The sequence below is a fragment of the Mesocricetus auratus genome, unplaced genomic scaffold (assembly GCF_017639785.1).
Source record: "Mesocricetus auratus isolate SY011 unplaced genomic scaffold, BCM_Maur_2.0 Super-Scaffold_100026, whole genome shotgun sequence".
In the NCBI taxonomy this organism is placed as follows: Eukaryota; Metazoa; Chordata; class Mammalia; order Rodentia; family Cricetidae; genus Mesocricetus; species Mesocricetus auratus.
Window position 1 is genome coordinate 10,679,894 of NW_024429207.1, and position 72,089 is coordinate 10,751,982.

Sequence of the window (72,089 nt, forward strand, 5' to 3'; positions counted from 1 at the left end):
GGACTAGACAGCTGAGTGAGGCAAATTTTCGTTGCAATACTACGAACACAATGTAATGTAGGAAATGGGTTCTGCCAATCACAGCCCATAGTCAGTTGGCTCCATTGCTTTGAGAAAGAGAAAAGATCACTCAGATGGGAGTGTGGAATACAAGAAGCAGCTCACCATCGAAAAGCAGGGAATATGGGTTATGTTACTATATATACCTTCCAGAGAATTCCACTAGTGATCCACTACTTCCCCTTAAGTCCTACCTCCTTAGCTATTATTTTGTTTTATGTGTATGACAGTCTACTTGTCTGCACATGCACGACATGTGTGTCTTATGTCCACAGACATCAGAAGAAGGCATTAGATCTCCTAGAGCTGGAGTAACAGATGGTTGTGGATGCTGGGAACTGAGCCTAGGTCCTCGGCAGGAACAGGAAGTGCTGTTGACTACTGGAGCCATCTCTGTAGCCTGAAGTCCAGTCTCTTAAAAGTCCATTCAGCTAGGAAGCAGCAGTGGAATTCATGGGTGACGTTAGCAATCTTATGATTCAATTTCCTCTTACCAGCACCCACCAGGTCTTAATTCAACTTTTGGGGATATTTTGTATCCAAACCATAAGGTCAACTTCAACTGTTGGGCTTCTGTCTACTTCCATGTAGATTACTCCTACTCTTCTTTGTCACCTCTCAGGAGGCATGTGTTCAAGCTTCTCTGTTCATCCCCAGGTTACTTCTTATCTCTCCTGACCCAGTGACCCAGTGCCTCCCGAAATTGTCAGGCTGAGGCCAGACTCAGATTTTTTTCAATCTCTCAAACTTAATCAAAGTTGGGTTTGTAACCAGTACTGTTTTTTTTTTGTCTGAAATTCTTCAGGTTACCTGATTTATTCTCCTAGAAATAGAAAAATCTCAAAACAACCACTTTATTATGTTACCATTTGTATCCGAGGAAGGCTCACACCTTCCAGCCAAGTTTGTGCCAATATGCCTCAGCACCATTACCGACACGTTCCTGGATTTCTTCTACTGATTGATTAATCTAGGGCTGGAAAGTAGTCTCGCTTCCCTCACACCAAATTTCGCTGCATCACCTAAAATGATCTTAACATTCAAGGGCGTTACAAAGTTTGCCCTCCATGTTCTTTTTCATTATTTCCTTCCTTCTTTCTCTCCTCCCTTCCACCTTTCTTCACTCCCTTCATCTCTCCCTTCCTTAATCTCTCCCTTCCTTAAGCACTCACCTCCCTACTTCTATCCCTCCTTTAATCCCTCCTCCCCCAATCACTCCCCTCCCTTCCTCCTTATTCCTTCTGAGGCAGGCTTTCACTATGTAGCTCAGGTTAGCCTTGAACTTGAGATCCTCCTGCCCCAGCCTCCTGAGTGCTGGGATGATGGTCACATGTTAACATGCATCAGCAAGAAGTTTTTTTTTGTCCTCTTTTATTAGATTTTTTAAAAATTACATTTTATTTATTTTAGTGTGTGTGTGTGTGTGTGTGTGTGTGTCGAACAGCAGGCATATGGAGTTCAGAGAACAAATTTTAGGAGTCAGTTCTCCTCCTTTACCATATGGTTCCATGAATCAAACTCAGGTCCTGTTGCTTGGCAGCAAGCACCCTTTCCCACTAAGCCATCTTGCCCAAGTATCTTTTCCTTTCCTTTCCTTCCCTTTCCTTTATGTTCCATCTTGTCCATTTCAATCTATTCTTCCACTAAAGATATGATTTGGTTCATTGTGGCAAAATAACAACTGTAATGTGCACTACTACCTAGTTTTCTTCACCTACTCATCAACACCTAGGTTGAATCCATCATTTTCCTGTTTTGAAGAGTGCATTGATGAACAGGGGCACACAGTTATCTCTTATTCCTGTGTGTATGCATTTGAGAGTGGTGAGCTTAGTCATATGGTAGTTTTAGTTTAAGCTTTTTGAAGACTCTCTGTCCTGATTTCTGTAGTGATGTCATTAATTTGTATTACTACCAATACTATGAGGCTTCCTTTATAATACATCTCCATCAACATTTTGTTTGTTTTCCTAGTGGTAGCTATTTTGATGGGGAACTGGACTCAGGCCCTCTGTAGAAATAGTAATTGCTCTTAATAGATGAGCCATATCTCTAGTACCATGTTAATTGTTTTGTGGCATTTGTTATCTATACAAAATAATGGGCTTCATTATGATGTGTTAGTATGTGTATATAATGTTCTTCAATCACAGGAATTGAAGGAAGGGGAAGGAGGGAAAAGAGGCAAGAAGAAAGAAGAGAGAGGAGGAGAAGATCAGATGCTATCTTAACCAGAGTAGAATTTTGACTCTGAGAGGAGGTAGCCACTTAGATGCATGTACCTATGATAAGCACCAGGCTAAAATGAGCTACTGTGTATCATGTTCATTCCAGCAATATTAAAGGTTGGCTATTCTCCCCTACTCAAGTTAAGGAATTGTATTAAAATTTTCTTGGTCATTTTTTAGAATGGTGACAATCCCAGCACTGGGAGGTTGAAGCAGGAGGACTGCCATGAGTTCAAGGCCAGCCTCAGCTGTATAACCGAACCTTGTCTCAAGCAAAGCAAAGCAAAGCAAAACAAAACAAAACAAAACAAAAATTACCTGGTTTACATTGACCTCAACAGGATGACACAGAAAGCAAAGAAATTTAAACAAATACTTGGAAAGAATTCATTTTAGATCATATAGTAAGATGATATGCTAGTTTTTGTAGCTCAGTTCTAACAGACTGCTTGCTTCTCACGAATAACTCTGCTTTGTAAGACTTGACTTTGAGCCAAGGAGTTATAGATGTACTTTTTGTATAGTCTTTCCTCTTCCTTCTCCTCCTCTTCTCTCTTTGTATTCCTTTCCTTCATCCTCCTCTTCCTTGTCCTCCTCCTCCTCCTTCTCGTCCTCCTCTTCCCCCCTTTTCCTCATCCCCATCCTTGTCTTCATCCTCCTTCTCTTTGTTCTCTTTTTCACTTCTTACTTTTCCTCGTGGGATTTCATTTAAATTACGAAAAAGAAGATTCATGCAATGTACATTTCTATGTATGATATTGAGGAGATATTCCAAATGAGAGAGAACAGCCTCTCTGTGTCATTCAACATCTTATTATTATTATTATTATTTTTTTTTAATTTAAATTTAAATTAGAAACAAGGTTGCTTCACATGTCAATTCCAGGTCCCTCTCTCTACCCCTCCCCTCCTCCCATGCCCTCTCACCGACCCCCCCAATATCCCTTCATTTCCCCATGGAGGGTGACATTCAAATCTTTTAAGAACCAAAACATTCATCACAAAAAGGAAATATTACACTTTGTATAATAGGAGTTATATGGAGAAATTAGGGTGGAACCCATCTGAAAGCCGTTTTCCTAAAGATTAGCTCTCTTAGTATCAGAAGGTTATATTCAAGACACCAAGAAAGAAATCAATATTCTTACCCTAATGTAAAACCCACGAACCACAACAAAGATCAGCCTGGCTGTATATATCCCCAATTATTCAATAGTACCACATTTTAACTTGGGGGTCAAACAATAGCTGTCTAGTTGAATTAAGGGCCTGCTCAATGAGAGGAAATTCATGTCTGGTGCTATAATTCTAGGCAACTGCACATGGCTGCCATGCTTGCGAACCCTAGAGAAGAGCATACTAATTGTCCTTTCACCAAACCAGTGTGCTTTCTAACTCAATTCTAAATACATATCCTTACTCACAGAGAAGTTTACTTCTTTCCTCTTATGGAAGAAGCTTCTTATTGAAGCACATGGAGAAGATTACAGGTATCTGTAACTGGTCAAGATGCAGGGAATAAGCAACTGTGGGTGCTCAACCCCATTTTGTACATCTACAATGAGACCCTTATGCCTGGCTCAGGAAAAATATTGGAAAAAGAGGCAAGAGGATTGCAAGAGCCTGAAGACCAGGAGATAGTGCCTTTTTTTCTGGAGTTGACAGGAAAGCTTTGGCCACAAAAGCTTTAAAAAATATGGTTGCCTAATCAAGACCAGCATAACGACCACACCAGCTGACATGCCACTATAGACAGGGGGAGTTTCACCAAGTCCTACCCCAATGGCTGCTGAGAGGGAGGGAATCATTGTTCCGCAGGAATGAGTCTTCTGATAGGTTATTCAATCTAAGTGCTCAGCCCTAAACTGTACACTAAATGAACTAAGTACTGTGTGTGTGTGTGTGTGTGTGTGCGTGTGTGTGTGTGTGTGTGTGTGTGTGTATGTATGTTTGTGTGTGTAAAGGGACTGTTAAAGGTGAAGAGACCATGAATTTTACTGGGAGTGCAAGGAACATAGGAAGATTTGGAGGGGAGAGAGGTAGTGGTGAAAATATTTTTGTAGAACTCATGTAGTAGATTAAAAGGAATCCTTTAACTAAAAGGGGAGCATTTCAAAAATAGAACTAGTTATTAAGTAATTTAGTTATTTGACTCATTTTACTGGTTAAAGGAATGACTGAGACACACATATACTTCAACTGATATTAATATATCACTAATTTTTAGCTATTTGCCAATTTTTATCTTTATATGTCTTATAGGGTTCTTTTTATTTTGTTTCTCTCTAACTTTTTAAATTTTTTGAGACAGAGTCCCTCTGTGTAGCCCTGGAACTCTGTTTGTAGAGTAGGCTGCTGTGAAACTCATAGAGATGTCACTGACTCTGCCTCCCTGAATTCTGGGTTTAAAGGCTTCCAAATCCTGGGATTAAAAGCATGAGCCACCACATACAATGTACACCATTCTTTTGAATGCACGAGCATTTTTACTCACTTTTCTAGTCTATTGATTATTGTTTTTTTAAAAAAACATATTTCTCTGTAAGTAAAACTCATCAGTTTTAACAATTTTGTCATTCCTACTTTGCAGTTACTTTTCAAATTTAGTTTTGACTTCCTCTCTGATTCAGAACATTTTACAGAATGGATTTTAAAGATATTTGTATTTTAGGTCATCAGACTAATACTTCTAATTTGTTTTTGCATTTTGAAGGAAGTATGTAGTGCTCTTTCACTTGGTGAATTACTGAAGTCATGTTTCTTTTTTTGTAGTATGCAGTACGTTTTAAAATAAATATTTCTTTCCACCTTGTAGCATTTGGCACATAAATAAAGCTACTTTCATAGTGATAATCAGTTAGTTACATTATTTCTGACATCTTGATATATTATGTACTGGATAAGTGTGTTAGTATCTTTTATTATGATGATTTTATTTCCATTGATTCCTGCAGTTTTTTCTGAGTGTATGAGATCAAAATATAAAGATTCATTAGATTTATATTATTTACTATAAATTAATCTCTTTAGAATTATAAACTGCCTATCTTCTCCTTTATTTTGCTTTTAATCTAATGTAGCCTGATACTAATATGTGAACTCCTGTTTACTTTTGAGTTTAATTGTGTGTGATATTTTATTGTCTTTGTCTATATATGACTCCATTTAGTCATTTTCCTTTAGATGAAAAATATTTTAGCTACAGTTTTTTGAAATAAACAATGTGAGCCAATCTTTCTTGTGTTTTTTAAAAGAAAATTGTGAGTTTATCCATTTACTCTTCTAGTTATATTTGTTTTATCTTGTTATGTTTCCTCTTTTTTTTCCAAGTTTCTTTTTCAGTCTTATTTGTTAATTTTCACAATACCATTGAGGGAATTCTTCAATTCTCCACATTGTGAGAATGGTTAAAGCCATCACCATATTTTAAAGAATACAACTATGGTAATATTTCTTGGTAAGAGTGTATTTACATAATCTATAAGCACATTATGCATATGTAGCATAACACAATGTTGACATATATGGATACATTATATATCTGCATGTGCAGATGTGTGGATGTATATGTACTCCATCTTTATCACAACTTGCTTTGACACATTTTACTCAGGAATATGAAAAAAAAAACCCAGACACTCAGCAGCATGAAGAAATGATCTTAGCTCTGTTCTGCAATTTGGAAGAGTTGGTCTATTCACTCTCTTAGCAATCTTGGCATACCCTCATTTTCACTTCTTGATGTATTTTCTGGTCTGCATCAATCAATTCATTTATTCATTCACTTAGTCAAATAAATACTTAAAAATTGACTTTAGTTTTTTCTGTATCTGTGGAAAGATAGTGAATAAATGAACAGAGATGGAGTTTTTAATGGTTTTGGTGCTGGGGATCAAATACAGGATCTTAGGTATGCCAAACAAGCTCTTTGCCATTGGGATACACCCCTAGCTCCAAATGGACAGCTAGAGCACACTCATTTTGCTGAAGAAAGAAGTCCGATGAAGAAAGGGAATGTTAAATTTAACAAATTCCATCTTCAGAGGATGGCGGATAAAACAGAAGCAACTTGTCAAAGTGGAGAGAATAATAAAATGTTTGTGGAGTGCTCAATCATAAATGGAATGTCTATATCACATCCATCCCTTCAAGACTCCTGGATGAGGGCAGAATGATTGTAAGAGCAGTGGTTGGCATAGACCAGAGTGAAACAATGTCTTCTGGACACAGCATGATTGCTGCATTTGTAAACTCACCACTGTTTGGTTGATTATCAAGTTAGTTATCATTCCATCATGGAGTGAGAGGGGATCATAGATCCTCAGCTCTACCTGGGAAGCTACTGACAGTTGATGGTTTTTTATTGCCTCTGCATCAGCTCCTGCCTCCAGGTTCCAGCTGTACTTGAGTTACTGTCCTGACTTTTTTTGGTGATGAGCAGCAATATGGAAGTATAAGCCAATAAATCCTTTCCTCCTCAACTTGATGGTGCTGCATCATAGCCATGGAAACCCTAACTAAAACACTAATTCTTTGCATTTAATGGGTTACCCGTTAGGAAAACAACTTCCCCGATCCTCCTTACTTGGTAATTATAAGCCTTTCATTTGATCATGTTTCTCACTGTTCTGATATTTGACACTTGCATCACATTTCAGTCATTTTATTGTTTCAACATTCAGGCACCTCACACATATTAATATTGAAACATTATAGGAATAAGTAACTCTGAATGCCATATAGAAAAACAAATGGAAAATTAATGATCAGACATACATTTCTGGTGAACTGAGCTATGGTTTTATGTCTCCAAATATCAGAAAGAATATAAGGAAAGGCATAAATTGGAGCCCAGTGACATGTTTACTGAAGAACCTAGGTCCTTGACAGTTTTCTCTTAGTCGACTGATTCTTTTTTTTTCTCCATGCATTCTTTTTTGTTAAACATTTTTCTTTATTATATATTTAAATTAGAAATGAGCTTGCTTCCCATGTCAGTCCCACTTCCCTCTCTCTCTCCTCCATGCCCACTCCCCCCCACCAGCTCCCCAGACCCCCACCCAATCCCCACTCCATTCCTCAAGGAGGGTAAGGCACTCCATGTGGGATCTCTAGAGTCTGCCATTTCGTTCCAGGGAGGGCCCAGGCCCTCCCCCAAGTGTCCAGATTAAAAGAGCATCCCTCATTGTGGGATGGGCACCAAAAGTCCATTTGTGTGTCAGGAATAACGACTGATCTACTACCCAAAGCCCCATAGATTGCCTAGATATCCTTATTCACACCCACATTCAGGGGGTCTGGATCAGTCCCATGCTGTCCACTCAGCCATCAGTTTGGGGTCCAAGATCTCCCCCTTGGTCAGGTCAGCTGTTTCTCTGGGTTTCACCAGCCCAGGCTTGACTCTTTTGCTCATCACTCCTCCCTCTCTGTCACTGGGTTCCAGGAGTTCAGTTAAGTGTTTAGCTGTGGGTGTCTGCCTCTGCTTCTGTCTGTCACTGGATGGAGATTCTAGGATGGTATGTAAGATAGTCGTCAAAATCATTATAGGGAGGGGCATTTAAAGTAGTCTCTTCACTACTGCTTAATTTGCCAGTTGATGTCATCCTTGTAGATCTCACTAGTGCCAGATCTCCCCCTCAAACCTAGAATGACTCCCTCTGTTATGGTATCTCTCATCTTGCTCTCCTCTATTCTTCCTCCAACTCAACCTTCCTGCTCCCCCATGTCCTCCTCTCCCCTCCTCTTCTCTCCCTCTCTTTTTCCTGGCTACCTTCTCCCCCCCCCACCGTGCTCCCAGTCTGCTCAGGAGATCTTGCCACACTCCACCTTCTCTGGGGGTACCATAGATATTTCTCTTAAGGTCCTTCCTGTTTCCCTGACTCTCTGGAATTGGGATTGTAGACTGACACTCCTCTAATTCATGTGTAAAATCCATATATGAGTGAGTATACACCATGTTTGTCTTTTTGTGACTGGGTTACCTCACTTAGGATGGTTTCTTCTAGTGCCATCCATTTGCCTGCAAATTTCAAGATTCCATTGTTTTTTTTTTCTGCTGAGTAGTACTCCATTGTGTATATATACCACATTTTCTCTATCCACTCTTCAGTTGAGGGGCATCTAGGTTGCTTTCAGGTTCTGGCTATTACAAGTAGTGCTACTATAAACATAGTGGAACAGATGTCCTTGTTGTATGAATGTGCATCTTTTGGGTAAAGGCCTATGAGTGGAATTGCTGGGTCTTGTGGTAGACTGATTCCCATTTTCCTGAGGAATCTCCATACTGATTTCCATAGTGACTGTACGAGTTGGCACTCCCACCAGCAGTGGAGGAGTGCTCCCTTTCTCTACATCCTCTCCAGCATAAACTGTCATTGGTGTTTTTGATTGTAGCCATTCTGACAGGAGTAAGATAGATAGGAGTAAGTTTTTTTGATTTGCATTTCACTGATTGCTAGGGATGTTAAGCACTTTCTTAAGTGTCTCTCAGCCATTTTAGACTCCTCTATTGAGAATTCTCTATTTGGTTCTGTACCCCATTTTTAATTGGATCCTTTGGTGCTTTGGAGACTTGTTTCTTGAGTTCTTTGTAGATTTTGGAGATCAGTGCTCTGTCAGATGTGGGGTTAGTGAATATCTTTTCCCATTCTGTGGGCTGCCTTTTTGTCTTGCTGACTGTGCCCTTTGCCTTGCAGAAGCTTCTCAGCTTCAGCAGGTCCCATTTACTAATTGTCAATCTCAGTGTTTGTGCTACTGGTGTTATGCTTAGGAAACTGTCTCCTGTACCAATTTGTTCAAGGGTACTTCCCACTTTCTCTTCTAACAGGTTCAGTATTACTGGATTTATGTTGAGGTCTTTAATCCATTTGGATTTAAGTTTTGTGCATGGCGATAGACATGGATCTATCTGCAGTCTTCTACATGCCAGCATCTAATTATGCCAGCACCATTTGTTGAAGATGCCTTCTTTTTTCCATTGTATAATTTTACCTTCTTTGTCAAAAACCAAGTGTTCACATGGGTGTGGGTAAATATCAGGGTTTTCCATTCGATTCCATTGGCCTATCTGTCTATTTTTGTGTGAATACAAACTGTTTTCAGGACTATAGCTCTATAATAGAGCTTGAAGTCAGGAATGGTGATGCCTCTGGACATTGCCTTGTTGAAAAGGGTTGTTTTGGCTATCCTGGGTCTTTTGTCTTTCCATATAAAGTTGAGAATTGTTCTTTCAAGGTCTGTCAAGAATTGTGTTGGGATTTCAATGGAGATTGCACTGAATTTTTGCTATATTGAGCCTACCTATCCAAGAGCATGGTAGATGTCTCCATTTTCTGATGTCTTCTTTAATTTCTTTCTTTAAAGACTCAAAGTTCTGTGATACAGGTCTTTCACTTGTTTGGTTAGGGTTACCCCAATGTATTTTATGTTGGTTGTGGCAATTGTAAAGGTTGATGTTTCTCTGATTTCTTTCTCAGCCCTTTTATCATCTGTATATAGTAGGGCTACTGATTTTCTTGAGTTTCTCTTGTATCCTGCCACTTTGCTGAAGGTATTTACCAGCTGTAAAGTTCCCTGGTAGAGTTTTTCAGGTCACTAATGAAAACTATCATATCATCTGCAAATAGTGAAAGTTTGACCTCTTCCTTTCCAATTTGTATCCCCTTGATCTCCTTTAGTTGTCGTATAGCTCTGGCTAAAACTTCAAGTTCAATATTGAAGAGGCATGGAGAAAGTGGACAGTCTTGTCTTGTTTCTGATTTTAGAGGAATTGCTTTGAGTTTCTGTCCATTTAGTTTGATGTTGGCTGTTGGTTTGCTGTATATAGCTTTTATTATATTTAGGTATGTTTCTGTTATCCCTGTTCTCTCCAAGACCTTTATCATGAAGGGGTGTTGGATTTTGTCAAAGGCTTTTTCAGTATCTAGTGAGATGATCATGTTTTTTTGTTTCTCAACTTGTTCATATGGTGGATTTCATTGATGGATTTTCATATGCCTGGGATTAAATATACTTGATCATGGTGGATGAGTTTTCTGATATCTTCTCGGATTCGATTTGCCATGAGTTTTTTGCATCAATGTTCATGAGGGATATTGGTCTGAAGTTCTCTTTCTTAGTTGTGTCTTTGTGTGGCTTGGGTATCAAGGTCATTGAAGCCTTATGAAAAGAGTTTGGCAAAGACGCTTCTGTTTCTATTGCATGTAATACTTTGAGAAGAATTGGTATAACCTGTTCTTTGAATTTTTGGTAGGATTCTGTACTGAGGACATCTGGCCCTGGACTTTTTTGGTTGGGAGACTTTTGAGGACTGCTTCTTTTTCATTAGGGACTATAGGTCTATTTAAATTGCTTATCTGTTCTTGATTTAATTTTGGTATGTGGCATCTATCCAGAAAGTTGTCAATTTCCTTTACATTTTTGAATTTTGTGGAGTACAGGAGTTCAAAGTATGACCTGATGATTCTCTGTATTTCCTCAGTGTCTGTTGTTATGTCCCCCTTTTCATTTCTGATTTTGTTAATTTACATGATAACATTCTGCAGTTTGGCGAGTCTGGATATAAGTTTGTCTATCTTGTTGTTTTTTTCTCAAAGAACCAAGTCTTTGTTACATTGATTCTTTGTATCGTTTTCCTAGTTTCTACTTTATTGAGCTCAGCCCTCAATTCCATTATTTTCTGGGGTCTACTCCTCTGGGGTGAGTTTTCTTCTTTTTCTTCTAGAGTTTTCAGTTGTGCTGTTAATTCTCTAGTGTGACTATTCTCCTGTTCCTTCATGTGGGCACTTAATGCTATGAACTTTCCTCTTAGCACTGCTTTCAAAGTGTCCCATAAGTTTGGGTATGTTGTGTGTTCATTCTCATTGAATTGTAGGAAGTCTTTAATTTCTTTTTTTAGTTCTTCTGTGACCCAGGAGTGGTGCAATTGTGCATTATTCAATTTCCATGAGATTGTAGGGATTTTGCAATTTGTGTTGTTGTTGAATTCTAACTTTAAAGCATGGTGGTCTGATAAGATACATGGAGTTTATTCCAATTTTTTTGTACCTGTTAAGGTTTGCTATGTTGCCAAGTATGTGGTTGATTTTTGAGAAAGTTCCATGTAGCGCTGAGAAGAAGATATATTCTTTTGTGTTTGGATGGAATGTTCTATAAATGTCTGTCAAACCCAATTGGGTCATAACTTCTATTAATTCCTTTGTTTCTTTGTTAAGTTTCTGTGTGGTAATCCTGTCTAGTGGTGAGAGTGGGGTGGTGAAGTCTCCCACTATAAGTGTGTAAGGTTTTATGTGTAATTTGAGTTTTAGTAATGCTTGTTTTACGAATGTAGATGCCTTTGTGTTTGGGGCATAGATGTTCCGAATCGAGACTTCATCTTGGTGGATTTCTCCTGTGATGAATATGAAATGTCCTCCTTCATCTCTTTTGATTGATTTCAGTTTAAAGTCTAGTTTGAGCCGGGTGGTGGTGGCGCACACCTTTAATCCCAGCACTCGGGAGGCAGAGGCAAGCGGATCTCTGTGAGTTCGAGGCCGGGCTGGACCGATAGCATCCGAAACAATACAAAGAAACCTTGTCTCCTAAAAACCAAAAAAAAAAAAAGTCTAGTTTGTTAGATATTAAGACTGATTCTTGAAAGGACAGAATACATTACTCATGGCAACATCAAGGAAGAATTAATTTGCCGATTGATGATTTCTTCTCAGTTACCCTGTTCTGTCTTCCTTTCAGCCAGGCTCACTGATACCATGTCCAGTAAACAAAAATCTCTGCTTATACCATGTCTCTTGAGCCAAACCAATTACAGGAGCTTCCACCTCATTTCAGGGCACAGAATACCTATGCATGTGTATTATGTATCCTTTTCATTGACTTCTGCTAGTCAGACACTATCCCGGACCAAGTCTGAGAGTCTTCCCTTGTTTCTAGAGCCACAGTATAGCTATACTTATTATAATTGTCTTAAAGCATTAATGAAGCTTTCTGTAGCAAGTGATTGAACCAACATTTAAATCTCCTCTTCTACAAATAAAGTTGGTTAAAATGAATAGATGGTTTCACTTTTTTAATCTACAAATATTACAGACGTATCATATGGAACATATACATCTTCATAAGAAAATAAGAAAGAGAAAAAATCTTTTTTATTTTAGAATTACTCTTATTTACATATCAATCCCACCATTCCCTCATCCTCCCATGCTTCCCACTGGCCCCCCAACCCACCTCCCACCCACTCCCCAGGGATAGTGAGGCACTCTGCAGGGAGCCATCAAAGTCTGTCACTTCATTTGGGGGAGGGCTCAGGCCCTCCTTTCTGTATCTGGGCTGCAATAGTATACCTCCACGGGGAATGGGCTTCCAAAGTCCATTTGTGCACTAGGGATAAACACTGGCTCCACTGTTAGAGGTCCCATAGACTGCTCTGGCCTCCTAGCTGGCAGAGGGCTTGGTTCAGTCCAATGCAGGTTCCTAGCTTTATGACTAGGGTCTCAGTGCTCTCACTAGGTTTCTACAGTACTGTCTTGGCTCCTTTGCTCATCCCTCCTCTCTCTGTGCAACTGGATTCTACGAGTATGGCTCAGTGTTTAGCTGTGGGTGCCTGTTTCTGCTTTGATCAGCTACTGGATGAAGGCTCTCACTCAGGATGTTTTCTTCCAGTTCTATCCATTTGCCTGCGAATTTCAATATTTCATTTTTTTTTCTGCTGAGAAATACTCCATTGTGTAAATGTACCATATTTTCTCCATCTACTCTTCGATTGAGGGGCTTCTAGGTTGCTTCCAGGTTCTGGCTATTACAAACAATGCTGCTATGAACATAGTTGAACATATGTCCTTGTTGTATGAATGGGCATCTTTTGGATATATGCCCAAGAGTGGAATTGCTGGATCTTGAGGTAGACTGATTCCCATTTTCCTGAGAAACCTCCATACTGATTTCCAAAGTGGTTGTACAAGTTTGCACTCCCACCAGCAATGGAGGAGTGTTCCTCTTTCTCCATATCCTCTCCAGCATAGACTGTTGTTGGTGTTTTGATTTTAGCCATTCTGACAGGAGTGAGATGATATCACAAGTTATTTTGAGTTGCATTTCCCTGATGTCTAAGGATATTGAGCACTTTCTTAAGTATCTTTCAGCCATTTTAGATTCCTCCTTTGAGAATTCTCTATTTAGTTCCATACCCCACTGTTTAATTGGATTGTTTGATGTTTTAGTGGCTAGCTTCTTGAGTTCACTCTATATTTTGGAAATCAGCCGTCTGTCAAATATGAGGTTGGTAAAGATCTTTGCTCATTCTGTGGGCTGCCTTTTTGTCTTGTTGACTGTGTCCTTTGCCTTACAGAAGCTTCTCAGTTTCAGGAGGTCCCATTTATTAATTTTTGATCTCAGTGTCTGTGCTACTGGTGTTATGCTCAGGAAGCAGTCTCCTGTACCAATTCGTTCAAGGGTACCTCCCACTTTCTCTTCTAACAGGTTCAGTGTGACTAGATTTATGTTGAGGTCTTTGATCCATTTGAATTTAAGTTTTGTGTGCTGTGATAGATAGGGATCTATCTGTAGTCTTCTACATGTCCCCATCCAGTTATGCCAGCACCACTTGTTGAAGATGCTTTCTTTTTTCCCATTGTATAACTTTAGCTTCTTTGTCAAAAATCAGATGTTTTTAGGTGTGTAGCTTAATATAAGGTTTTTCAATTCAATTCCATTGGTCTACCTGTCTGCTTTTGTGCCATTACCAGGCTGTCTTGAGAACAGTGTATCTATAATAGAGCTTGAAGTCAGGGATGGTGATGGTTCCAGAAGTTGCTTTATTGTACAGGGTTGTTTTGGCTATGCTGTTTTTTTCCATATAAAGTTGATTATTGTTCTTTAAAGGTCTATGAAGAATTGTGTTCTATATAACTTTATACTTTCCTCCCCATAAGTATATGATAATACTAGTTCCTCCATGTTCTCAGCAGAGCTTCATAGGTCAGGTGCTTTAATTTTATGCATTTTACTGGATATATAGTCATAGCTATGTGAACTCTTTTAACTAAGTGCTTGTATTTGGAGATGTATAAGTTAGTTCCTATTTTAAAATATTCTTATTCAAGCATATAGTCTTTTAACAAATAATTATATAATTAAAAAAGTTGATGAAATTTGTTTTTTAGCTCATAATTTTCCATATAATAAATTGATTTTATCTGTTCATTTATTTCATAAACACTTATTGAGCATTTATTATCTGTTGAACTCTGAATTGAAAAGGCACTGGCTATCCAAAACCAAATCAAATATTGCTCTTGTATTTGTGAACTTTGAAGTTCAGAGGGTAGAGCAAATAAATTGAATCTGTTAACAAATTATGATCGGAAGAGGAATTGGTTCAGTGGCTATTCTCATAGACCCACAAAGAAAAAAGAAGAAATGCAGACATTAAATTATTTCAATATTGAGATACATGGGAAAGGGTGAGCAAGCAAAGCATGTGAGAAGGGATAAAAGTCAGCACACAGCAGAAATATCTAAATACTCAGGCTTGTAGCAGCATTGTTCATGATGGTCACTTTATAGAAACAATCTAGTGTATATGGGGATTTCTCATTGAGAAATGCCCCCCATAGGCTCCTTTGAACACTTGATTCCTAGGTTATGGTACTGTTTGGAGAGTTTTAGGGGGTGGCCTTTCTGGAGGATGTACATCACTGGAGACAAACTTTAAGGTTAAAAACCTCCCGCCATTCCCTGTGTGTGGAAGGAAATGTAATCTCTCAGCTTCCTGCTCCTGCCATCACGCCTACTGCCTGTGTTCATGCCTCTTCACCCAGAAAGAATCATCCCTCTGGAATCACAACCCAAAATAAAATCTTCTATAAGTTGCTTTTGTCATGGTATTTTTATATCAGCAACAGAAAAGGAACCAATAAAGTGTACTCCAACGAGTATAGAAGGAGAATGAGGTACATGCTCACAACAGACGACTATTCAAACATCAAGAAAATGAAATTATGTTGTTTGTAGGCAAGTGAATAGAATGGAACCAGAGATCATCATGTTATGCAAAACAAGCCAGATTCAGGAAGACATGTTACATGTTTTCTTTCACAAGTGAAGTCTACATTACAAATAAACAAACTTGAGTAAGGCGTCCACTTACTATTTGGGAAGATGAAGTGATCTAGTGGGAAGACTATTGATCTGATGAATATGACAAATAAAAACCTCTTGAAATGTCTGCATAAGAATGTAGTGATTACAGCCACACTGAACCTCATAGAAGAGAAAGTGGGTGGTACCCTTGAATGAATTGGTACAGGAGACAGCTTCCTGAACATAACACCAGTAGCACAGACAGTGAGATCAACAATTAATAAATGGGACCTACTGAAACTGAGAAGCTTCTGTAAGGCAAAGGACACAGTCAGCAAGACAAAAAGGCAGCCCACAGAATGGGAAAAAATATTCACTAATCCCACATCTGGCAGAGGGTTGATCTCCAAAATTTACAAAGAACTCAAGAAGCAAGTCTCTAAAACAGCAAAGGACCCAATTAAAAAGTGGGCTGCAGAACTAAATAGAGAGTTTTCAATAGAGGAGTCTAAGATGGCTGAGAGGCACTTGAGAAAGTGCTCAACATCCTTAGCCATCCGGGAAATGCAAATCAAAACAACTCTGAGATACCATCTCACTCCTGTCAGAATGGCTAAAATCAAAAACACCAATGACAATTTATGCTGGAGAGGATGTGGTGAAAGGGGGACACTCCTCCATTGCTGGTGGGAGTGCCAACTGGTTCAGCCACTTTGGAAAGCAGTATGGAGATTCCTCAGAAAAATGGGAATAAACCTACCACAAGACCCAGCAACTCTACTCTTAGGCATATACCCAAAAGATGCCCATTCATACAACAAAGATGTCTGTTCCACTATGTTCATAGCAGCTTTATTTGTAATAGCCAGAACTTGGAAGCAACCTAGATGTCCCTCACCCGAAGAGTGGATAGAGAAAATGTGGTACATCTACACAATGGAGTACTATTCAGCAGAAAAAAATAATGGAATCATGAGATTCGCAGGCAAATGGATGACACTAGAAGAAACCATCCTGAGTGAGGTAACCCAGTCACAAAAAGAGAAACATGGCATGTACTCTCTCATATATGGATTTTAGACATAGATCTGGGGAGTGCCAGCCTACAATCCTATGGCCAGACAGTCTGGGAAACAGAAACTACATTTAGTGGCTGGTTAAGTACTGAGCTGAACTCAAGAAAGCCAGTATCAGAGAGGGAGGACTGATGATCAAAGGGATTAAGACTGGGCTGGTTTAACCCCCAGAAACAGCTGACCAGACAAAGGTTAACTCTTGAATCCCAGGCATCAGCCTGGGAATCCAGCATGGGACTGATCAAGACCCCCTGAATCTGGGTGTCAGTGAGGAGGCCTAAGTAATCTATTGAGCCTTGGGCAGCAGATCAGTACCCATCCCAAGTATACACACGGACTTTGGACTCCCACAGAACAATGTGAGGTGCACTCTCACCCTGAACTCTTGGGGAAGGGTCTAGGCCCTGCCCTATATGAAATGACAGACTATGGACACCCCCATGGAGGGCCTCACCCTCCCTGGGGGAACGAGGGGATAACGGGGGGGATGGGGGGAAGGCACGGGAGGAGGGGAGGGAAAGGGAGAGGGACCTGGAACTGACTTGTGAAGCAACCTTGTTTCTTATCTAAATTAAAAAAAAAGAATAAAAAAAAAGAATGTAGTGATTAAATCTACTGCTTTGAATGAAGAATATGTAGCAAGCAAGCAAGAACTCTGAAACTGTAAGAAATATGCAAGAAAGAAAATTTAGATCTCAAGTGAGGAAAGAGTCTTAAAGCAGGGCATGGCAATCAGGCATAAATATGAGGTTAGATTCGTAGCTGTGAGACCGGCATGAACCCTGGGGCTCTGGAAAAGAGTCTGGAGATGATGTTATACAGCTTCAGTATTATGATAAGGATAAAGATCTTTCATCTGGCAGTAAACTAGAACAGGTATTGATTATTTCAAAAGTAATTTTCAAAGAGGTTTTAGGTCTTTCTTCTTGTTGGTCGCTAAGTTTGTTTTTACTTTAGTGTTGCTTATAATATCAATATGACATTATTGTTATTCTTAGTTATGTGTTGGTTATATCAACTTTAGTACTTTGTTTTGTCTTTTGATACAACCATAATAATGAAAAGATTCCCTTTACTACCCCAGAGAGATAGGATTTAGGTATCTACTAAGGTACTGTGGGAAAATAATTTCAGAATGAAATTCTGTCATTAGGTGTTAGCTGTGGCTAAATCAGGCAGACACTGTGATTTCTTTAAGTCATCCTTATTCTTTGAATCTTAAAAAAGATTAATTATTAATTTATTGTATATATGTGATCCTGTAGGAACCCGCAGTGGCCAGAAGAGAGTGCTCGATTGCCTGACACTGGAGTTACAGGTGATGGTGAGCTGCCTTGTGGCTCTGGGAAACCAAGTTTGAACCTCTACAACAACAATAAGAGCTCTTAACTGCTCAGCCATCTTTTCACTCTGTCATACCTTGACTATGACTATCTGCTTCAGCCATCAGCTCATTTCAAATAAAACCTTTGCTGTGCTCTTGCATTTAGTAGTTTCACATTTTCTCTCTAAACCCAAATCTTTTTATATAATGTATATGAACATAAGATCTTTAGCACACCTTTGAGATGTATGCGTAATACCACCAGTGAGAACCCTATCAGCCACTGATTTACTGAAGTAAAAGGAAGCCTACAATTAATGGGAACTGGGAGTCAGAGAGTTTGTTTTCCAAAAAGAAAAGGAGAAATACAGTTAGCTTTTAATGTGTGTGAGTTCTTCACTGGTATATTTAACGAAGCATGGGTCAAAGACATTTAAAGGAAACATTGTATCTATGTGGAGTGCAGAATTTTTGGTCATTATTTTCCACTAAATACAGTGCAAAACTATTCACATAGTATGCACAATGTGTTTAGTGTGATAAATGGTCTAGGGAGGATTTAAAGCAAGGGCAAGACATGCTTTGGTTACATGCAAGTTCAATGTGACTTTATGCAAGCAACTAGAGGACTTGTAGATTTTTATATTCTCAGGGACCTTAAAGAATACCCCCAAAGATAAGCACAGACTACCACATCTTAGAGCTGAGTGGGAGTGGCTTCTTTTCACCAGAAATATATAGTACAAAGTTATTAGTTAAATACATATGCCGTTGTTTGTACAAACACAAAGCCATAAGGCTAAATCTAAAAAAAATAGTGATTTTAATAGGTCAAATATGATGAAATACCAATAATTTAATAGACTTCAACGTAATATTTCATTTGTGAATGAGGAAACAGGAGTAGGCAGGTTTGTGACTTTCGAAGTCATCCATGGCTGGGATATAAAGCTGTGTAGTATGCTACTTTTTACTGTTTTTAAATTCCAAAGTGAAGTTGTGGAAGGTTTAGTATTGCTGTGATGAAACAACATGAGCATAGCAATTTGGGGAGGAAAGGGTTTCTTTGACTCATGCTTCCACATCACAATTCATCACTGGGCAAAGTCAGGACAGGAACCTGGAGGCAGGAGCTGGTGCAGAAGCTATGGAGAGGTGCTGCTTACTGGCTTGCTCCTCATGGCTTATTCAACCCACCTTCTTATAGAACCAAGAACTACCAGTCCAAAGATGGCACCATCTACAATGGGCTGGTTCTTCTCCCATCAACTACCAATTAAGAAAACACCCTACAGGCTTGTCTACAGCCGGAAACTATGGAGGCATTTTCTTAGTTGAGACTCTGTCTTCTCTGATGACTCTAGCTTGTGTCAAGTTGACATTAAATTAGCCAGCACAGGTCTAATGAGGCTGTTTGTCCTTTCATAACAGTTTATTGTTGAAGATAGATTTAGAAAAAGGAAAATGGGTGTCAATTCCAGCAGAGGAAGGATTTGTATGTTTCAAGATTTTTTTTTACCTAGATTAAATAACAAAGGGTTTATACTTTATACATATAATTGTTTTATCTTCCTTTTTAATGTGATCCTAGATTTAGATACTAGTTGCTATAGAATTTGTCAGCAGGAATTTTTTTGCCCTCTGTGGGTGTTTGAAAGAAGCACCAAAAGGAGTGGCACTCTTAGGAAGTGTGGTCTTGTTGGAGCAGGGGTGGTATTGCTGGAGGAAGCTTGTCACTGTGGGGATGGGCTTTGAGATGTCCTATGCTCAAGCTACACCCAGTGAAACAGTTTATTTACTGTTACCTGCAGATCAAGATGTAGGTCCTTCTCTACTCTCAGCTCCTTCTCCAGCACCATGTCTGCCTGCAGCCATGTCCTGCTATGGTGACAATGAACTAAACCTCTGAAACTTTCAGCCACCAATTACATGTTATAAGAATTGCCATGATCATGATGTCTCTTCACAGCAATAGAAACCCTAAGACATCTTCCCTCCCTCCCTCCCTCTCTCCCTCCCTCCCTTCCTCTCTCACCTTTCCTCTCTTCTTCCCTCCCTCCCTCCCTCTCTCCCTTCCTCCCTCCCTCCATGCCTCCCTCCCTTTCTCCCTGCCTCCCTCCCTCCTTTCTTTTCTTCCTTTCTCTTTCTGTCCTCTCCATTCTCTTTTCTGTCCTCTCCTCCCTCCCCTCTTTTACTTGTTCATCTCTCTCTTACTTTATGCTACTTAAGGTGTATGTTCAAAGCAGTCTTTGGTTAATAGGTTGCTTATGTATTTAAAGTGAACACATTTAAATTTAGGGATATATCTTTAAGCATTACTTTGATTAGATCCTATGGGAAGTGCTGTGAAGTGTTTTGTTTATTATAGTTTCTAAGCCGTATGTTATTAATTCAATTTCCTCTTGACCAAGTTGCCATGTAGAAAAGTAAAAGTACTTTGAAATTTCCTAGTGTATTGTACTTGATCTTTGTTTAAGCTCCTATAAATAATTAAAGCATTCTACAAGTTATATTTAGAATTTATAAAGTGCTATATGTGTATGAATTTTGTGTAGAAAGATAAAAACCAAACTCCATTATGCTTAAGTATTTATGTAAGGCCATTTGGTAAATATTTTCATCTTTCCCCAAACATGTACTTATTTTTGTAGAATCATACAAATAACAGGGGTTTTAAAAATAGTCATATGTTCTGTCTTTATTTATTTTTATAATGGCTCTGAAAATATAAGGAGTTATCCATTCATCATTTTATGCCACTAGCACTTTAGACATTGCTCCACAGTGTTTACAATGATTAACTCTATTGGTATGCATGATATCCTAATGATTAAATGTGCTGAAACTTCAGTTGTTTTGTCATTGGAAATTTATTTTTTCTATTTGTAGCTATAATTTAAAATGTTGAGTTGAATTTATAACACTTTCCTTGTTTTGGAGTATTTCCTTAAGGCAGATTTACATAAATGGGAATCTGGCACAGAAATTATGAAATATTTTTATGACTCTTAATATAATGCCAAATCAGTTTCCTAAAGTATTGGAGCATTTAAAAATGCAATTAGAGATGTGTGAGAGTACCATTTCTTTATTCCCTTGCCAGCATGAGATATTATCTTTTAAAGTGTCTTTTCCTAATTGAAGAGATTCAAAAGGAGAATGTACTTTAATTTGCATTTGCTTTCATGTTTTATAAATATGTTTATGTGTTTCACTTTCTATTTTTGAGCTATTTTCCCCGTTTTTTTTATAATTTTATACATTCAGCTGGCATAATTTACATCATTTTCTTGGACTTCAATACATTATTAGTAAAATACATCCTATTGTTTATTTTCTTCCAGTATAAATTTTATAAGTTTATTAACCAAAGCAATAAGGACAGGGTCTGCACAGATGACTCAGAGGTTGAACGCACTTGATACTCTTACAAAGGACCAAAGTTTGGCTTCCAGTGCCCACATGACTGCTCACAGGTACTTGTAACTATATTTCCAGAAGGGTCAGAGCCCCCTTCTGCTCTCTGCCAGCATTTGAATTCACATGCACATACCTATACACAGATATCCATACACATACGCATAATTACAAAAATGATAAAGTCAGTGTTTGGCGTTAATTATGTCTTAGTGTTACTATTGCTGTCATAACACACCATGATCAAAAGCAACTTGGGAAAGAATACATTTATTAGGCTTGTACTGCTATATCACTGTTTACTAACTGAGTACTAACTGGGTAGGAATTTGGGGGCAAGAATTGATGCAGAGACCATGGAGGAGTGCTGCTTACTGGCTTGTTCCCAATGGCTTGCTCAGTCTGCTTCCTCATAGAACCTAATCCCACCAACCCAGCAATGGCACCACCTACAATGGGCTGGGTCCTCCCACATCAATCACTAATTAAGAAAATGCATGCATGCCAGACCCTCTGAATGTGGGTGTCAGTTGGGAGACTTGGGCAGTCTATGGGGCCTCTGGCAGTAGAATCAGTATTTATCCCTAGTTCATGAAGGGGCTTTGGGAGCCCATTCCCTATGGAGGGATACTCTCTCACCCTAGATACAAGGGAAGAGCCTAGGTCCTGCCCCAAATAATGTGACAGACTTTGATGATCCCCTATGGAAGGCCTCGCCCTCCCTGAGGAGTGGATGGCGGGGTAGGATGGGGAGGTGGGGGGAATGCGAGGACAGGAAGGAGAGGGAACTTGCATTGGTGTGTAAAATAAAATTGTTTGTAATTTAAATAAAAAATTAATTGAAAGAAGAAAATGCCCTACAGGTTTTCTTGCAGTCTGATCTTATGGAGGCATTTTCTCAATTGAGGCTTCCTCTTCCTTGGTGACTCTAGCTTATGTCAAGTTGACATAAAGCCAGCATATTATGCAATACCATGTACCTTTTTAAAAAAATTCATTCAAGCTGGGCGTTGGTGGCACATGCCTTTAATCTCAGCACTCAGGAGGCAGAGGCAGGCTGATCTCTATGAGACCAGTTTGTGGCCAGCCTGGTCTACAGAGTAGCCTCCTAAACAATGCAGAGAAACCCTGTCTCAAGAAACCAAAAAAAATGCATTCAATGTAATATAAATTCTATTTGATTAAATTCATTACTGTACTATATTGTAATTAAACTCATGATACATGAAAATTAGCCAGAAAAATAGAAAAATCAACCAAAAGTCTCCAAAAGTTATTTGTATTTTCACTTTTTAAAGGCAGGATTGATCCAACTATATAGCCCCAGGTTGATCTTGAACTTGGGATCTTTCTGCTCAAACCTTCCAATTCTGAGGCTATGGTTATGTACTACCATGCTTGGCTCTCAATTTTCGAGTTTTATTAGTTGTTTTTTTGTGATTACCCTTTTGCTTTGATTGACTGATTTCATTAAAACCATCTCCAGGAATCTAGGAGAAATATATTATTCTCTTAAAAAGGAGAAGGCTTCTAGCAATGTCCACTTAACTGCTGCTTTGTACATGAACCATCCAGGGTGCAGAGGGTCTCTTGGGTGTCAAGGTGAAGAGACCTGTAATCAGGACATGTTATATAAAGGATAGTTACTGTCCTGTATAATTGTTCTAGTCCTACTAATGAGCAGAGTCTGGACAGATCCTTATGAGTTCAGTGGGACCCATTCATTGCCAGAATAGTGTATCTGACCATCAAGCAATTCTTCCCACATAGAAATAATATTGCTGTTGAGCCTTTGTATTTATCCCATGTGCCTTTGTATCCTAGATTAAGCCTGTTATTTTAGCAGAGCACAAAAATTTACAAATAGGGAGGGAAGGGGCTGGGAGGAGTGTTAACCAAGATGAAGGTTGTTTGAAAAAGCCACACAGAAACCTACTATCTTCTAACCCAATAAAAATATAAGGAAGAATTTGAAGGAAGATATTCTGCATGGATAAATAGCTTTGATCATAGAAGCAGAAAGATACTAAACAAAAAAAATTTCAGAGACCTAAGCTCTTCATTAGGGAAGCTGCGGAGACCCAAATAAGACAGGCTTTTCCTTTATGTTTGGTTGTCAACGAGAGCTAGGTGATAAGACCCCATTGCTGAAGATACCACACACCATGGTTCCAAGATACAGAGAAATCCAACTGTAGTTGATCTAGAAAGATCTTCACTGCTGGCTAATTTTCAAAGTGGTAGAAGGTACTCTATAAGCAACTTCAGGAAGAAAAGACATCACCAGTCTTATTGAGCAGAGAACTCTATGAACTACAACACCAGTCTGTTAGGTAAGAGGTACCCACACATGCATTAGTGGATGACTGCTATGGAGATAACCAATTGCCCTCCACAGAAGGGAACTAATGCCTGATATTATAAACCTGGTTAAAAAATTTCACACATCAAAGAAGCTATAGGCTCTATGAGGGAATTTGCTATGGATGTTAAGTTAAATAAACATAAAATAAACTGTTTTCTAAATAGTTGTGTATATACCCCAGAAAAAGGCTACTTTCAACCTGTATCATGGAAGCCTATCTTTACACTGAATGGTGGTGGATGCAGAGACTGGTTGCCCAAGATGACAGGAATGAGTGACAGATAAGGGCTCTAATTAAGTTTCTTATATGGTACCCTCTCTAAGATTCTTGGAAGAGGGGAAGGAACGAATGTAAGATCAGCTGCCAAACAGTGGGAGCACATGCCTTTAGTTTCAGCACTTGGGAGGAAGAGGCAGGTGGATCTCTGTGAGTTTGGTTCCAGCCTGGTCTACAAAATGAGTTCCAGGACAGCCTGAACTGTTAAAGAGAGAAATCCTGCCTCAAAGAGATGTGCAGATTTGTTGACTCTGCAAGGAAAGCCTTACTCTCTCTGAGGAGTGGATGGAGTGGTGTTGGAATAGGTGGCGAGAACGGAAGGAGGGGAAGGAGTGGGAACTTGGATTTGTATGTAAAATGAGAAAAGCTTGTTTTAAATTAAAAAAATCATGTCTAAAAACAGAAGAATGTAAGATCAGGAGAGGGAAGGCAATCCTCAGCCTCTGGCTACTACACAGTTAATGTAACCATGAACTCAGAACAGCTATCACCGCATGAGCTGAGCCTGCATAGGACAAGCGTGCCCCACAGTCACTCATGGCCACAGGAGGGGCTCCCTGGACTCTACTGCTTACTTCAAACTATTTGCAATTATTAGGCTCTGAGATGGGGCAGCCATTATCTTCAGCTTCAAGGGTTAACTTTAATCACATGGTCACACACGTTTCCGGTCAGATCCAATGTGCTGGCTAATATTTTTTTTGTCAATTTGACATGAACTAGAGTGACATGAAAAGAGAGACTCTCAACTGAAGATATGGGAATGCCAAGAATCCTGTGATTGGTGCCTTATGGGCATATGACCTTGAGTTGTATATATAAAAAAAGCAAGCTAGGCAAGCTATGGAGAAAAGTACAATAGCAAGTCTTCCTCTATGGTCCCTGACTCCACGTTCTTGATTGAGTTCCTGTCCTACCTTCCCTCAATGATGGACTGTAATGTGATATGGAATGTGAATGCTTTCCTTTCCCTTGCTGTTTTTGGCTATGGTCTTGATCATAGAGATAACACACCAGAAGACACACAGAGACACAAAGAAAATGGAAGGATACAGTGTGGGAAAGAGAAGGCAGAAGTAACAGCAATCAGAATGGACTGAATACACATATGAAATTGTCAAAGGATAAATTTCATTACAACCCCAGTCTAAGGTGTTTTTTGTCTTCATGGAAGATTTTTTTCTTTGAGCTTTTTATCGTCTACCATTCTCTTTCCATTTCCCTGCTATCCTGGCACCCTCTTCCCCAGTGGCTATTGAGCAACTTAGAGAAAAGTAGTAAAAGCAGAAGTATTTTGGGAAGCAGAATCTGAGTTCACTTCTTTGCTCCACATTCCGTTTGCCCCTGTGGATCATTGAAGGAAGTGAAGCCAGGGACACCAATTTCCATTTGGCCTCTAGCCCAACCTGAAGAGGACCTCTTGGAGTTCAGAGAATGGACTGAGGCTCACAAAGTGCTTAGAATAGTGCCTGGCACCAAGTCAGCTCTTAATAAATGGAACCTATTATCTTTTGCATTTAGGTTAGTTCTGTCTCTCCTCCTCGCCCTTAGTAAAGTTTCTATGCCATCACTGATGGCTGCCTCTTAGAAACTATAGCCCTGAAACAAAGAAACGGGACCAACTGTATTTAATGTGTATAAGATCTTAAAGTTTATAATAGCATTTTCAACATGTAAATGATTTATTTTTGCACTTTTCTGAATTAGAAACAAACTTGCTTTACATGTCAATCCCCTCTCTCTCCACTCCTCCCCTGTCCCACACTGACCTCTTATTCCATCCCTCTTCTGCTCCCCAGGGAAGTCTTCCATGGGGGAGCTTCAAAGTCTGTCATATCATTTGGAGGAGGGCCTAGACCCTCCCCCATGTATCTAGGCTGACAGAATATTCCTCTATATGGAGGGGGCTCTCAAAATTCATTCGTGTAGTAGGGATAAATACTAATCCATTGCTAGAGGCCCCATAGATTAACCAGACCTCCAAACTGACATCTACATTTAGGGGGCTGGGACAGTCCTATACTGGTTTCCCAGCTATCAGTCTGGGGGCCATGAGCTCCCCCTTGTCCATGTTGGCTATTTCTGTGGGTTTCTCCAGCCTGGTCTTGACCCCTTTGCTCATCACTCCTCCCTCTCTGCAACTGGATTCCAGAGTTCAGCTCAGTGTTTAGCTGTGGGTGTCTGCTTCTGCTTCCATCAACTACTGGATGAAGACTATAGGATGACATATTAGTCATCAATCTCATTATCAGAGAAGGACATTCAAGGCAGCCTCTCCACTATTGTTTAGATTGTTAGTTGGGGTCAACCTTGTAGATATCTGGACATTTCTCTAGTGCCATATTTTTCTTTAAACCTATAACGGCTCCCTCTACTATGGTATCTCTTTTCTTGCTCTCATCTATTCTTCCCCTGACTTGAACTTCCTGCTTTCTCATGTCCTCCCTTCTGCTCCTCTTATCCCCTTCTCTTTCTCCCAACTCTCTCTCCCCTTCTCCCATGCTCCCAAAGAGCTCAGGATATCTTTCTTATCCCTTTCCCCTTCTCTGGGGGACCATGTATGCCTCTCTTAGGGTCCTCCTTGTTTCCTAGCTTCTCTGGCAGTATGGATTGTAGGCTAGTAATCATTTATTTTATGTCTAAAATGCATATATGAGTTAGTACATACCATGTTTGTATTTTTGTGACTGGGTTACCTCACTCAGGATGATTTCTTCTAGTTTCATTCATTTGCCTGCGAGTTTCAAGATTCCATTTTCCCCCCCGCTGAGTAGTACTCCATTGTGTAAGTCTACCATATTTTCTTTATCCATTCTTCAGTTGAGAGACATCTAGGTTGCTTCCAGGTTCTGGCTATTACAAAGAATGCTGCTATGAACAAGTTTGAACAGATGTCCTTGTTGTATGAATGTGCATCTTTTGGGTATATGTCAAAGAGTGGAATTGCTGGATCTTGTGACAGACTGATTCCCTTTTACTGAGAAACCGCCATTCTGATTTCCAAAGTGGCTGTATTAGTTTGCACTCCCAGCAGCAGTGAAGGAGTGTTCCCCATTGACCACATTCTCTCCAGCATAGACTGTCATTGTTTTTTTGTTTTTTGTTGGTGTTTTTTTAATTTATTTTAGCCATTCTGACAAGAGTAAGATGGTATCTCAGAGATGTTTTGATTGCCATTTCCCTGATGGCTAAGGATCCTGAGCACTTTCTTATGTGTCTTTCAGCCATTTTAGATTCCTCTATTGAGAATTCTCTATTTGGTTCTGTACCCCATTTTAAAAATTGGAATATTTGGTGTTTTGGCGACTTGCTTCTTGAGTTCTTTGTAAATTTTGGAGATCAGGCCTCTGTCAGATGTGGGGTTAGTGAGTAACTTTTCCCACTCTGTGGGCTGCCGTTTTGTCTTGCTGACTGTGTCCTTTGCCTTACAGAAGCTTCTCAGTTTCATGAGGTCCCATTGTCGATCTCAGTGTCTGTGCTACTTGTGTTTTGTTCAGGAAGCAGTCTCCTGTACCAATTTGTTCAAGGGTACTTCCCAATTTCTCTTCTAAGATTTTCAGTGTGGCTGGATTTATGTTGAGGTTTTTGATCCATTTGGACTTAAGTTTTGTGCGTGGTGATAGGCATGGATGTACCTGCAGTCTTCTACACTCCAGCATACAGTTACGCTGGCACCATCTGTTGAAGTTGCTTTCTTTTTTCCATTGTATAATTTTAGCTTCTTTGTCAAAAATCAGGTGTTCATAGGTGTATGGGTCCATATCATGGTTTTCAATTTGATTCCTTTGGCCTACCTGTCTACATTTGTGTCAATACTAAGCTATTTTCAGGACTATAACTCCATAATAGAGCTTGAAGTCTGGGATGGTGATGTATTCAGATATTCTTTTATTGTACTGGGTTGCTTTTGGCTATCGTTGGTCTTTATTTTTCCATATAACTTTGATTATTGCTCTTTCAAGGTCTGTGAAGAATTGTGCTGGGATTTTAATGTGGATTGCATTGAATCTGTAGATTGCTTTTGGCAAAGTTACCATTTTTACTATGTTGATCCTACCTATGCAAGAGCATGGGAGTTCTTTCCATTTTCTGATATCTTCCTTAATTTCTTTAAAGATTCGCAGTTCTTGCTATACAGGTTTTTCACTTGTTTGGTTAGCATTACCCCAAGGTATTTTATGTTGTTTATGGCAATTGTAAAGGATGATGTTTCTCTGATTTCTTTCTCATCTCATTTATCTTCCGTATATAGTAGGGCTACTGATTTTTTTGAGTTAGTTTTGTATCCTACCACTTTGCTGAAGGTATTTATCTGCTGTAGTAGTTTTCTGGTAGAGTTTTTTGGGTCACTTATGTAAACTATCATATCATCAGCAAATAGTGAAAGTTTGATTTCTTCCTTTCCAATTTGTATCCCCTTGATCTCTTTTTGTTGTCTTATTGCTCTGGCTAGAAAATCAAGTACGATATTGAAGAGATACGGAGATAGTGGACAGCCTTGCCTTGTTCCCAATTTTAGAGGAATCACATTGAGTTTCTATACATTTTATTCGATGTTGACTGTTGGTTTGCTGTATATAGCTTTTATTATGTTTAGGTATGTTCCTGTTATCCCTGATCTCTCCAAGACCTTTATTATGAAGGGCTGTTGGATTTTGTCAAAGGCTTTTTCAGTGAGATGATCATGTGATTTTTATTTCTCAGTTTGTTTATATGGTGGATTACATTGATGGCTTTTCATATTTTGAACCATCCCTGCATCCTTGGGATGAAGCTTACTTGATCGTGATGTATGATTTTTCTGATGTCTTTTTGAATTGGATTTGCCTGTATTTTATTGAATATTTTTGCATCAATGTTCATGAGGGATATTAGTCTGTAGTTCCCTTTCTTAGTTGTGTCTTTGTGTGGCTTGGATACCATCATTGAAGTCTTGTAAATGAGTTTGGCAGTGTCCCTTCTGCTTCTATTGTGTAGAATACTTTGAAGAGAATTGGTATTAGCTGTTCTTTGAATTTCTGGTAGAATTCTTCATTGAAGCCTTCTGGCCCTGGATTTTTTTTTTTTTGGTTGGGAGACCTTTGATGACTGCTTCTGTTTCATTAGGGGTTACATGTCTATTTAAATTGCTTATCTGTTCTTGATTTAATTTTGGTAAGTGATATCTATCCAGAAAATTAACCATTTCCTTTAGATTTTCAAATTTTGTGGAGTACAGGTGTTTTCAAAGTATGACCTGGCGATTTTCTGGGTATCTTTGGTGCCCGTTGTTATGTCCCCCTTTTCATTTCTGATTTTGTTAATTTGTATATTCCCTTTCTGCCATTTGGTAAGTTTGGATAAAGGTTTGCCTATCTTGTTGATATTCTCGAAGACTCCTCCTCCTGGGTGAATTTGCTTCTTTATGTTCTAGTGCTTTCAGTTGTGCTGGTTAATTCTCTAGTGTGACTATTCTTCAGTTTCTTCATGTGGGCACTTAGTGCTATGAACTTTCCTCTTATCACGTCTTTCAAGGTGTCCCATAAGTTTGGGTATGTTGTGTCTTCATTCTCATTGAATTCTAGGAAGTCTTTAATTTCTTTTTTTTAGTTCTTCTGTGACCCAGGAGTGGTGCAATTGTGCATCTTTCAATTTCCATGAGTTTGTAGGTTTTTTGCAACTTGTGTTCTTGTTGAATTCTAATTTTAAAGCATGGTGGTCTGTAAATGATTTTGAAAGTAAAGTTTTCCATTGGTTTCCCTAAAATTTTCTGAATGAGTTTTCTCTTTCTCTCTCTCTCTCTCTCTTTTCCACAAAACACTCATCATTGTATAGTCTAAATATTGGAAGCATGATTCTGAATTATTTTAGAATGGAAGGGTATGCAAGATTTGTCTTCAAAAATGTGAATTGCTGAACATATAATGCTAAGTCATTGATCTTTCAGCTCATTCATGTGAAGATGGTTCCATTTTATTTACTCAATTAAGAAACTAAGAAATATGAATAAAAGTCAATAAACCGGTAGAATACCCAATACACAAATGGAACTCAAACCAAGAAATGTATTTTCCCTTTATCTTTTGTTTATTTTCAAAATTATCATACAAAGTAATGAGCTTGTCATGACATTTTCATATGTAATTGGTTTTTTATTGATACCCTGTTCTTCCTTTCACCCATTCATTTGCTCCTATTTTTTTCTTTTCACATTTTTGTTTTTGTCTCCATGCATGGATCTGTGTGAGAATGTGTATCTATCTGTATGCAACTGCCCTTGAATGCCAGACGAGGACATTAGATTCCTCATAACAGAAGTTACAGATACCACCTAATGTAGATGCCCGAATCTCAACTCCAGTTCTCTGCAAGAGCAGTAAATGTCCTTAATCACTGAACATCTGTCCAGACTCACCTCCTACCTGTCTTGCCCACTTACCCACAATCCTTTGTGTTCTTACACTACTGTAGTCTGTAGTCCCCTTTTTGGTATCATTCACACATGTTCTGTTACTCAAAATCTTTTACCCCCTTTAGGGTTCACTTTCTTATTTCATGATCCATACCCACACCTATATGTATATATATATATATATATATATATATATATTTAAGTATTTTACAGGACCATAAACGACCAATAAATATACATATGCACATATGTATATAAACACAAGGTAAAAATGAAAAGTGAGTATAATCTCTGTGAGTTCAAGGCCAGCCTGGTCTACAAAGCAAGTTCCAGGACAGCCTCCAAGAAAATACAGAGAAACCCCATCTCGAAAAACCAAAAAAAAAAAAAAAAAAAAAAAAAAAAAAGAAAAAAGAAAAAAAGAAAAAAGAAAAGTGAGGGAAAACACACAGTCGTTATTCATCCAGGCTAGCCTCATATAATTACTTTCACACTCATACATCTTTCTGCAAATTCCATTATTTTGTAGCTGAGTAAAAGGTACGTTGTGTGTCACAATCAATAAATGGGGCCTCCTGAAACTGAGAAGCTTCTGTAAAGCAAAGAACACAGTCAACAAGACAAAACGGCTCCCTACAGAATGGGAAAAGATCTTTACGAACCCCACATCTGACAGAGGGCTGATCTCCAAAATATACAAAGAACTCAAGAAACTAGAAATCAAACTACCAAATAATTCAATTAAAAAATTGTTGGGGCCCATATATTGGAAATCTATTTCATCTTGCCATGAGTTCAGAGAGCTTCGACTCCTATTAAGATATTAGCTTAATGGCTGCAGGATGCCCTAGACTTACTTGGTGGTGAATGTCTCCTATCTAATTAACAATAGACCTAGGCTCAGACAAGTTTACACTTTCCCCACAGGCTAGGTGATAAATGCAGCTATGTAGTGCCTAAAGGTCAAGTGGTATGTGCAGCTAGGAGTGTTAACTGAATCTGCCCTCCTGGCACTATCCTGTTTCTGTCTTTCCTTTAATATACATAGCTAGCATTTCCCTCATCCGCACTTCCCCACTCAGGAACAGACCCCGGACTGTTCGGCTGGTTCTGATTGCAGCCCTACAAACATCAGTCCATTACAAAAAGTGGGGTACAGATCTAAATAGAGAATTCTCAACAGAGCAATCTCAAATGACAGAAATACTCAACATCCTTAGTCATCAGGGAAATGCAAATCAAAATCATTCTGAAATTCCATATAACACTGATCAGAATGACTAAAGTCAAAAACACCAATGACACCTTATGCTGGAGAGGATGTGGAGAAAGAGGAACACTTCTCCATTGCTGGTGGGAGTGCAAACTTGTACAGCCACTGTGGAAATCAGTATGGATATTTCTCAGAAAATTAGTGGTCAACTTACCTGAAGACCCTGAAATATCACTGTTGGGTATATACCTGAAGGAGGCACATTCACACCACAAGAAGATTTGCTCAACTGTGTTCATGGAAACATGATTTGTAATAGCCAGATCTTGGAAACAGCCTAGATTCCCCTCAACTGAAGAATGGATAAAGAAAATGTGGTATCGTTATACAATGGAGTATTACTCAGCAGTAAGAAACAATGACATCCTAAAATTCAAAAGCAAGTGGACAGAACAAGAAAGCAACCACTCTAAGTGAGGTAATTCAAAACTAGAAAGACAAATATAGTATGTACTCACTCATAAGTAGATATCAGACATAAATCAAAAGATACCCAGCCTGCAATCCATAACTCCAGAGAAGCCTGAACCCTCTTCCAGAAACAGATGGAAGCAGATGCATAAATCCACAACTAACCAATGGGCCAAGCTCCTGGACTACAATTGAAGTGAAGGAGGAATGATAATATGAACAAAGGAGTTAAGACCAAGGGAATCAAGACCATGATGGGGAAACTCACAGAATCAGCTAACCCAAGCTAGTGAGAGATCACTGACTCAGGTCTGACAAATGGGGAACCTGCATAAGACCAAACTAGACTCCCTGAATACAGTGTGACTGGGACAATATATGAGGTCACTGGCAGTGGGTCCAAAACCTAACACTAATGTACAAACTGATTTGGTGGAGTCCATTCTATGTGGAGAGAGTCTATGGCCAGCCTATACACAGGGGTGTAGAGGTGGGGAGGTGCTTTGGTCCTGCCTCAATTAGATGATGTGACAGACTTAGTAGACTTCCTATGGGAGGCCTTACCCTCTCCGTGGAGCAGATAGGAGGAGGAGGAGTTGAGGGTGTGGGAGGAGAGGAGGAAGTAGTAACTGGGATTGGAATGTGGCAAAGAATTCTGTAAGAACTCTTTTAGTTCCATGTAACCCTGTTGATCAAGTCTAAGGCTATTTCCTACATCCTATATTATTCAGGAAGTGTTTATTCATCTATCTATCTATCTATCTATCTATCTATCTATCTATCTATCTATCTACTTTTGTTGTTTTTGGTTTTTTGGGGCAAGGTTCCAGGCAATCCTAGGACTCCCTGTGTAGACCGGGCTGACATAACTCACAGAGATCCGCCTGCCTTTGCCTTCCAAGTCCTGAGACTAAAGGCATGTGCCACAACCACCCAGCTTCTTTTTTTATGCATAAGAATTGCCTGCTTATTTTAAATTAATTTTTATAAAAACAATCTTATTTTACATACAAATCCCAGTTCCCTCTCCTTCCTATCTTTCCATTCTGCCCACAACCCCCATCCCACCCCCATCCACTCCTCAGGGAGAGTGAGACCTCCCAATGGGGGTTCATCAAAGTCTGTCACATCACTTGGGGCAGGACCTAGGCCCTCCCCTGTGTATCTAGGCTGAGAGAGTATCCCTCTATAGGGAATGGGCTCCCAAAGTCCATTTGTGCACTAGGGATAAATACTGGTTCCACTGTCAGAGACCTCATAGACTGCCCAAGCCCCCACAACTGACACCTGCATTCAGGGGTCCTAGTTTGGTCTTATGCTGTTTCTCCAGCAGTCAGTCTGGGGTCTGTGAGCTCAGTTGAGAAACTTTTAATGGCTGTGTCTATTTCACTAGGGGTTATAGATCTGTTTAAAATTCTTATCTGATCTTGATTTAACTTTGGTAAGTGGTATGTACAAGAAAGTTATCCATTTCTTTTGGATTTTCCAATTTGGTGGAGTACAGCTTTTAAAAGTGTGTTCTTATGATTCTTTGTATTTTCTTGGTGTTTGTTGTTATGTCTCCCTTTTCATTTCTAATTTCATTAATTTAGATTTTAGTTAATTTGGATAAGGTTTGCCAATCTGATTTATTTTCTCAAAGAACCAACACTTTGTTTCATTGAATGTTTGTATTTTTTCTATTCATTTGTTTCTATTTTACTGATTTCATCCCCGAGTTTGATTATTTCTTACTGTTTGCTCCTTTTGTGTGTGATTTCTTCTTTGTGTTCTAAAGTTTTCAGGAGTGTTGTTAAGTTATTAGTATTATATCTGTCCAACATTTTTATGTGGGCACTTAATGTTATGAACTTGCTTCTTAGAATAGCTTTCATTGGGCTGGATCGCAGCCGCCAAAAAGGAAGTTCAATCCCTTGGTGACTTCTGACCGAAGCAAGAACCGCAAACAGCATTTCAATGCACCTTGTCACATTCGGAGGAAGATCGTGTCTTCCCCTCTTTCCAAAGAGCTGAGACAGAAGTACAATGTTCGGTCGATGCCCATTCGAAAGGGTGACGAAGTTCCGGTTGTCCGAGGACACTACAAAGGTCAGCAGATTGGCAAAGTGGTCCAGGTGTACAGGAAGAAATACGTCATCTACATCGAACGAGTGCAGCAAGAAAAGGCTAATGGCACGACTGTCCATGTGGGCATCCACCCCAGCAAGGTGGGTATCGCCAGGCTAAAGCTGGACAAAGACCGCAAGAAGATCCTGGAAAGGAAAGCCAAGTCTCGACAAGTAGGCAAGGAGAAGAGCAAGTACAAGGAAGAAACGATTGAGAAGATGCAGGAGTAGGGGTGTCTCATGCACAGTTTCCATTAAAGACTGTGAAAAAAAAAGAATAGCTTTCATTGTGCCCTATAAGTTTTGATTCATTGTGTATTCATTTTCACTCAATTCTAGAAAGACTGCAATTTCCTTCAGTAATGATTTGTTAAGCTTCCATGAGTTTGTAAGCTTTCTGTTCACAGAATAAATGACAACATCTACTGGTTACAAGTATGTGAGTCTCAGAGGACTAATGGTCACTTCAGGCTTAGTAAAAGATGGGCAATCACTTTGTGGAGTAGTCAACAGCATCTGATGGAGCAGGCACCTCACCACCACTGGGGAATTTCACCTACTGGTAATGACTCTAGAAAAGTTCTTGAAAATGTTGTTAAGAATGTAAACATTAGCCAGGAAGTGGTGGCGTACACCTTTAATCCCAGCACTGGGATTCAGAGGAAGGTGGATCTCTGTGAGTTCGAGACCAGCGTTGTCAATAAGAGCGAGTTCCAGGACAGCCTCCAGTGCCACAGAGAAACCCTGTCTTGAAAAACTAGACTAGTAGCACTTCAATTCTTATGTATTTGAATGCATACTTCTACACATGTATTATTATATATGCTTAGTATCTATAAATTGTTCAGGACAATGTCCTTGTTTCCTTCCTGTTGATGTGTTGCGGACTTTGACCAAAAGCAAGTTGGGGACGGAAAGCATGTCTCTATTACACTGATCATTGGAGGAACTCAGGGTAGCAGCACAAGGTAAAAAGCTGGGGTCCACAACTGAGCCAGAGACCATGGAGAAACAATTCTTACTTCCTTGCTCCCCATGGTTCACCTGTCTTGCTTTTCATACAACTCACAACCAGCTGCCCAGGTGTGGCACCATTTAGAGGATTCTGAGTCCTCCCATATTAACCATTATTAATAATAAAAAATGTCCTACAAACTTGCCTATAGGCCAGTCTGGTGGAGGCACTCTCTCAACTGAGGTTCCTGCTTCTGAGATGAGTTCTTGCTTCTGACAGATGAGTTGGATTGGGAACACTTTATTCTTTTATGTGTTTGGAGCGGCCATCCAGTATGGGTGCTGGGATACAAGCACTGACCCCCTAATAAAAGAATAAGTGCTCTCAGCCATTGAGCCACCTCTCCAGCACATGCCTCTTGCTTCTAAGTCGATGCTTTCCCCCAGATCACCAATCTACTCCCGTACTCACAGCATCTCTTTCCTTTTTCACGGAATTGTATCTATTTAAACAACAGCAACAAATCAAAACAAAACGCATCAAAGCCAAACCAGGACTCTCTTGGGCAAAAGCAGTTCGTGTATTAGAATAGCAATTTCTCCCTTTGACCATTTTCACCACTGTGTGAATCTTTCAGCTCACAAATGGAGTTCCTCTTCCTGAATTCCTTTCTGAAAATGCAGCATATCTTTAATTTCCACCTTTTAAATTTTTCTTGGTTTTCATTATTTCTATGAATAGGCCTGTAAGGGCTTTGTCAGCAAAGTAATAAACAGTTTGGTTTTCCAGCCAACGGAGAGACACACATCTGAGGCTTTTGAATATTAATATTGTTGAGTACCTCCCGGGGCTAATATGCATGCATCCAGATTCTCAAATACAATTCTGAAGGTCCACATTTCTTTCATTTGCATACTAGAGAGCTCTCAGAACTTTACATAAGGATGAATCCGTATTTATAGTATAAACTTTGAAGTGATTTGAAAATATAAAGTTCTTCTGAGCCAAATAGTCAAGATATTTTCCCCTTGTTTCTGACAACATTATCCATATGTGGGGCATAATACATCTAGGTTTCTATAAGTCACAGAAAAAGTGAGTAAAATTTATTTCTAAATTCATCATCCCCAGGACGCTGAGTCAGACCATCACAGTGCATGTACATTGTGGGCGAATGTCTATTTGGTGCCAAAAAAGGTTTCATCTTTTAGAGACAACAGTTCCATAAGAGGCATTAATAATTCTTTCGCATCTTCCTTCCAAACATGCAATACTGTTTAGATCTGTTAACTGTTGAAATACGTGGTACACAAAACCAAGGTTCTACTGATGCATTCAGGTCCAGATGAAGTATTTAATCTTAAATGCCAGCTTACTTTACATAACACAGTAACTGACAGGGCAAAGCCTTCCTGGCACCGAAAGGCAAAGATTACAGGGGGAGGTGGTGCCTATTTAAGGGTTTAGCAGTGTCCTTCTAAATGAGTTTCAAAGGATTCCTGTGGCTTTAGTTTATCTTTCTGGAAAAAGGAGTTTATTTTCTTTCCTTTTCTCTTTTAAAGTTGTTAGTTGGGTAACCAGAACTTTTCTAGAACTGAAAATTTGCTCTTTGGTTCCATTTTCTCCCCAAATTGCTCTCATCATTCATTGATTTGTTTTTCCCTCCATGTATGCATGGTATAACCTACGTGTGCGGCACAAGAATGAACCAATTCAGTCTGACTTCAGAGTTGCAATTGTGTGGGTGAGGACATAAGGACTGGACTTGATTTCATAGAAACATAATATAAATATTTCCTTGCCATCTTTGTTGGAGATTAGAGCCCGTGGCTCTGCTGTTTCTGGCAATGGAGCATGAACTGAGCTGTCTTTTTGTTTCTCTCTTAATACTAAGGAGTCAGACTAATGTTTGAGGACAGTCTTAAAGGCATAGAATTCACAAGTCTTCAGGACACCTTTGGGTGAGATTTTACAGTGGTGTTTTCCCCCGTGTTTTGTAAGTGGTATCTACATTGCTTGTTTGAACCCGTGACTACCCGTTGCTCTATGTCCAACACTCTCTGTAAGGGAAGTCAAATGTTCTCATCTCAAATAATAATTGGATGAAGGAAAGTGCATGCTTCAGTTCATGAAAAAGTGATTCAGCAAAAAAAAAAAGCAGTTGTCCAAATGAAGGGGACACTTTGTAGATCAACGTTTTGAGTATATTAAATACTGTTTGGGGAAGCGAATGGGGAATACTCACAAAGAGAAAACTGCACTGCAACTTGGCGTTAGTTAACTCCACTCCCTTCAGTCCTCCTACAACCTGTTTCAGGAGGGCTCTGGGAAGGATCCTCACCTCCAGTTGCTATTTCTGTTACTTGAAAGCCTTGAAAGGAAGATCTTGGGTACCTCTGGACCTGGCAGGCTGCCAGTTGATGATGAGTATGCTAATATTGTCTCTTGGTGTTCTTTTCCAGTGTTGTCAGTTACACATAGAGTTCTCCATAGACTTTGAATTCTAAGGCCAGAAACAACAACCTCAGCGTATTTTATATTACACTTAAAAACAATGCAAGGTAAGAGAGGGACAAATGGAAAGGAGAGAGGAGTGAGGTAAAGGTGTGAGTAAATCTGAGCAAGTGATAATGATTATTTTCTATGCTAACTAAAAAAGTTAAAGAGGAAAAATAATTAAAATTATTCATGATAGTGAAAAAAGGAAAAAATATGCCAGATGTTTAATAGTCAGACAAATATCTTTCCACCTAATTTTCTGCCCCCTTTTCCTACAGTGGCCTTTATTTTTCACACAAATGTCTCAAATTTGTTAAAGTTTATTATTAAAGACTTTAGGTAAACAGTTTTTCCAGGTTGTCTGCTGCATAACTTTACTAAAGGTTGGGAAATATTTTAAAAAATCAGAAAAGATGGCAATTTTTTTCACAGTGAAGGTGCACGTTAAAGTCACTGACAATGGGGGGAGGGGCAGGGGTAGCTGGGTAGTTAAGAGCACTCACTACTTTGTGTAGAGGACCTTGGATTTGTTCCTAGCACCCACATGGTGGCTCCAGTTCCAGGGGATCTGATATCTGATGAGCTTTTCTGGCTTCCACCTCCAGCACACACATTGTGTACATATGTTCACATTTGCTCGTGTACATACACACAGACAAAACAAATCCCTAAATCTTAGAAAAAAATCATAGACACAACACAGGGCTGGGACTAACTTACACATTGAATCAGTGCTGCGCTCCTTCTATTTGTTTAGAAGTAGATGTGAGAAAACTTTAGGAAAGTTGAAAACAGGTGACACTTGATCTTAAGAAAGACCTTGTAAGCAATCTCATTTTATTCAGAAAATAATAATTGTCCCTCTATTCAATTTAATGCTATAATTATAGTCAATATGCTTTATTTGAAATTGTAGACAATAAAAACAAAGATCTCCACTTTCATAAACCCATTATTTCTTATTTAAAAATAAAAGAAAGGTTCCCCCCAAATTTAATGAAGCTATTACAGAAGAAATGGGACAATCAATTTCTAATATACAACACTATGGCAATGAAATGAGCTATAATTTAAATAAAGGCTTCTTCTCCTAGGTCGACAAAATGCAAAGAAAGCATTTTATTAGCATCCCATTTCTCTTGCAGTCAGGAAGATGAGGCTAATGGAAAGACTGTAAGGTTAATAACAATCCCATATTGTTCTGCCATTTATTCCCTTAAAATACACAGCTAGGTTCTGAACCATCCTTACAAAATGATTTCACAGAAACGTGAAGAAATCAATCAATTCTCTAGACCAGAAGGCAAGACAGTTTGATTCTTTATCGAGAGTACTCTCATGACTTAGTTTGACTGGGTCTGGCTTATTACCCTCCAGATTCTATGTCACTGGTTTGTCATCGCCGCCTTCATAATCTGAAGCTGAGATGTTCTGAGTAGGCCCAGGGGGACAAACTAAGCTCGAGCACAGAACTGGTTTTCAAGTCAATGAAACATGTCATAGGCACCATGACCACAAAGCAAGGGGGATTATACAGGAGTTCTTATATAATTCTGTCTCTGTCTCTGTCTCTGTCTCTCTCTCTCTCTCTCTCTCTGTGTACATGCTTGTGTGCATGAATGGGTATGTGGCAGTGCCCACCATATGTATACAGGGTAGGTGCATGCAAGTGCACGTGTCTGCATATTAATGTGAAGGGCAGAGGTCAACCTAGGTGTCATGCTTTGGATGCTGTTCACCCTTTGTTTGAGACAGAGTCTGTCATTGCTTTGATGCCTGCCAAGTTGACTAGTAGGCTAGCGGGTCAGTGAGTGCTGGAGATACCCTGATTACTTCCTAAGTGCTGGGCCTGCAAGCACATGATAAGAAGTATTGTGAAAATCCCCGTTTGTGGCTTTCTCTACAGTCGCGGTAAATCAAAGCAAGCTGAATTAACAAGACCAGGTTTAACCAGAGCAAAGCAAGTCCCAGGTGAGTCTTAGAAAAGGCAGCAGAGAAATCACGGGGCAAGTGTATGGGGCAGGTCTTACATATCCCATGGGCGTGGTCTTGAGCATCTCAAGGGGAGGAGCTGCCACTTGGCAGGCTTTCTCAGAGCAGGCAGGGTTTGGAGATGGGGGTCAGGGGCTGAGGTGGAGCCTTCACCTTAACATCTGGATGGGGTTTGGAGAGAGATAAGGGAGGGTTTAAGGTGGAGCTCCCACCTAAATGCATGCCACCATACCAGGACTCATTATACAAGGCTTCCAGGGATGGAACTCAGGCTTCAGGCTTGCCTGGCAGAACTTTACCAACTAAGTTATCTCCCCAGCCCCACTGTGTTTTCTGGCAGAGAGAAGAAACTTCAATTTCTAGTGGCTTTTCTGGAGTATGTTCCCCAGTGATTGTCCCAGCTACACTCCTTATTAGTTTTCAATTGCGTGTTCTTTCTCTGTGCTAAGAAAATCACTTTGGCTTCTTTATAGGAAAAATAGAAATCATTTGCTTAGGAAGTTACTGAATTTCCCGCTTTTATTCTCAGCATTTTTTTCTTTAATATATATTTTGCTAGTCTGCTCTTTCAAAAACTGTAAAAGATTGAATAGAGGGAAGAGTAGTAATTTTAGAGCCCACTACACGTGGCTGGCTTTGCAACAATAATTTACCCTTGTAAGCTTCAGTTTTTATATCTTCGAAACAGGCATGTGACACCTTTGTCACCATCCTGCTGTGAGATGATGAGTATAGATGCTTAGCAATATGCCTTGAATGGAGCCGAAATAAAAAAATAGCTGCTGTCATAGAAATTAAGTGCACCCTCATTTTTGTAAAAGGGCAAACATCCTTTAACTCCTCTCCTCAGATCCTAAATCTGTCTCTTATCGTTGAGAAGAGAGATTTCTTCCCCTTGTCCTTCAGGTACACAGGGCCCACCTCATCTACGCCTCAGGTGACCTTCATGGCTTTCCTGGCTCACTTTCTCTTTCTGTGATAAACATCGAGACTGAAAGCAACTCATGGAGGAAAGGGTTTGGCTAAGCTTACAAATTACAGTCCATCATTGAGGGAAACCGAGGCAGGAACTCAGGGCAGGAACCCTGGAGGCAGGAACTGAAGCGGAGGTCACGGAGGAAGGGCCACTGGTTAGCTCTCTGGGCTCACATGCGGCTCTGTTCCTTACACCTTCCAGGATCATCAGCCTATCAGAAACACTGCCCACAGGGGTTGGGGCCCTCCTGCACCAGTCAGCAACAAAGAAAATAGGCTACAGACTTGCCTATTGGATGCATTTTCTTAACTGAGGTTCCTTCTTTCTAGATACTGTAGCTTGTATCAAACTGCCAAAACAAACAAAAACCCAAAGAAACCAAAAAGACACCTCCAAAAGCAACAATAAAAAACCCAAGACAAAACAATAAAATTGCTAACCAGAAGGGTGACCTGGTGATAAGCCACGCCCTCGTTAGCTGTCTCGCTTCTCTGAAAATTGATACTCGCCATCTCCATTTCTTTGCCTGTTTCTATTCTCTTCCGCACATTTCCTTTCCACAGAATACTTAGAAACTGCACTTTCAAAGGTTTCTGACTCTTAAACCTAAACTTAAATATCTTTCTTAGTTTGCTGATTCCTTAATATCTACAGAATGGGACCTTAATATCTACAGTTTCTCCTTAATATCTACAGTTTCTCCTTAATATCTACAAAATGGGACCTTAATATCTACAGTTTCTCCTTAGTATCTACCTTCTGGCAGCAATTTTCCTAGTTGGTGAATTAAAAAAAATCCCCTTGGAATTTTTGATAATCCGGACAATGCTAATTATATTTCTTTACGATTTCAATGTCTGTCAAATTTGGTTGTTTTTAGAGGTTAACAGGACATGCATTTTTGTGTTGAGAATGACTAGATTCCTATTGGTTATTTATTTAACTGTGTGTGTGTGTGTGTGTGTGTGTGTGTGTGTGTAAGAGAGAGATGGGGGGAATGTGTGTGTTCAGGAATGCACCTGTGAGTGAAGAGGACCTCAGGTGCACTGATTTATCACTCTTTCCTTGGAGACAAGGACTCTCACTGAAGCTGGACTATTCTATCAGCCAGCAATCTCTAATTATCCTCCCCTCTCCCCAACACCTCTGCACCTCTGCAGCACCAGAGTTATAAGTACATGGGCAACTGTACCTTTTATTTTTTGACAGCGTGCCACGATCTGAACTCGTTTCCTTATGCTTACACAGCAAGCCATCTTATCCACGGAACTACCTCTCCAGTCCCATATTATACTGTCTATTCTTATGTAATGTACTTCTTCACATGACTTCTTAAAACAGTGAGCCAATTCCCCAGCATTGTGCGACATTCTTCTGTTCTTTGAACTTAACTTGCCCTAGTCCCATCGTGCAGTCATCATTCATTACAAGAAGTTTGAACTTGACTCGCAGCGAGGCTTCTTTGCTCCTGGATAAGCGATGATGCTGGCTGGAAGGGGAGATCTGTCTGGCCCTTTTTTCATTTCTTCTCCCTCCCAGTACGTTCTGTTTCTCTCGCTTAGCTAACTGGCCTTTCGGCTCAAAGAGCTGAGGAGGGCTAAAGTGGGATGTTTGTACCTGATGTGTGATGGATGACTTAGCGGTACGGAAACTGTCTTGCTTTGTCACTAACCATCAGCCACTCTTTTACCCCTAAGGTGCCCTTGGCTAGAACTGTCCCCAGTCACTATCTTTTTGACAAAAGGAGCACAGAGCAAACTCTCTGATGGCTGCTTTGGAGTCAGATAACATTCACTGCAATTGAGGCCACGAGGAGGTGAAGACATTCTCAAAAGGAATGCTTGGTCCTGGTGATTCAATGCCAGCTCTCCCCCAAGACTTAACGTCACTGATACTCTCAAAATGTCCCTTTTCTATCTTTGATCTCAAAGAAAAGTCCCATAGTTGTGGAGATGATTCTTGTAAGCTTCCTTAGGAACTCTCCAAGTACTGTGCAAGAGCCTGTAGATATCTGCACCGGAGAAGGTCAACATGTTTGCGTGATGGTATTTGTCACTTTTAACAACCTCTTTCACACATGCTTGCACTGGGGACATCTTTTTAATCTTTCTATAAGTGGTGATATATGTTACTTATCTTCCCTAAGTATACAGAATTCATGACTTGTAAAGCCGGGGATTTAATTCAAAGCCTGTCTTTTGTCAAAACCGTGTCTACATACCATGTCACTGTATTCATGTCTCTCTGCTTTACTTATCTGTATCTCCTTGCTGATTAGAAAAAGTCTCAAGCTCCTGGACCGTAAACCCCAGTGAGGTTAACAAATACTTTTGAAGTTTTGTTTAAATGTTGCCACATATCCAAGACAGGGCTATGGATTTTGACAAATTCACAGGAAATCTGTCAACACAGTTGGCTACCAAGTTACATTACCAGTAATAATAAGGGAAGGCAGACAGGCTCCTGCTAAGGAGACCTGTGCACCATTCATTTTTTGCATTCAGATCTTTCACAATATTGGCTGAACACTGTCAAAATAATGAACAAGAAGGAAAGTCTATTATCAGGGTGACTTTTTTTCTGCTGGGACAGATAGAGTAATATAAGAAGATTTCAGGATAAGAGAGAGACCTATCATTTGAAGTAATGGGACAAGATATGACTGAGCTGTCAAAATGAGTATGCTGTAGATTTGGTTGAGTTTATCTCTGAAAGTGGAAGAATATTCAACTATGAGAAAAGTCAAGGAAAGAATCTTTTGGCCAAGAGAACAAGGGGAGCAGTGTTTGAGACTGGGCGCATGAACCATCTGGCAATTGTTAAGTGGTGTGTTCAGGGATCTGGGTGGTGCATAGAAAATGGATCCTTAGATTTGGGTCATATGGTGGGTTAGTGCATTGGCTACCATTCACACTCCGTATGGCTTCCATTTAAGTGTCTGAAGGTTACCATCAGGTGTCTTTCACCCTGTGAAGACCAACCTTGGCACAAAGGGTGGTGGCCTATCGGTCCCAAAGTCTTCACCATTGCTCCTAAGCATAGTGCTCACCCCCTCTAATAAATCTTATTGCAAAAGTCACAGCAAGTTTCAAGGATGATATTATGTCTCCATGTTTCCTATTAAAATTTGTTACTTGAAGGGACTATGGGGACTTGCTATTATTTTAGATGTACTGATTAATTCCAAGTTAAACCTCTATGATTCCTGGCTCCTGGAGCATTTTTGTAGATGTTCAACCAAACATAATTCTAGTAATGGCTTGCAAATATCAAGTTCCCATATGAGTTGATTGTAGAACCAGGAGATTATCTGGGTAGGGTCAACCCAATCCTGTAAGCCTTAAAATGGATGATTGTTTTGTTTGACTGATCACAGAAAGTATACAAGGACAAGTTATCCTGAAAAAAATAGTCATTTGAATGAATTACTCATACAGTAGGTCATGGGACACAGATCTGCAAAAAGGTTATAGGATTTAACCTTTGGCTGACAGTTTGCAGAGAATGGGGCCTTCCATTGTCCATCCAACAGCTGCAAGAACGAGCCCTGTAATTACAAAGAAGCTAAGGAAAGAACCCAGAGTCCCAGACAAGCATCAATGATTCACCCACCTTCACAGCTGTGTCAGGATAATATCAGGAGTAGAAATTCCAGGCATTGCGTGTTCAGACTATTGACCTACAGAGACTGTGAGGGAATCCATTTGCTGTTCTGTTAGCCACTAATTGTAGTTAGATGTTATATTGTATTAGAAAACGAAAATGCATAAGCTTCTTGCAGATTTTTGGAGTGCCACTCTTCCAACAGAAACCATGGTGGCTTTCAAGAGGGTCTTCTTAAGCTAGTCAGACTCTGTAATCAGGTAGATGGCCAAACAGTTACTTGATAAAGTCGTTGATGTGATTGATGAATTATGGACACCACAGAGAACACTCTCAGATCCATTGTCTTGTTTGTTTGATTTTTGAGATAGGTCTTAATGTGCAGGTTTCAGACCAGCCTGAAGTCACTTAGTAGCCCATGCTTGCCTCAAACTTAAAATTCTCCTTCATGAGCCTTCCAAGTGCTAGGATTACAGCTGTGAGTCATCACACCTTATCATTTTAATCTTCCTATGCAGTCATTTGATCCTTTGGTCCTTAATGGACTGGTGATCCTATAAAAATGTGTGGAGCTGAAAATCCCTGCTACCCAGCAATGGCAATGCTGTTTTAAAGTATACATTGTTCATGGGATTCCAGTGATGCTGACACAAACAGCTTTTCTTTCTGCCTAGCTTATAAAAACATAGCAATATTGTTATGTATAGTACTAATAATTGATCACAAAACCATTGTGCTACTGGTTTATGCATTTTTCTATACTATATTTTTTTGTATAGAGTGTACGTCATTTACAAAAAAAAACATGGGTTGTGTCAGCCTGTACCACAGCTTGATTGAATCAAGGAGGCATAGCAGTGGACTCACCTAGACTGTCTCGGCCTGTGTAAATACAGTCAGCAATGTTTGCACAACTGCACAATCACTTAGTGACACATTTCTCAGAAACATTTATCTCATTGAGCCAGCAGGCATGACTGTGCTTTTTTAAAAAATCACAAATATTTGAATGCAAATAAGAACATTTTATTATAAATGATGTGTTTGTCTTGACTGTTTGTCCCCACAGCAAACCCTTATGTTATTAGGAACATACTCATGTGCTCTCAAGTTCAAGGTTATTTTTAAACATAGACATATTAATGATAACTTCAGATACAGAAGTTATTAGATTAACCCAACAGATTTGTTGATAAGTTGCAGAGCTAGACAACAGCAAGGAAAACTACTAAGTCTTTCCAGGTATAGGGAGACCATTCAAAATGTACACCAATCCATGTTCTTAATATTAGTTGTGTGCATGTAGCATAATATGGAATGTTGTTGGACAAATATGAAATTTATTTGGTTCTTGAGGGAAGTCAGCCTGAGATAGAAAAACCACAAATTTCACAGGACAATAAAATGCATTTGGGAAGCAGAGCACTGAAATGTAAAATGTTTATCTTATATCAATGCTCATTTGGAAGACTACGGCAGTGTGTCTTAAAGAATGTCGCAATACACTGAGTGCCAATGCCAGGAAATAGCACCTTTCTGAATGTTTTCCTGGGAGATGGAAAGAAAACACTGGGTCCTGTTTTTGCCATTATCAATCTATAAGCAACTATGGAGAGGTGGAAACCTTCATCTCCGTAATGCCTGGCTGGGCAGGGTTTATAGTAGGGAAAAGAAAATGGATGGCAACATCTAAGGGGACCAAGAGAGTGAGTGAAATCAAATTACTCTGAATCCAAATGAATGGTTTCAGAAAAATTTCTACCGGGATTTCATGTTTGAAGACAGGAGATACTATCATAAAGTGCAGATTTTAGTTTTTATTTCTTAGAATTTCAAATATATATTATTTTTAAGCTTCTGTATATTCATGCATTTGAATGTTGAACATATGCCCACTCATAACCAATGTCACCCTTTCATAAAGTACAGGTTTGAAAGCTCAACCATAAATATCTGAAGGCATTTCTATGAATATTCAGTACAGTCTTTAGCCTGATGAATACTGAAATCCTGACCATGTGCACATGGACCTCCATTCTTGATTATAATTTGTACTTGAAAGCAAAATGCTAACTTTAAAGTCTCATGTAACCCGGATTTAAATGCTTAGTGTGTATGTGCGCATATGCATGCAAATGTTTGTGCAAATGTGTGCTTGTGTTTGGGAGGCTAGAGGTTAATGAGCATGACTTCCTTAGTAGCTCTCCACCTTGGCTTTTGAGGCAGGATCTCTCATTGAACATGGAACTTCTTGATTCCGCTGGAATGGCTGGCCAGAAATTTCTAAGGGATTTACCTTGCTTCCACGTGCCTAGCATTGGGATTATAGCCCCATGGCAGCAAACCTAGCTTTTAAAATGCATGCTAAGAACATGAACTCAGGTCTTTCTGCTTGTGCGATGAGTACTATGCTGACTGAGCCATCTCTCTAGCCCCTAATTTTTGATTTTATATATTTGAACTGGTCCGTTGTCTCTGGCTTTGCACTTGTATGGTTTAGTATTGCACTTTATTGAAAAGCGCCTTGGGATACTTTTTCGTCTAAGGTGCTATAGGAGTTTATTTGTATTGTACTCAAAGTAAGTGCATTTCTCTCCAGATTGCAAGCACAATCAATAAGATGAATGAGTTCCTTGAACTCATTTAGTGCCTTGCCTATAACAGTCCCATTACTAAGTCCCTAGTAACTTAGCAACTTCTCATCAGGGTTGGCCTCAGGACTGAATAAGCAAGCAGAAAACACATTCACCTGTCCTGGCACTTCCAGTTGTACCGGATGCCTCTGGCAAGCTGGGATTCTAAGTAGTTATTATTGCACAGATCTCTTAACCTGCCTTTTTAAACAGCTTTGTCCCTTTCAAATGTACTCCTGTAGTACAGGTGGAAGATTTGAGCATTTGAAAATGACCAAGCTGAATTTGAAAATCTAGTTCCACTCGGAACATTAGCTTGGCCCATGCATCACGAAATAAGCTAGCCAGACTCCCTTCTCTACTGAGACATTTTCATGGGAAATGGTGGCTTGGGCTGGTTTCCTGGTTCTTTTTTTTTTTTTTTTGTACGCCTTGCCCAAGGAATCATATCTTGACATAGACAAAGAGGACACATAATTGAAAGAGGAAACCTGGAGCAGAGGCTCTGTGGTTAAGCTGCCAAAAGGGATGGATTAATTCAATTTAGTTCACTAGAATGATTTCCCTGGAAATGTAAAATTTCTCCTGTATAAAAATTGAAGGAGGACTGGAACTTCCTTCCATGAAGAGGAACAGGATGGATTTGAGGGTGAGTGCTGGGAAAGAGATGTATACGGGCAAGCACATCATGGGGAGCCAGCAGCTCTCTGATGACACACACACATTTAAGCTGATTGCATTGACCCCAGCAGTCAAGTTTGGTCAAAGTGATGCTACTTGATCTCTTCAGACATCCAATTGGAGGAGTCAGTTTGGTTGTGTCATGGTTCCCGGGCTACGTTTATACGTAGTACTCAATATTCTCTTATGCTTGGAACCATGGGCAAGACTTTTTTTTTAAATCTATGGAGAATTATATTTTTATAGGAATTAAGTAGTATTTTCATATAATTTTCAAAGGTGACAAGTGACTTTAGATAACTCAGTATTTCCATTTTATGAAGATAAGCACACATAAATACAGCATTTTGACAAAGCATGTCTTTTTGTTGTTGTTGTTCCAGACAGGTTTTTTTCTGTGTAGCTTTGGAGCCTGTACTGGAACTCACTGTATAGCCCACGCTAGCCTCAAACTCACAGAAACCAGCCTGCCTCTGCCTCCCTAGTGCTGGACTAAAGGCACACACCACCACTGCCCAGTTTGATAAAGAGTGTCTTAAAGTTGATCTTTTTTTTTGTTTCTGTCTTCCCCATCTTTCCATTGCCACATGTAAATTGTCTCCCACAGCTCTGTCTAAACTTTTTACCAATTTAGGGTAACACTTTATTACAGACTCTCAGGACTCTCACTAGAACATGTTGAACATGTCTATTTTCATATGTAAATTTATATGTAGATATTTGAATTTTCAGAGAATTTTTGTGATTATTTAAAATTTTGTATTTTATACACATTTTATTTATTGCTCTTATTCATCATCTATAATGAAACTCCTCCTTAGACTGTCAGTATAGGCAACAATTCCTTGTAACTGGCTGAATAATGTCTAAAGCATGGGATGACGTTTGCTCAGTCTCTTTACTGGTGGTTACTTTCTTTGTTTATCCTTTTCATGTTTTTTTCCAGTGTAAACAAACTTCAGTGAGCATCTTTGTGCACTATTGTTGCCCTTTAAAGAATACAGATCTGGAAATGACCTTGCCAGAAAGGGAATATATTAAATTTAATAGAGGCTACCACATAGAAAGCCAACAGTACATTACCACTAGTATTTTATGGGCACTCTTTTCCTCTCCCCACAATTGGGTCAACCCTCCTTCTAAATTATTATGTGCTTGGGTCTATAGCTGATATGTATTTTTACCTTAACTTTCATTTTATGGCTACCAGTGGCTATAAACATTTTGTAAAACACCTACTAGTCTATTAGAATTGCCTTTCTAAGACTTGACTTTATATCATTTGCCCATTTTCCCTATTGGGCAAATACCCTTCATTTGGTACCCTTCATTGGTACACTTCATTTTGCTCAATTCTCGTCCCCTGATCCTTTGTCTTCCCTGTGTCTCTATCCCATCCTGCTTATCCTTTCTAGGACAGTATTTTCTGTTTCTTTATCTCCATTTCATTCTACCAGTCTCCTGTCCTGCAAGGCAACTGCTCCTAGCAGCATCTTTATAGCTTCCTTCGTTTCTACAGGTACTTCAAGTTAAACGCTCAAATCTCGAGATTCAATAATGAGAGACAGCATGCCATAAACAGTTTTCTCTCCAGGTCTGGGCTACCTCAATCAACATAATCTTTTCCAGTTCCATTATTTTACCTACATATTCTATTTTCTTTGCAGCTGAATAAAATTCAATTGTTTATATGTAGCACATTTTCAATACTGAATCATCTGAAGATTGACATAAGGATCTATGAAAAGCTACATGGAACTTTACTTCTTTATAAGTCAATTAAATATGTCTTAAAAATTATCATGAGGAGGTGTATAAAATGCATCTCCCAGCAGGCATCGCTTATCAGACAAAGACTGAAGTGCCCCTTTCGGGACACTTCATTATGAGCTGTTGTTTAGGGTGGTTACAGAGATGCCACCTAACCACAGGGTTTTTCATGCCTCTTGGTTTGTTCACCAGAATTATTGTTAAGACACTATGGCAAAGATGCCACACCCTTTGGTTACAAAATATAGGGAATTAAACTGGATCCAGCCTGGAAGCCTGCTCTCTGATGGCTGCCTTTCATAATGACAGAGGGTTCTGTTCAGGCTTCTTGGGCAGATAAGGCATCAAGGCTTCAGTTAGCTGTGAACCTTACAAACCACAGTGCCAACCTACCAGGCAAGCTGTGCTCAGTGGTGCCAACAGAAGCACCAGACCTGCATAACCTGGCTTTATCAACAGCCAAACACGGAGCAGGGAAAGGTTCCTGGTGCCCTCTCTATTCGTGCTAAACTGTTGGCTACTGATTCTGAGGAGGGGAGAGAGAGCCGCTGTCCTCAGTTGAATATGAAATGGTGAGCCCACCAAGTTGCAGTGATGGTTTCAAAACCAAAGTTACAAGGATGGTCCTGGTAAAAAATCAGTGGATCGCAAAACAAAACCAAACAAAACAAGACGTGGGTGTGTGGAAGGGACTTCCGGGGAGGTGTGTGAGGGAGGTAAGAAAGAATGGGGTTGAGAGTGAACAGAGTGCACTAGATACATATGTGGAACTATGGAAGAACAAATTTAATCAATACAAATGTATATAAATTTCATGGTTAATCTTTATGGCAAATGGCTGGAAAGTGAAAATTTCAGTGAGGACACTTTCCATTATGTATCAGAAGGTTTTGTTTATAAAATATGGTATTTTATTGAAGAGTTATAATGCAGCTTACAAAAATCAATATATCAAATTTATTATAGTAGTTGACATTCACCATGGATGTTAACATCCACCGCCATGAAAACATGCACGTTTTCCTCCAATTCTGGTGAGTCTTTGGTAAAGAAATAACTAACCTTGGTGCTTTATTATCCTGCAGAGAAGTAGGTAGGATTTAGACTATTAGAGATGTGTGTGTGTGTGTGGGAGGTATGAGAAACTGGGTGGCAAAGAAGGGATATGGGATGAGGTGACAAAGAAGAATGAAAATGATCAAATTATGTCATATACATATATGAAAGCGTCACAGTGAAACCAATTATTTTGTTTAGTATACATGGTCATAAAAATATGCTGAGTATCACTCACTCCCTGCTTGTTCTGTGCTTATCTGTGCACGGATTTCAGTGTTTTAATTTGTCAGGCTTTTCAAGGCAGAACTTATAGAGCATATCTAGGATCTGGAGGTGTAGTTCAGTTGTTACAAGCATCTACCACTCTTGCATTGGGCAACTCACAACTACCTGTATCTCCATCTCTAAGAAGATGTGATATTTCTGATATCCACAGACCCCTGCAGTCATATGAGTGTGACAGTGGGCACACTAATTAGATAAACATTAAAAAAGAAAGCATATTTAGTATCTTCACTTTGGCATCCATGTATGTTATGTCTGTTGTGGAGTGGGAACAAAAGGTTTTAGTTTTTTAAGTCATCTTCTGGAGCCTGTTGCTAGCCCAACATATCGACGAATGGTCTATTAATTCACTTACACAAACACTTCCCAAATTAGACTGCGCATAAGCAACTGTTAGACTTGCTGTTGCCACTCTTTGAATACACCCAGGAATTCATGTGTGCTTGTTTTTTCTGATATTAACCGGGAAGGTTTCCTTCTAGTGCTGGTAATGTGTGAACTTCAGTCAAACAATTGTAGAAATTTTCTTTAAACCTTAAACAGAAAAGAGTAAGCTTTGTCATTTTCTCTATGCAAGCAGAATTATCAGCAATCCCACATAGCTCTTTTAAAAAAGTTTAAAAGATAAAGATGTGAGAAAAAGGAAGCGCATAAGGAAATAAAGGTACTTCAGAAATGTAGCCACAAAGGAAACGTGCAAATGCTTTCCTTTCGAGGGATGCTAAGGAGACTACTAACTCAGGGGTTGTTTAAGTGGTTAGTAAAGCTTTTTCCTGCTAAAGAAGTTACACCCAAGTAAACAGACACCTAATTTCAGACGCTAACACCAGTTGAATCTAGGAAGTGTGTAACCAGAGGGCTCCTGAAGGCACAACTGTCATATACTAGTATTTAATATCTCACTATAAATATTTTCAGTGTAAGGGCATCATAAGTTCTGAGAATTCTCTGCCTCTGTGAACTATTATTATTTTGGGGTTTCCAAGAAATGTTGGATGGGCATTAAATGAGTTGATAAACAAGTCTTTCTAGTATCAATGCCATAGTTGGAGGAGGCAGAGATTTTTAATTTCCTCTTCCAGGGGTCAGTTACTGTGGTCCACTGTCCTCAGAGCTGCCAGGATTAGTATCATAACCAGCAAGACATCTGGAGAGGATGGTAAGACTGTTACGGAGGCTCCTGCTGTGTCTGCCTTCTCCCTGTGCTCCAAGGTTGCTACTCTCGACATATAGGCGAGGGATACGTTCTTCTGGAAGAATCAGGTAGGAAGACTGTCTTGCCTCTGTGGAGTTGCCCTTGGGCGCAGACCCAGAACTACTTGTCTTGGAGTACTGTAATGGCTCTCATCAGATACCTGTATCTTTAGCATGACCCTTAGCTATTGATTTACTGTAGGCATTAGATTAAAAGAGTAAGCAGTTAGCTTGAACAACTAATAGTGTAGAGTCAGGGAAGTTTCAATTCATAATGAACATGAAATTTCTGCAACTACTGGATAATTGCATCTCAGGCTATTATCTAGAAAACTTTTCTTAATTGTTTTGAAGAGCAGTTTTTCTCCTTAGAAAGAGAAATATCTGGTGCTTTTCATTTACACAATTAAATAACTCATTCAGATCCATTCCCAGAACAAAAAAATGTGTGGCAATGTATGTTTCTTTAATCTTAGGCAGATAGAACATTGAACTCAGATTTTCATTTCTTTCTTCCTCTCCTTCCAACTGTACTCGAGTTTCAAAGAAACACAAAATGTTTTGAAATTTTCTCCTTCTCTGTCTACCCAACTATCTCCCTAGGAAAGAAAAATTGTTGATCTGTTTTGAGATTAAATCTATGAAGGTGACTGTGGATGGTCAAATATCTTCTTTATTAAACATTTCCTCCAGGTTTATTGAGTTATGATTGACAAGTAGAAATAATACCTGTCAAAGGTATAAAGCATGGCATTTTGCTCTACATATTAATTGTAAATGATTACCATGATCAGACTGTGTGTGAGAGGATGCATGTGTGTATGAGTATGTGTGTAGTGTGTGTAGAATACATAAGGTGAGATCTCTGAGCAAATTTCAAGTTTATGATACATGCATACATATGAAGTAAGTTATCATATTGGACATTTGCTCCGCTTATCTTTTTTTTTTTTGCTCTGCATATCTTATGCATCCAAGAATTGAACATTTTTACCCTTGGACTAACACCTTTTCATGCCAAAATGTCCTATGACACATAGTGGTCACCATTTAATCTCTAAGATTTGAAGTATTTGTCTTTCCATATCTACCGTACTTTTCTTATATCTTCCAGATTCAACTGCATTTTTAATGAATCCATACATAGAAAATAATCTGTATTCACTAGCTTTCTGCTACAGCAATAGAGCACCTGCGATGATCCTTAACTTCTTTTTCTTCTGTTTTTTTAGAAGCACTCTTTTTTTTAGCTTTGTTTTTTTTATTTAAATTAGAAACAAGCTTGTTTTACTTGTCAATCCCAGTTCTTCTCCCTCCCCTTCTCCCCTGCCCCCACCTTAAATAGTTTTAGAATGCCAAAAAGTATAGCAAAACTTAAATAGCTTACTGTAATTGTGAAATAATTTTTGCAAAGGGTTTGTTTTCTTTCACACTTTCCAGAGGTCTACCAGGGAAACAGGAATTATTTTGTACACACACACTAGTCAAGTTTTAAGTTGTTTTGTCAACATACACAAGTAATGAGAAATCCTCCCAAGGTTGACTGATTATTTTCCTTCAGACAATGTAGTCTAGCTACACCATGTAGTCATCTATAAACAAGGTGAACACTTGACCTTCAAAGGAATGTCTTGTTTTTTTTTTAATTTTTAAATTTAAATTTAAATTAGAAACAAGGTTGCTTCACAAGTCAGTTCCAGGTCCCTCTCCGTTTCCCTTCCCTCCTTCCTTGCCCTCTCCCCACCCCCCAATATCCCCTCATTTCCCCAGGGAGGGTGAGGCCCTCTATGGGGGTGTCCATAGTCTGTCATTTCATCCAGGGCAGGGCCTAGACCCTCCCCCAAGAGTTCAGGGTGAGAGTGCATCTCTCATTGTTGGATGGGAGTCCAAAGTCCATTTGTATACCTGGGATAAATACTGATCTACTGCCCAAGGCTCAATAGATTACCTAGGCCTCCTCACTGACACCCACATTCAGGGGGTCTTGATCAGTCCCATGCTGGATTCCCAGGCATCAGCCTGCTATTCAAGCGCTAACACTTGTCAGGTCAGCTGTTTCTGGGGATTAAACCAGCCCAGTCTTAATCCCTTTGGTCATCAGTCCTCCCTTTCTGTTACTGGCTTTCTTGAGTTCAGTTCAGTGCTTAGCCATGGGAGTCTGCCATCAGCCACTGAATGAAGGTGCTGTTTCCCAGACTCTCTGGCCATAGGATTGTAGGCTGGCACTCCCCAGATCTATGTATAAAATCCATATATGAGAGAGTACATGCCATGTTTCTCTTTTTGTGACTGTGTTACCTCACTCAGGATGGTTTCTTCTAGTGTCATCCATTTGCCTGCAAATCTCAGGATTCCATTGTTTTTTTTTCTCCTGAATAGTACTCCATTGTATAAATGTACCACATTTTCTCTATCCACTCTTTGGGTGAGGGACATTTAGGTTGCTTCCAAGTTCTGGCTATTACAAATATGCTGCTGTGAACATAGTGGAACAGACATCTTTGTTGTATGAATGGGCATCTTTTGGATATATGCCTAAGAGTGGAGTTGCTGGGTCTTGTGGTAGGTTTATTCCCATTTTTCTGAGTAATCTCCATACTGATTTCCAAAGTGGCTGAACAAGTTGGCACTCCCAACAGCAATGGAGGAGTGTTCCCCTTTTACCACATTCTCTCCAGCATAAATTGTCATTTGTGTTTTTGATTTTAGCCATTCTGACAGGAGTGAGATGGTATCTCAGAGTTGTTTTGATTCGCATTTCCCAGATGGCTAAAGATGTTGAGCACTTTCTCAAGTGCCTCTCAGCCATTTTAGACTCCTCTATTGAAAATCCTCTATTTAGTTCTGCAGCTCACTTTTTAATTGGATTATTTGCTGTTTTGGAGAGTTGCTTCTTTAGTTTTTGTAAATTTTGGAGATCAGCCCTCTGTCAGATGTGGGGTTAGTGAATATTTTTTTCCATTCTGTGGGCTGCCTTTTTGTCTTGCTGACTGTGTCCTTTGCCTTACAGAAGCTTCTCAGTTTCAGGAGGTCCCATTTATTAATTGTTGACCTCACTGTCTGTGCTACTGGTGTTATGTTCAGGAAGCCGTCTCCTGTACCAATTCGTTCAAGGGTACCACCCACTTTCTCTTCTAAGAGGTTCAGTGTGACTGGATTTATGTTGAGGTCTTTGATCCATTTGGACTTAAGTTTTGTGCATGGCGATAAACATGGATCATTCCGCATTCTTCTACATGCCAGTCTCCAATTATGCCAGCGCCATTTGTTAAAGATGCTTTCTTTTTTCCATTGTATATTTTTAGCTTCTTTGTCAAAGATCAGATGTTCATACATGTATGAGTTAATATCAGGGTTTTCAATTTGATCCCATTAGTCTACCTGTCTATTTTTGTGCCAATACCAAGCTGTTTTCAGGACTATAGCTCTATAATAGAGCTTGAGGTCAGGGATGGTGATGCCTCCAGACGTTGCCTTGTTGAACAGGGTTGTTTTGGCTATCCTGGGTCTTTTGTTTTTCTATGCAAAATTGATTATTGTTCTTTCAAGGTCTGTGAAGAATTGTGCTGGGATTTTAATGGGGATTGCATTGAATCTGTAGATTGCTTTTGGCAGGATTGCCATTTTCACTTCATTGATCCTACCTATCCAAGAGCATGGTAGATCTTTCCATTTTATGAGGGCTTCTTTAATTTCTTTCTTTAAAGATTCAAAGTTCTTGTGATACAGGTCTTTCACTTGTTTGGTTAGTGTTACCCCAAGGTTTTTAATGTTGTTTGTGGCAATTGTAAATGGTGATGTTTCTCTGATTTCTTTCTCAGCCCTTTTATCATCTGTATATAGTAGGGCTACTGATTTTCTTGAGTTGATCTTGTAGCCTGCCACTTTGCTGAAGGTGTTTATCAGCTCTATGAGTTCCCTTGCAGAATTTTTGGGTCATTGATGTAAACTATCATATCATCTACAAACAGTGAAAGTTTGACCTCTTCCTTCCCAATTTGTATCCCCTTGATCCTCTTTTGTTGTCATATGGCAATGGCTAGAACTTCAAGTACAATGTTGAAAAGGTATGGAGAGAGTGGACAGCCTTATTTTGTTCCTGATTTTAGAGGAATTGCATTGAGTTTCTGTCCATATAGTTTGATGTTGGCTGTTGGTTTACTGTATATAGCTTTTATTATGTTAAGGTATGTTCCTGTTATCCCAGATCTCTCCAAGACCTTTATCATGAAGGGGTGTTGGATTTTGTCAAAGGCTTTTTCAGCATCTAGTGAGATGATCATGTGATTTTTGCTTTTCAGCTTGTTTATATGGTGGATTACATTGATGGATTTTCGTATGTTGAATCATCCCTGTATCCCTGGGATGAAACCTACTTGATCGTGGTAAATGATTGTTTTGATGTGTTCTTCGATCCGATTTGCCAGTATTTTATTGAGTAATTTTGCATCAATGTTCATGAGGGATATTGGTCTGAAGGTCTCTTTCTTAGTTGTGTCTTTGTGTGGCTTGGGGATCAACGTTATTGAAGCCTCGTAGAAAGAGTTTTGCAAAGACCCTTCTGCTTCTACTGCGTGGAATACTTTGAGAAGAATTGGTATAAACTGTTCTTTGAATTTCTGGTAGAATTTTGTACTGAGGCCATCTGGACCTGGGCTTTTTTCGTTGGGAGACTTTTGATGACTGCTTCTATTTCCATATGTGGTTATAGGTCTATTTAAATTGCTTATCTGTTCTTAATTTAATTTTGGCAAGTGATAGCTATCCAGGAAGTCGTCCATTTCCTTTAAATTTTCGAATTTTGTGGAGTATAGGTTTTCAAAGTATGCCCTGATGATTCTCTGAATTTCCTCAGAGTCCGTTGTTATGTCCCCCTTTTCATTTCTGATTTTGTTAATTTGCATGTTCACATTCTGTTGTTTGGTAAGTTTAGACAAATGTTTGTCTATCTTGTTGATTTAGAAGCACTCTTACATATCAATCCTCCCATTTTCTTGCTCTCCCATCCTCCCATGCTCCCCATTGACTCCCCCAACCCACCCCCTACTCACTCCCCAGGGTCAGTGAGGCTCTCCACAGGAGACCATCAAAGTCTTTGACATCATTTGGGGGAAGACCCAGGCCCTCCTCCCTGTATCTGGGCTGCAATAGTATCCCTCCTTAGGGAATGGGCTCCCAAAATCCATTTGTGCACTAAGGATAAACACTGGCTCCACTGTTAGAGTTCCCAGAAACTGCCCTGGTCTCCTAGCTAACACCTACATTCCGAAGGCTTGATTAGGTCCAATGCTCGTTCCCAGCTTTATGACTAGGGATTCAGTGCTCTCTCACTAGGTTAGATCTACTGTTTCTGCAGGCTTCTCCAGCACAGTCTTGACTTCTTTGCTCATCCCTCTTCCCTTTCTGCAACTGGATTCCAGGAGTGTTTCTCAGTGCTTAGCTGTGGGTACCTGTTTCTTCTTTGATCAGCTACTGGATAAAGGCTCTAGGAATGACAACCAAAGTAGTCATCAATCTCATTATAAGGGAAGGGCATCAAAGGCAGCCTCTCCTCCACTGCCTAGATTCTTAGTTGGGGGTCATCCCTGTGGATCCCCTAATATTTCCCCTGTGCCAGACCTTTCTCTAAACCTATACTGGCTCCCTGTATCAAGGCATCTCCTTTCTTGTCCTCCTCTATTCTTCCCTTGTCTTAGTCTTCTTGATGCCCCTCTTCTCCTACCTCCTCCTCTTCTCCTCTTCTCCCCTTCCTACCTCCCTCTTTTCACCCCCCTGCAACCAATTTGCTCAGGAGTTCTTGTTCCCCTCCGCTACTTTGGGGGATAATGCATCCTTCTCTTGGGGTCCTCCTTGTTTCCTAGTTTCTCTGGTGGTATGGATTGGAGACTGGTAGTCCTTTGCTCTATGTCTAATATATCCTTAGCTTCTAGAGGGAAAAATGCCTGCCTTTCTGTCTGTCTGTCTGTCTATCTATCTATCATTCTTTTACATAACCATAAACAACAAGGACAGAGAGCAGCCCAGGGCTATCTCCAGTTCCTTTCTAGAGAAATGTTCTAAATGACACGAGGACTTCCTACATGGTCCCTCCTCTCAAAGCTTCCTTGCACCCCTTGATGGCACCACCCTAGAGACTGAGTCTTAAACACCTGGAACTTTTGCAAGCCTTTGGTATGCAAACTATAACAGACTTAGTCCTGAGCTACCAACAGTCACTATTAAGTTAATTTTAGCTCATAAGAACTTAAAATGTCACAAGAATAGGATAATGAAAGTCCTTTCATTTGGAGGAAGCATGAGATATAAGACAGCAGTTACCCAGGTCACTCTAGTCTAGTCCAGCCAGTTTCTATGGCTTCCTGACACCACAAAGATAATAAAAATCTCATTAAAAAACTTTTCCCGATAGTTGTAATTCTTACCAGAATGTGTGGTTTAAATGAGCTGTGACCAATCAAAGATCTGACCAGTTCTTAGCAAATTGATGTAATTGCATTTTCCAGCTTATTGTAATTCTATTCTTGCCTTTTAAAAATTTATAAAATCAGACCCCTTGGATGCCATATTGGAGCATTTGTTCTAGGTAACTACTGTTTTCTGGGCTATACCCTTACCTCTGCTGTTTGTTCTTTAATATATCATTCTTTAACTTGTCTTGTGGGTTGATGGGTTTATGATTCCCCTTGCACCTCCAGCTCTGCTGTAGAGGTCTATTCTCTTAGAAGTGTTATTTAAAGAGATAACAGCACATATGGAGCCTGATCTGGAGACATAACCAGGCCAGCTAATTCTTGTATGACCTGGAAACCATTGACAGAGATGTTCTATAGTCTGTAGTCAGCATATTGTAAACATGGTAGGATCATTGTCTGCATCCTAACCACATGTTCCTGGGACCAGTATCAGGAGTAGGGTATGGGGATATGGATCAGGATTCCATGAATAGACATCTATTAGTATCCTTGGAAGAGTAATGGGCTCTAATTCTGCAATACGATAAAGGGCATCAGAATCTCAATGCCTTATATAGGATTATTCCTTGATCAAAGAAAACAGATGCATTTACAGTCATGCAGATTGGTTTAAATGCTTATCCTGTATCTTACTTGACATGGGACATTGTACATTGTGCCTAATCTGTTTCTCCATCTCTAATGAGGGGATATTAATAGCAACTTTTGTAGAGGTTTGCAATAAGAATCAAATGTTATATGTAACATATGGTAAGACATTCCATGGCCTGTTATAAAATATTAAATATTTAAAATATGATTATTAATATAGAGTTTTATAAAAATTGGGACACAGGATGAGCAAGAAAGCTGCCCTGCACTGGTTATGGGATAAGAGGTTTCAGTTCAAAGACAGAAACTGGATATTTTGACTTGTGACTGGGGAGAGCCAATTCATGCTGAGGATACAGCAGCATATTTCCTGTGCTACCCACATTTACTTGAGAAAAATAATATTTCCAGGCTTTAGCTACATACATCAGGTTCTTCTCAGAGAGTCTCTCCTTCTACCCAAAGTCCATATTGGCCCTGCCTCTGCCTTCTGCACCCCATATTTCCTATATCTGGCTCAGTTCTGCTCTTCTTGGTTCCTACTCTGTGTTTCCCTTCTTGACATATTTTCTCAATCTTAGCTTCACATCTGCTTGCTGCGTTCATTATTTTTGTCTCTTATCAAAGGCACCTGCAATCAACTCTGATACAGATTAGGTCCTCAGTGGTTGAAAGACTCAGTGACTACTGAAGGAGTAACCACAGTGCTCCTAGTCACCACGTGGACTCCTATGCACCAAGCTGGAAGGATTAAAGGAGAGCAACGTAGTATGAGTGGTCTCCTCTACCGTGAGGAGATTCTGTGTCAACACACACATGCAGATTTTGCCTTACTGTGCTATATTTCATTTTAGCTCTTATCATTCAGTGTTAAGCGGCCTTGTTCTCATAGACACAGCCCCACCATAGGCACGGTAGCTACACAATACTGAATCTGAAATTTTCTACTTTTAACTCTTTACTTGAAAACCATAGTGTCAGGTTGGTAAGACAGTGGGCAGGTGATAGCTCAGACTTGGTGACCTGAGTTTGATCCTCAGTTTCACCCTAAGGTGGAAGGAGGGAACTGACTCCCAAAAGTTGTCCACTGATTTTCACTTGTGTCATGGCAGGAGATTCCCAGCATTCATATATATACACCACACATGCGCACACATAAATGTAATAAAGAGAAGTGGTGGTAGATATAAAATTACCTTCTAAATGGGGCATCCCACCAAGGAAATTAAGTTTGTCTTGCTGCCTACTCATTTAGAAGTCATCAACATCTCATTTTGAAATGTATACTTTCCCCTGTATAGTATGGAGACTTTTTGAGGACAAGGACAACATCTACTCACAATAACTCAATCTCCTGGTATAATTCAGTACTTGCTCTGTGGGAAGAAAACACAATTATTTGATCACTAATAATCAGTTTAATTGACCAATCCAAATCCATCTAGTACATTCCAAACAGAAAGCCCCTCTGTCCTGCTGCTGCACGCTGCTTTAGATGTCATGTGCCAGACTTTGGTTTGGGTTGAACACGTTGTGAGAAGTTGACTACATTTCTAAATCTCTTCAAAACTTTCACAAATATGTATGTAGTTTAAATGAACCATAAAATTATAGTTTGTGTTTTAGACTAGAAAATGGTGCTTAGTTTTGTTTCTTAGATGAATTCCAAAGGTAAGTGACCTGGAGCATCCAAAATTATTATTTTTGTTACCCAAATGTTCTTTTAAAGAATCCATTAGTTTGCTCTGTTTATCTGTATGGTAGTAATAATAATAATTTCCATCTTCTTTCAGAGTGTAAAAGCAATGTAAAATTTTCAAGTTGGGAAATGCTATTAAGAGCAGTCTATTTCACAGCATTTAAGGCTTCATGTAGTCCTCCGACGCTAAGTGCAGGTGTTAAGTTTGGCTTAATGTCTTTTTTGGTTTTAAATTTCTTCTGTCTCATTTTGCTTTCAACGTTGACCTTCTTGCTTTCAAGTCAGCAAGAGTTAAGTTTTTCTCTTCATAGACTCCATATTAAATTTTGATGAGGTCTCTGTGCAGCCCACATTTTATTAGCTCTTGAGTTGTTAGAGCTAAATACATTGGGTCAAACATTTTATAGACGACAAATACTCCAGCAAAGAACTCGGTAGGAGGCTCATTTTGCCGACTTCTTCACTGCTTGCTTATCTACTGTGATAAATGCCCTTTCGAAAGATTAACAACATTGAATATTTAAAATCTTAGATGAGGTGATACAAAATTAGTTTGAAGCAAGATTTTGAGTATTTAATGGTACATTAGTGAAAAAGCCAGCCAACCAAGTAAAAAACATCCAATTTATTATTTTGACATCTCAAATCAGAAAATTCATTTTCAGTCTCGGTAGAGTCTTTTCATTTGCACCATTATGGTTAAAGTCTGTCAGTAATTCTACCATAAATCCTATTTCCAGGGAATCTATTTGGCAATAAAATTAATTCTGATTTAAGACTATTTTCAATGTTTCTATAATAAGCTACAAAATCATAGTTACTAAATTGATATGACTTTAGGAAACATTCTTAGTATTTTAGTTTTTTAAGTAACCATAAGTATCAAAGACATTGTTTTCATTGGGCACATAAAAATCTTGAATCAATTACATTATTTTTTATATAGCTGCATATGCATAAATATTTGCTATACTTTCTTAAAATATATTGCTGTATATAGGGGGTATAATTTAATCCCAGCATTTGAAATGCAGAGGCAGGTAGATCTCTGGGAATTTGAGGCCAGTCTGGTGTTTATAGTGAGTTCCAGACCAGCCAGAGCTACATAATGAAACCCTAGGGAAATAGAATAATAACCTAAGGATAACTACTTTCCTGTGTACATTTAAATCATAGAAATAAACTCAAATTGTAAATGTAATCTATATCTAATATAATGCATGTTTGTATATGTAGTAGATGTTACTTCAAGTTTAAATATTTCTGATATAAATATTTATGAACTGCATAATTGTGTACATACATTTGTAATGTTGATGTTAGTTTTTGTAGAACAATCCTCACACAATAGCAATAACAGTTTACTTAATGCTCCTTAAGCATTCATACATGATAGAGACAGTGAGGAAGTTCTCATCTATATAATTGTTTGGGGTCTACCTTAGAGGAGATCGCCATCTTCAACACATGGATTTGGAAGTGGAACATGAAAAAGAAGAAAGAGTATGAATAAGCGGTCTCAAGAATAAATAGGTAAATATTTGGTAGCAGACAGAGGTACAAAGCACAGCTTGTCACTTTAACTAAGATTTCAATGACCAGAATGCCTAACAGCAAGGAAAACTGGAAGTGCGGTTTAGCTCTTGCACAGTGAGAAAAGAGAACGTTGGTTTAGAAAAACACTTATTAACCTCAGCCATAATATGGATACTTGATTTGTAGGATTAAGGATTGGGTCATATTGCTTCACATAAAATTTTAATGTAAAATATAAGTATGATGTCTATCATTTCTGTAGGCTATTATCTATCCTGGGTATCTAATTCAAACTTAAATAAGGATAGATTAGAAATCTTTTAAAATATCTGATACAGAGGTGTGTAGAGGGGGTTGGGGTGCAAAGCAGCATTGCTGTTCTTTGGAAGAACATTTTTTTCCTTTTTCTTGGCCATGATAGCTCTTCTTTGGGAGGCAGCATAAGCAACTAGGCAGTCAGAGAAATGGCCTAGCATGTAGACTTTGGTTAAAAGAACAAGGCCGGAGTCATGTAAATCATTGCAAACCTTATGGTGGGGGATCACTTATTTTGTCCCTCACTAGCAGGAAAGAGTTCTCTCTATTGTCTGGTGAAAAACTTCATCTCCACAGACTGGGGACCATGCCATTTCTGAAATAGGTGGTCACTAGACAATTATCTAGTCTTTTATCCACCTCTTGGTGGAAGCTGCCTTCCCGAGATTGGTGACAAACAAATCAAGATTTCAGAAATGATTTGAATTTCAGGGGCACAGAAGTTGGTATACTTCAGAAGTTTCATGAAGTGTTCCTGACCACTTTGTAAGGGGCTGTTAACCTGTCATTATCATGTGTAGAACAAACTACAAGCTTGTATGTAGCCAGAACGAGTTACATGGAAGTTGTTATGACATTTTGTATTAAATGTTTCTGTGGGTTAAACCAGCCCAGTCTTAACTCCTCTGCCCATCAGTTCTCCCTTTCTGATACTGGATTCCAGGAGTTCAGTTCAGTGGGTATCTGATTCTGCTTTCTTCAGTCGCTGGATGAAGGTTCTGTTTCCTAGACCTGAGATTCCATCTTACACCGATAAGAATGACTAAGATTAAAAACACTAATGATAGCTTATGTTGGAGAGGATGGGGAGGAAGGGGAACACTCTTCCATTGCTGGTGGGAGTGCAAACTTTTACAGCCTCTGTGGATATCAGTATGTTGACTTCTCAGAAAACTAGGGATCAACCTACATGTAGATGGCAGAAATGGGTTGATCACCTAATGGCAAGCCCTGTGTCTTTGTGATTTGTGATATAGTTGCTGCCTAATAGTAAGTATTTGCTAACTCATCATGTGACAAAATTTGTGTACATAGAAACTTCATTTCCAGTCATTTTTGTTGCACAGTTCAGAAAAAAAGTCTGTGTTTGGGTGGATGGGGTGGAGTTCAGTGAGAACAGAAAGGTTGGGTAAGTGAATAAAGCTGAAGAGATGTGACCACAAGGCCTGGTATGTTTTGACATATATTCTTTTAAAATATCACCTGCTTACACAATGTGATAGAAGTTATAGTGACATGGAAGAAATAACATAGTCTGCCAAACTAAAACAAGTAAGTTTGGGTCACATCAATTCTTCTCAGTATCTTCCTCTACATTCCTATAGACACATCTTTGTATCACCAAGACTATTTTTGTCTTAGTCCTTATGGAATAAACTACCAGATTGTTATGTTCCAGGTTATATATTTCAGAAGTACACATATATGCTTGCATATATAGGTATCTTATATATTTAATTTTGTTGTTATAAAGCTTTTTTATACTATAACTTTTTAGATTTTATACCATCACAAAATAAGAATTATGCATGCACAAGAAATGTAAAATATAAAAAACCTAGGAACTTCTACTTTTTGTTTCTTATTAAGTGATTACATTTGAAAGATCTCCCCGCAGATTTTAGAGAAGTACCCAAATTGATTATAATGAATAATAATGACAAAAATCTACTGAAAAGCTTCAGGGTTTGCCAAACAATGGGAAGTCTTGGTATGCTGAAATAAAGATATGCATAAATGAAGCAAACTCAAATGGATGTGTTTGCTTTCAGCATAAGGACTATGAATTTGAAAAATGTGGAGGAGGATAAATGGTACTCACTGTCTGCGATTAACGTTTATTCAGCAATAAACTACTTCTTTGCAAACTATATGTCTGGAGGAATATAGAGTTTCTGAATTTCTCTACGTGGTCCTGATATACTGACATCGTATGATCCTGAGTACTTTCATCACTCAGTAGTATTTTCACTTCTTTTGAAATAGTTCTAGACAAAGAAAATATAGAAAACTAAGTGGAACATAAGATAAAATCATAAAACATCAAATAATTATAGGCTATAATAATGAAAAATAGGCTAGTGGGTAGGTTTACCGGTTAAAACATCTGTCAGGCAAATTAAAAGGACTGGAGGTCAGATGCCCAGAACTCATAGAAATGCTTGTTGGGTGTGTTGTTTTACCTGTCATTTCATTTTCTGATGGTGGAGCCCGGGAATGCCTGGAGACTAGCCAATTGTGCCAGCTCTGGCTTTGACTTTGACTGAGAGATTGCCTCACTGAGTAATGTGGAAGACCCATGGAGGGAGATTCCTGACATCAAACTTGTCTCTCTCACATCTGTGAACAAATACACACATCTGCACTAATACCATATACACATACAGAAAAAGAAAAGAGTAAATGTCATGTTTCTCAAAGCAGTTATGGTATTTAATCGAATGAATTTTAAAAAACATTTTATAACTTTATAAGATACACTTTAAAATTAGGCTACAATTTTATGGCCTATAATCATTCTACCTAAAGCAGGTATTTGGTTGGAACATTATGGTTGTAATGTTTCTTCCACAAACAAAGTAATGGAGTAATATTTGAATTATTGCAATTCATTATACACCATGATTATTCCATCACCTGAATATAGCAGAGGACAGATATGCATTGTTCTTTTTATTGTAGATTTAATTTTGCTATAACCAGATTTGAAGAGAACGAAGATTGTCAATTATTTTTCTCATTGAAATGAAACTTTAAGAATTTCTAAATGCAATGAAAGGTTGTGCAAGGGGACAAAACTTTCATTATTCATTGGAAAGAAGGATAGAGCAAACCTATGACTTTGCTTAGTATACAAAGTAGCCGATTTCATCATGGTAACTTCATAGAGAGGAAAGATTGTCATTAGAACATTAAAGCTATTTTTTTGCCTCTAGATATGAAACAGCATCAAAACTTAACTCGTATGCAATACTTTGTCATACATAAATAAAGTGAAACACTGTTTGGAACTGTGTGAGGCACAAAGTTAGGTCTTGGTAAACTTTATACTCTATGGCAAGTAGAATAGGAAGTGTGGCTGTATTACTTTTTATTATAAAGCAGCTAAATTTGGAAGCCAACACAGATGATTTTAGTTGAGGGTCCTAATTGTTCATAATGAAAAATAATGATGAATCGAGTTTTAAAACTTTGGGGTCCCTTAGAATTACAAAATGTTATCTCTACGACAAAGCTAGCCCTCATAATCTCAGAATCACTTTTTGAGACTTCTTGATCACAGAATTATCATCTAGGTGGTTTGAAACAACAGAAATGTATGCTCCTACTGTAGAGGAGACCAGAAGATTACAAGAAAAAGGTCAGTATGGCCACTGTCCCTCTGACAGTGTGGAAGTTTTTGTTTCTTCTTAGCTTGATGGTAGCTGTAGATCCCAGGGGCTCCACAGTGACAGCTATGTCACTGCAGTCTTTCCCTGATTCCTAGAGGATGACACCTTTGTGAGTCTTTGTTGCACTGTAGAGCAATCTTATCTTAGCCAATTACATCTTCAAAAATCCTGCTTCCAAGTACGATCACACACTGAAATGCTATGGTTTATGGCTTCAATATTGTGTTTCAGACTCATGATCTAGAGCTATACTGTCAAGAATAAGAACCAGATCCAGACATTTTCTAGTTGTAAATGATTTAATTTCTCTGGTCTTTAGCTGCCAAATCTTCAAGTGGGAAAAGAACGTCAATGAATTAATAGGAAAGATGTGAACCAAAAATGATGGATTATACGTCTGTCCTGGTTTATATATCTTTTATATAACACACTTAAAAAAATCAGGAAGATGGTAAGAACCCACTAGTGATAATGATATGCTATTGCTATCACTGCTTGAACTTACTTGACCTCTCCCAGATTTTTGCTTTCTGTTCCCTTTATACATTCCAGGCCAATCTCCCTATTGACTTTAAGCTATTCAAGACTGAGATATTTTGGCAGTTGTAAGGGTTATGGAGATGGAAAAGAGAACCATAAAGGAAACTAAGTCAAGAAGGCATATAAATAAACAAATACTTACATTTTGTACATAGGGTCTTGAGGAAAGCAGGACAAGGGTCAACAGCCAAAGGTAATCCTGAGAGCACCAAGTCACGGGAAACTGCATTGACATCTAACAGTAAATCAGTAAAGAGAGAGTGAAGGCATGCTTTAGATATTTTAATGTTGTCAGAAACATATGTAAAACAAGACGTTTACAGGAATGATTTACTTCTTTAAGAATTTAAAGTTGGTGTATGAACTTTTGAGTGTCATTGTAACATTTTCATATACAGAGATAGTGTATCTTATCATCATTTGCCTTTTTACTCTGCCCTCATTTGTCCTTTCTTAGACCATTTGACTGCTCCTTCCCCCACCAATATTGTCCCTTTCTATTTTCATGGCGTATATTGAATGATGTATTCCCTGTAGTAAGGTCTCTATAATGTTAGTAAGGGTATTTATCTATGCAGTGTGATGGCTGGTTTTAATTGTCAACTTGAAAAAACCTAGACTCACCTGGGAAGATAGACTCACTAAGGGACTGCCTATATTAGTTTCACTTCTGTGCGTGGTTGTGGGGCGCTATCTTGATTTCATTTATTGACATAGGAAGACATATCCCATTGTGTGTGGTGCTAATTTTTAATTAGAGGATCCTGGATTCTATAAGTATAGAGACTCTGGTGTTGAGAATGAGTAGTAATTAATATATTTATCCCCTCTAGTGCTGAGTATGAATAATAATTCATGTATTTATTCCCTCTGGTGCTGAGCATGAGTAATAATATATTTATCCCCTCTAGTGTTGAGCATGAGTAATAATATTCATTCCTTCTGGTGCTGGGCATAAGCAATAATTAATATATTTATCTTCTCTGCTTTTTAGTGTAGATGTGATGTGACTATCAGCGTTATGTTCCTCCCTCTCTTGACTTCTGCACAGTGATAGAATATAACTTAGAATCGTGAATGGAAATAAGCTTTTATCACAGTAATAGAAGGGTGGCACAAATGTTTTAGTCCCAGCACTTGGGAGGCAGAGGCAGGTGGATCTCTGTGAATTCAAGGGCAGCCTTGTCTGCAAAGAGTTCCAGGACAGCCAGGACTATTACACAGAGAAACTGTGTGTGGTGATTTGAATAGGAATGACCATTTGTGTCTGAATACTTGTTCCACAGGGAGTGTCGCCATTAGAAGGTGTGCCCTTGTTGGAATAGGTGTGACCTTGTTAGAGGAAGTGTATCACTAGGGGCTGGGCTTTGAGGTAGCAGAAGCTCAAGTCAGTTCACTCCCTGCTGCCTACTGATCTGGATGTAGAACTCTCATCTCCTTCTCCAGCACCATATCTGCTTACATGCTGCCATGCTGCCTTCCGTGACAATAATGGACTAAACCTAGGAAACTGTAAGACAGCCCCAATGAAAAGGAAAATGTAAGAGTTACCATGGTCATGGAATCTCTTCACAGCAATAGAAACCTTAACTAAGACATCCTGTCTCAAAATAACAGAAAGAAAATACGCTAGGGTACTGGATAGGCAGTATTCTCTTATATAGTCTCCTTACTGGTATGTACAATCACACCCAGCATGGTAGTTAGTTGCGAGAGACTGATGAGTCCTGCCTCATTCCTCTTCTCTTACTTTCTTGTTGAAAGGACTTGTTCGCACAACCTCTCATTTATCTATACTTATGACTCTCTCATACAAATTGTAAAAATACAAGTACAAATGGGCATATGCTTGATAGTAAGATGTTCTTTGAGAAAACAATCTTCTAAGATTTATGATTTTATTGAAGATTTGAGAAGAAAAAGCAATGTGGCATTTAAATTAACATGAAAGGAGTAGTAGGGGACCATTATCAAAGAAATGAAAATAGAAACAAGAATACATTTTTATTGGAAAGAAGCATGGTTTTAATTTGGTGATTCTTCCATGCTCATTTACTTTTTTTGGTGACCAGCTGACTTTCTGTATGACCACTTAACCTTCATCCATAAGGACCAAAAACTCTTGGTTTCACATTAGTGATCAATCTGTACATGACCTACATCTCTAATTGGGAGAGACAGAAAGCATCCTAAGACTTTCACTGGGAGGCTCTGCTTAATAGGTAAGGAGTGCAGGAAGCAGCTCAGCTGGAACACTCCCTTGTCTAAAACAGTAATGATTACATCAATATCCACCACAGCAGCTATAGTTCCAAATATTTATACTTAATTGGGCAGCCTAATAAACCTGCTTACCTTCTTATTAAGACATTGTATAGGCTCATCTTGAGCAGGGAGGATCACTGAAGAATATTGCCATTTTTAGATTGAAGGGAGGTAGCATGTCCATTAATTGTTTGCTTGTATTGATTTCTAGCTCCATTCTATGTGACAAAATAATGTACAAATATGCAAGGAGGTGACTAGAAATAATCATACACATGCCTCAGGAAAGCATCCCATGAGGGTCTCAATAATGCAGCAGAAATTACTCCATTTTTCAACTGAACTAACTACATTGCTTCTTCAGTTGGCTATTTGGTATGGGAAGATATAGAAGGAAGATTCAGATTTAGAAGATATGCATCTCGTTCAGTAGCACAATGATGTTCTTTTGTTTATTTGTACCTTTTCTCATGGATACATGTTATTTATTCTGCTTATTAAATTCTTGCAAATGGCCCCATGACCCCTAAACTAAGTGAAAAATGGTATAAAGACTTTTCTATCTTTCTCATTCCTAAGGCCAGAAACGTCTGTCTCTTCAATATTTTTCTCTAGGAAATATTCACACTGTTCATATTTAGCCATTTAAAAAGAATAGCAAAGCCTCCCCTGAGATTTTCAATCGATATCTTTCAGTATGGAGTTTCCAGCAATGAAATTCTTCAGGATATTATACAAAGTAACACCAACATAAATTTTATGGTTGAATGTGAGTGGTACAAGAGACCTCCAAGAGGATCCAGTTCAACTCACTCATGTTTCAGAGAAGAAAACAAAACCACAGCAATATAAAATGAATTTCCTTAGGTCCCACTGCCAGCTAAGAAGCTAATGCATTTAAAATGAAAATCTAGAAGGATGCTATTTCAGGGGCTTATTTATTATTGTTATTTTTAAAAACAATTTCCTGCTTCATTTTTGCCTTTGTCTACACTAGCATTTTATAAGAGCAATATGTACAATAAAGTGTTCTATCAGAAATGAGCAAAAAGAAAAATGAACTGAAATATGAATTGTTAAAAATCCAGCAAAACGTAAAGCCAAGGCTGTTTAAGTTTAAACATGAGCCATCATTTGGCTCTAAAAATTGTATTTACTGTAATTCCAGATCCTCAGACTTCACCAACCTGTGACAAAAATGTAAACCTATGCTTGCTTTTAATATCCAGTTATGGTGACACAAGGCTCTAGTGGTTCAATTTTGGGAAATTACCTCCTCTCAGAGTGACCTTCACGTATTCCATGAGGTCACTGGAGTCCTGCTTCGTGTGTGGTTGCAAACAATCTTCCCAAGTTCTTCTCCACCCTTCTCATCACTCAGAGGGATGCTGGCTTCGCTGCTTATGTGTGTGTGAACATGGATGTCTTCTGTAGAGCGTCACCGTATATCTGCTAAATCTGCCTGGTTAAGACCTATTGACTTGTGTGGGACAGTAGAGGTTTGTATTGATTAGTGCAATAATAAGCTCAGGGTATTATACCATGCTTCTACATCTTAAACATTCATAAGGTACTGGGCAGTGGTGGCACATGCCTTTATTTCCAGAACCTGGGGGGCAGAGGCAGGCAGATCTCCATGAGTTCGAGGCCAGTCTGATCTACAGAGCGACTGCCAGGAGAGGCTCTAAGGCTACACAGAGAAACCCTGTCTCAAAAAAAAAAAATCAAAAATCAATCAAACAAACAAAGAACAAAATAAACCCCCAAAACATAAAAGATTCATAAAGTACAATAGCTCCTGTAGACCCAGGCTTCTTTCTAAGATTACTTGCAGATAAAGCACAATTATAAATATGTAGTTTATGCTATCAGAGCAAAATACACGTATTAGCTTTTTTCCCCCCAGAAAACAATACAGTTATCTTATTAGGCACATGTGTTTTTCAGTTTTGACAGCAAGAACTCTCCAAAGACAACTGCAAAGAAAAGCAAAGCTAAATAATCGAATGGGACTGGAGAACACTGTACTAAGGATGCAACCTAGGCTCAAAAAGGAAAAAAAGAAAAGAAAACAAACAAACAAACAACAACAGCAACAAAAACACAAATCAGATACTGTGTGCTCACTCTCAACTGCAGACCTGTGCTTCCAGTTTCTATGTGTGCATTTATGTAGAGGTGAGTAGGGCTATAGGCCAGGGGGCTCGAAAGGAAGAAAAAGAGGCCTTAAACGTGTGATGTGGGAGGCTAAGAAAACATACACGACACTAAAGTACAAAGGGAAGCAGGCAAATCTAGGACAGGAGGACAAATCAGAACTAAGTTCTTTTGAAAATGACTTGGTGAAATCTGTGACTTTGTTTGCTAAATAAAACACCAAATGTAATAAAAAAATAGGTACCAGGATGATGAAACCTACAGACAATGAAGGAAAAAGAAGTTTTGGTGTGAAGAATCAGAATAGTTTTGCTTTTACATTATAATTATCACAAGCTCATGTACTGATAGTCAATACATAGAAAACATGAGTAAGGGTATCTATCCTAGGTCATCCACTGCGAAAATGGGTACCCTACCATTGGCCACACCCCCAAGAAAAAGAAAGTCTTTCTCCCCTAGCATTGATCAACTGTGAATAATAAATCCTCAGCTAGAGGTGGGGCCTGATGGGTGCCTTGCTAGAATTTTGACTGGTTTGATCTTTTGCATGTCTTGAGCAGGTAAGCACAGCTGCTGGGAGTTCATGCATGCCAGAAGACAGCATTTAACAACACATCTCTTCAACTTTGGACACTGAATGCTTTTCCTTCTATCTCTGCTGCAGTATTCATATAAACAGCCATAAGCATATTCTGTTTGACATTTGAAATTAAATAAATGAAGAGGACATGAAGATGGAAAGGATATACATAGGCTCAGAATGTTGGAGAGGATCAATAGTGGATGAACATGATCAAAATGCATTGCATTAATCTGTGAAATTTTCAAAGAATAAGTACAAAGTGACACTAACAGAGTAATTTCCCGAACTCTATTTTTATTGTTTGCTTGCTTGGTTGTCTTTTTGAGTCAGGGTCTCAATTTGTAACCTTAGCCAGCCCAGAACTCCCTTCACAACCCAGGCTAGCCTCAAACTTAGGACAATCTTCCTGCCTTAACTTAATGAGTCACCATGCCTGGCTATAAAACTGGATATATTTATCTCTTTTTCCTCTTCCCTTGCTCTTTGATTTTTTCCCACTTTTTGTGGCTTGCTCATGCCAGGAAAGCATTTCACCACTGAGCTACACCTCTAGTTGGCTCTGGATCAGTAGTATTTGACTGCCGTTGTGCAGAGTAAATTGATTGACATCTATTTGAAGTTCCTGGTATGGAGTAGAAGTATTCAACTTTTGATGTTAAAAATGTATAATTTGCAGAGGAGGAGAGCAACGCAAGAGATATTTTGACAGAGGGAGCCATTATGGGGTTAGGAGGAAACCAAGTACTAGAGAAATTCTCAGGAATTCACAAGAATGACCCCAGCTAAGACTCCTAGAGGCCTTCCTCTTAATCAGATTAGTGACTTCCCTAATTGTCATCATAGAACCTACATACAGTAGGTGATGGAAGCAAATATGGTGTCCC

General features: G+C 39.1%; 1 protein-coding gene across 1 annotated transcript; it reads left to right on the top strand.

Moving 5' to 3' along the window:
- Positions 1 to 17,216: 17,216 nt before the first annotated feature.
- LOC101825547 (60S ribosomal protein L26-like) lies at positions 17,217 to 34,249 on the top strand. Its single transcript, XM_040731730.1, has 3 exons — positions 17,217 to 17,268; positions 17,707 to 17,765; positions 33,762 to 34,249. Exons 1-3 carry the CDS (start codon positions 17,217 to 17,219, stop codon positions 34,233 to 34,235), a joined length of 585 nt encoding a protein of 194 aa, XP_040587664.1. The 3' UTR covers positions 34,236 to 34,249.
- The last annotated feature ends 37,840 nt before the right edge of the window (positions 34,250 to 72,089 follow it).

What these genes read in the sequence shown, in the direction of transcription:
- LOC101825547 (XM_040731730.1), top strand. Translation starts at nt 17,217, where the DNA reads ATGAACCCTGGGGCTCTGGAAAAGAGTCTGGAGATGATGTTATACAGC. An exon ending in GATGATGTTATACAGCTTCA is followed by an intron (nt 17,269 to 17,706) that starts GTATTATGATAA and finishes GTGATCCTGTAG; the next exon opens with GAACCCGCAGTGGCCAGAAG. An exon ending in CACTGGAGTTACAGGTGATG is followed by an intron (nt 17,766 to 33,761) that starts GTGAGCTGCCTT and finishes CTTGCTTCTTAG; the next exon opens with AATAGCTTTCATTGGGCTGG.